Source organism: Syngnathus leptorhynchus, chromosome 6 (genome assembly GCF_054491065.1).
Source record: "Syngnathus leptorhynchus isolate UIUO chromosome 6, UIUO_Slep, whole genome shotgun sequence".
NCBI classification, from domain to species: Eukaryota; Metazoa; Chordata; class Actinopteri; order Syngnathiformes; family Syngnathidae; genus Syngnathus; species Syngnathus leptorhynchus.
Window position 1 is genome coordinate 17,328,330 of NC_141200.1, and position 72,089 is coordinate 17,400,418.

Below are 72,089 nucleotides of genomic sequence, written 5' to 3' on the forward strand. Positions count from 1 at the left end.
CGTGTAAAACATAAACCAAACGATGAAATTGGTTATTTCTTCATGTATAATGATCAACTCGATACTCCCTAGCCCCCAACAGCCTTTTTTTTCATAACACTTTAACCAGAGTGACGGGAGAGCGGCATTTCAGAAAACGTGCTTATCTCGGCGAGAAAAAGCGATTTCGGCAATAAAATTTAAAACGCGTGTAAAACATAAACCAAACGATGAAATTGGTTATTTCTTCATGTATAATGATCAACTCGATACTCCCTAGCCCCCAACAGCCTTTTTTTTCATAACACTTTAACCAGAGTGACGGGAGAGCGGCATTTCAGAAAACGTGCTTATCTCGGCGAGAAAAAGCGATTTCGGCAATAAAATTTAAAACGCGTGTAAAACATAAACCAAACGATGAAATTGGTTATTTCTTCATGTATAATGATCAACTCGATACTCCCTAGCCCCCAACAGCCTTTTTTTTCATAACACTTTAACCAGAGTGACGGGAGAGCGGCATTTCAGAAAACGTGCTTATCTCGGCGAGAAAAAGCGATTTCGGCAATAAAATTTAAAACGCGTGTAAAACATAAACCAAACGATGAAATTGGTTATTTCTTCATGTATAATGATCAACTCGATACTCCCTAGCCCCCAACAGCCTTTTTTTTCATAACACTTTAACCAGAGTGACGGGAGAGCGGCATTTCAGAAAACGTGCTTATCTCGGCGAGAAAAAGCGATTTCGGCAATAAAATTTAAAACGCGTGTAAAACATAAACCAAACGATGAAATTGGTTATTTCTTCATGTATAATGATCAACTCGATACTCCCTAGCCCCCAACAGCCTTTTGTTCATAACACTTTAACCAGAGTGACGGGAGAGCGGCATTTCAGAAAACGTGCTTATCTCGGCGAGAAAAAGCGATTTCGGCAATAAAATTTAAAACGCGTGTAAAACATAAACCAAACGATGAAATTGGTTATTTCTTCATGTATAATGATCAACTCGATACTCCCTAGCCCCCAACAGCCTTTTTTTTCATAACACTTTAACCAGAGTGACGGGAGAGCGGCATTTCAGAAAACGTGCTTATCTCGGCGAGAAAAAGCGATTTCGGCAATAAAATTTAAAACGCGTGTAAAACATAAACCAAACGATGAAATTGGTTATTTCTTCATGTATAATGATCAACTCGATACTCCCTAGCCCCCAACAGCCTTTTTTTCCATAACACTTTAACCAGAGTGACGGGAGAGCGACATTTCAGAAAACGTGCTTATCTCGGCGAGAAAAAGCGATTTCGGCAATAAAATTTAAAACGCGTGTAAAACATAAACCAAACGATGAAATTGGTTATTTCTTCATGTATAATGATCAACTCGATACTCCCTAGCCCCCAACAGCCTTTTTTTTCATAACACTTTAACCAGAGTGACGGGAGAGCGGCATTTCAGAAAACGTGCTTATCTCGGCGAGAAAAAGCGATTTCGGCAATAAAATTTAAAACGCGTGTAAAACATAAACCAAACGATGAAATTGGTTATTTCTTCATGTATAATGATCAACTCGATACTCCCTAGCCCCCAACAGCCTTTTTTTTCATAACACTTTAACCAGAGTGACGGGAGAGCGGCATTTCAGAAAACGTGCTTATCTCGGCGAGAAAAAGCGATTTCGGCAATAACATTTAAAACGCGTGTAAAACATAAACCAAACGATGAAATTGGTTATTTCTTCATGTATAATGATCAACTCGATACTCCCTAGCCCCCAACAGCCTTTTTTTTCATAACACTTTAACCAGAGTGACGGGAGAGCGGCATTTCAGAAAACGTGCTTATCTCGGCGAGAAAAAGCGATTTCGCGCAATAAAATTTAAAACGCGTGTAAAACATAAACCAAACGATGAAATTGGTTATTTCTTCATGTATAATGATCAACTCGATACTCCCTAGCCCCCAACAGCCTTTTTTTTCATAACACTTTAACCAGAGTGACGGGAGAGCGGCATTTCAGAAAACGTGCTTATCTCGGCGAGAAAAAGCGATTTCGGCAATAAAATTTAAAACGCGTGTAAAACATAAACCAAACGATGAAATTGGTTATTTCTTCATGTATAATGATCAACTCGATACTCCCTAGCCCCCAAAAGCCTTTTTTTTCATAACACTTTAACCAGAGTGACGGGAGAGCGGCATTTCAGAAAACGTGCTTATCTCGGCGAGAAAAAGCGATTTCGGCAATAAAATTTAAAACGCGTGTAAAACATAAACCAAACGATGAAATTGGTTATTTCTTCATGTATAATGATCAACTCGATACTCCCTAGCCCCCAACAGCCTTTTTTTTCATAACACTTTAACCAGAGTGACGGGAGAGCGGCATTTCAGAAAACGTGCTTATCTCGGCGAGAAAAAGCGATTTCGGCAATAAAATTTAAAACGCGTGTAAAACATAAACCAAACGATGAAATTGGTTATTTCTTCATGTATAATGATCAACTCGATACTCCCTAGCCCCCAACAGCCTTTTTTTCATAACACTTTAACCAGAGTGACGGGAGAGCGGCATTTCAGAAAACGTGCTTATCTCGGCGAGAAAAAGCGATTTCGGCAATAAAATTTAAAACGCGTGTAAAACATAAACCAAACGATGAAATTGGTTATTTCTTCATGTATAATGATCAACTCGATACTCCCTAGCCCCCAACAGCCTTTTTTTTCATAACACTTTAACCAGAGTGACGGGAGAGCGGCATTTCAGAAAACGTGCTTATCTCGGCGAGAAAAAGCGATTTCGGCAATAAAATTTAAAACGCGTGTAAAATATAAACCAAACGATGAAATTGGTTATTTCTTCATGTATAATGATCAACTCGATACTCCCTAGCCCCCAACAGCCTTTTTTTCCATAACACTTTAACCAGAGTGACGGGAGAGCGACATTTCAGAAAACGTGCTTATCTCGGCGAGAAAAAGCGATTTCGGCAATAAAATTTAAAACGCGTGTAAAACATAAACCAAACGATGAAATTGGTTATTTCTTCATGTATAATGATCAACTCGATACTCCCTAGCCCCCAACAGCCTTTTTTTTCATAACACTTTAACCAGAGTGACGGGAGAGCGGCATTTCAGAAAACGTGCTTATCTCGGCGAGAAAAAGCGATTTCGGCAATAAAATTTAAAACGCGTGTAAAACATAAACCAAACGATGAAATTGGTTATTTCTTCATGTATAATGATCAACTCGAGTCGAGCTCCAGGGAGAGAGGCTGATTTTTCGCTTTTTGAGGCCGACCGACGAACCGGCGCGGGGCGGACTCAAAAGCCCGCAGAGCCGTAGGCACTTAGAAAAGTTTCGCCTTTGGCTGTGAGCTCCAGGGGGAGAGGCTGGTTTTGCGTTATTTTAGGCCGGCTGGAGAACCGGCGCGGGTCGGACGCACAATCCCTGCAGAGCCGTGGGCACTTAGAAAATTTTTGCCAAGTTGGCTCTGAGCGCCTGGTACCTAATATGGAAGTATAGAGGCCGACTTTCGGGCAAGATCACGCCGCGTTAGGCTTCCAGGACCTCGGCTAAGCAATTTTACCGGGCCGCCCGGTTCTTTTTTTGAACCAGCCCGGTTCTTTTTACACTTCCAGCTGGAGCTCAGCAGCGGCTTTTTGCGCAAGATCACGCCGGGTTAGGCTTCCAGGACCTCGGCTAAGCAATTCTACCGGGCCGCCCGGTTCTTTTTTTGAACCAGCCCGGTTCTTTTTACACTTCCAGCTGGAGATCACGAGCGGCTTTTTGGACAAGATCACGCCGTGTTAGGCTTTCAGAGCCCCGGCTAAGCAATTTTACCGGCCCGCCCGGTTCTTTTTTTTAACCAGCCCGGTTCTTTTTACACTTCCAGCTGGAGCTCAGCAGCGGGTTTTTGGACAAGATCACGCCGTGTTAGGCTTCCAGAGCCCCGGCTAAGCAATTTTACAGGGTCGCCCGGTTCTTTTTTTTAACCAGCCCGGTTTTTTTTACACTTCCAGCTGGAGCTCAGCAGCAGCTTTTTGCATAGTATCACGCCGGGTTAGGCTTCCAGAGCCCCGGCTAAGCAATTTTACCGGGCCGCCCGGTTCTTTTTTTTAACCAGCCCGGTTCTTTTTACACTTCCAGCTGGAGCTCAGCAGCGGCTTTTTGGACAAGATCACGCCGTGTTAGGCTTCCAGAGCCCCGGCTAAGCAATTTTACCGGGTCGCCCGGTTCTTTTTTTTAACCAGCCCGGTTCTTTTTACACTTCCAGCTGGAGCTCAGCAGCGGCTTTTTGGACAAGATCACGCCGTGTTAGGCTTCCAGAGCCCCGGCTAAGCAATTTTACCGGGTCGCCCGGTTCTTTTTTTAACCAGCCCGGTTCTTTTTACACTTCCAGCTGGAGCTCAGCATCGTGTAAAACATAAACCAAACGATGAAATTGGTTATTTCTTCATGTATAATGATCAACTCGATACTCCCTAGCCCCCAACAGCCTTTTTTTTCATAACACTTTAACCAGAGTGACGGGAGAGCGGCATTTCAGAAAACGTGCTTATCTCGGCGAGAAAAAGCGATTTCGGCAATAAAATTTAAAACGCGTGTAAAACATAAACCAAACGATGAAATTGGTTATTTCTTCATGTATAATGATCAACTCGATACTCCCTAGCCCCCAACAGCCTTTTTTTTCATAACACTTTAACCAGAGTGACGGGAGAGCGGCATTTCAGAAAACGTGCTCATCTCGGCGAGAAAAAGCGATTTCGGCAATAAAATTTAAAACGCGTGTAAAACATAAACCAAACGATGAAATTGGTTATTTCTTCATGTATAATGATCAACTCGATACTCCCTAGCCCCCAACAGCCTTTTTTTTCATAACACTTTAACCAGAGTGACGGGAGAGCGGCATTTCAGAAAACGTGCTCATCTCGGCGAGAAAAAGCGATTTCGGCAATAAAATTTAAAACGCGTGTAAAACATAAACCAAACGATGAAATTGGTTATTTCTTCATGTATAATGATCAACTCGATACTCCCTAGCCCCCAACAGCCTTTTTTTTCATAACACTTTAACCAGAGTGACGGGAGAGCGGCATTTCAGAAAACGTGCTTATCTCGGCGAGAAAAAGCGATTTCGGCAATAAAATTTAAAACGCGTGTAAAACATAAACCAAACGATGAAATTGGTTATTTCTTCATGTATAATGATCAACTCGATACTCCCTAGCCCCCAACAGCCTTTTTTTTCATAACACTTTAACCAGAGTGACGGGAGAGCGGCATTTCAGAAAACGTGCTTATCTCGGCGAGAAAAAGCGATTTCGGCAATAAAATTTAAAACGCGTGTAAAACATAAACCAAACGATGAAATTGGTTATTTCTTCATGTATAATGATCAACCCGATACTCCCTAGCCCCCAACAGCCTTTTTTTTCATAACACTTTAACCAGAGTGACGGGAGAGCGGCATTTCAGAAAACGTGCTTATCTCGGCGAGAAAAAGCGATTTCGGCAATAAAATTTAAAACGCGTGTAAAACATAAACCAAACGATGAAATTGGTTATTTCTTCATGTATAATGATCAACTCGATACTCCCTAGCCCCCAACAGCCTTTTTTTTCATAACACTTTAACCAGAGTGACGGGAGAGCGGCATTTCAGAAAACGTGCTTATCTCGGCGAGAAAAAGCGATTTCGGCAATAAAATTTAAAACGCGTGTAAAACATAAACCAAACGATGAAATTGGTTATTTCTTCATGTATAATGATCAACTCGATACTCCCTAGCCCCCAACAGCCTTTTTTTTCATAACACTTTAACCAGAGTGACGGGAGAGCGGCATTTCAGAAAACGTGCTTATCTCGGCGAGAAAAAACGATTTCGGCAATAAAATTTAAAACGCGTGTAAAACATAAACCAAACGATGAAATTGGTTATTTCTTCATGTATAATGATCAACTCGATACTCCCTAGCCCCCAACAGCCTTTTTTTTCATAACACTTTAACCAGAGTGACGGGAGAGCGGCATTTCAGAAAACGTGCTTATCTCGGCGAGAAAAAGCGATTTCGGCAATAAAATTTAAAACGCGTGTAAAACATAAACCAAACGATGAAATTGGTTATTTCTTCATGTATAATGATCAACTCGATACTCCCTAGCCCCCAACAGCCTTTTTTTTCATAACACTTTAACCAGAGTGACGGGAGAGCGGCATTTCAGAAAACGTGCTTATCTCGGTGAGAAAAAGCGATTTCGGCAATAAAATTTAAAACGCGTGTAAAACATAAACCAAACGATGAAATTGGTTATTTCTTCATGTATAATGATCAACTCGATACTCCCTAGCCCCCAACAGCCTTTTTTTTCATAACACTTTAACCAGAGTGACGGGAGAGCGGCATTTCAGAAAACGTGCTTATCTCGGCGAGAAAAAGCGATTTCGGCCATAAAATTTAAAACGCGTGTAAAACATAAACCAAACGATGAAATTGGTTATTTCTTCATGTATAATGATCAACTCGATACTCCCTAGCCCCCAACAACCTTTTTTTTCATAACACTTTAACCAGAGTGACGGGACAGCGGCATTTCAGAAAACGTGCTTATCTCGGCGAGAAAAAGCGATTTCGGCAATAAAATTTAAAACGCGTGTAAAACATAAACCAAACGATGAAATTGGTTATTTCTTCATGTATAATGATCAACTCGATACTCCCTAGCCCCCAACAGCCTTTTTTTTCATAACACTTTAACCAGAGTGACGGGAGAGCGGCATTTCAGAAAACGTGCTTATCTCGGCGAGAAAAAGCGATTTCGGCAATAAAATTTAAAACGCATGTAAAACATAAACCAAACGATGAAATTGGTTATTTCTTCATGTATAATGATCAACTCGATACTCCCTAGCCCCCAACAGCCTTTTATTTCATAACACTTTAACCAGAGTGACGGGAGAGCGGCATTTCAGAAAACGTGCTTATCTCGGCGAGAAAAAGCGATTTCGGCAATAAAATTTAAAACGCGTGTAAAACATAAACCAAACGATGAAATTGGTTATTTCTTCATGTATAATGATCAACTCGATACTCCCTAGCCCCCAACAGCCTTTTTTTTCATAACACTTTAACCAGAGTGACGGGAGAGCGGCATTTCAGAAAACGTGCTTATCTCGGCGAGAAAAAGCGATTTCGGCAATAAAATTTAAAACGCGTGTAAAACATAAACCAAACGATGAAATTGGTTATTTCTTCATGTATAATCATAAACTCGATACTCCCTAGCCCCCAACAGCTTTTTTTTCATAACACTTTAACCAGGGTGACGGGAGAGCGGCATTTCAGAAAACGTGCTTATCTCGGCGAGAAAAAGCGATTTCGGCAATAAAATTTAAAACGCGTGTAAAACATAAACCAAACGATGAAATTGGTTATTTCTTCATGTATAATGATCAACTCGATACTCCCTAGCCCCCAACAGCCTTTTTTTTTCATAACACTTTAACCAGAGTGACGGGAGAGCGGCATTTCAGAAAACGTGCTTATCTCGGCGAGAAAAAGCGATTTCGGCAATAAAATTTAAAACGCGTGTAAAACATAAACCAAACGATGAAATTGGTTATTTCTTCATGTATAATGATCAACTCGATACTCCCTAGCCCCCAACAGCCTTTTTTTTCATAACACTTTAACCAGAGTGACGGGAGAGCGGCATTTCAGAAAACGTGCTTATCTCGGCGAGAAAAAGCGATTTCGGCAATAAAATTTAAAACGCGTGTAAAACATAAACCAAACGATGAAATTGGTTATTTCTTCATGTATAATGATCAACTCGATACTCCCTAGCCCCCAACAGCCTTTTTTTTCATAACACTTTAACCAGAGTGACGGGAGAGCGGCATTTCAGAAAACGTGCTCATCTCGGCGAGAAAAAGCGATTTCGGCAATAAAATTTAAAACGCGTGTAAAACATAAACCAAACGATGAAATTGGTTATTTCTTCATGTATAATGATCAACTCGATACTCCCTAGCCCCCAACAGCCTTTTTTTTCATAACACTTTAACCAGAGTGACGGGAGAGTGGCATTTCAGAAAACGTGCTCATCTCGGCGAGAAAAAGCGATTTCGGCAATAAAATTTAAAACGCGTGTAAAACATAAACCAAACGATGAAATTGGTTATTTCTTCATGTATAATGATCAACTCGATACTCCCTAGCCCCCAACAGCCTTTTTTTTCATAACACTTTAACCAGAGTGACGGGAGAGCGGCATTTCAGAAAACGTGCTTATCTCGGCGAGAAAAAGCGATTTCGGCAATAAAATTTAAAACGCGTGTAAAACATAAACCAAACGATGAAATTGGTTATTTCTTCATGTATAATGATCAACTCGATACTCCCTAGCCCCCAACAGCCTTTTTTTTCATAACACTTTAACCAGAGTGACGGGAGAGCGGCATTTCAGAAAACGTGCTTATCTCGGCGAGAAAAAGCGATTTCGGCAATAAAATTTAAAACGCGTGTAAAACATAAACCAAACGATGAAATTGGTTATTTCTTCATGTATAATGATCAACTCGATACTCCCTAGCCCCCAACAGCCTTTTTTTTCATAACACTTTAACCAGAGTGACGGGAGAGCGGCATTTCAGAAAACGTGCTTATCTCGGCGAGAAAAAGCGATTTCGGCAATAAAATTTAAAACGCGTGTAAAACATAAACCAAACGATGAAATTGGTTATTTCTTCATGTATAATGATCAACTCGATACTCCCTAGCCCCCAACAGCCTTTTTTTTCATAACACTTTAACCAGAGTGACGGGAGAGCGGCATTTCAGAAAACGTGCTTATCTCGGCGAGAAAAAGCGATTTCGGCAATAAAATTTAAAACGCGTGTAAAACATAAACCAAACGATGAAATTGGTTATTTCTTCATGTATAATGATCAACTCGATACTCCCTAGCCCCCAACAGCCTTTTTTTTCATAACACTTTAACCAGAGTGACGGGAGAGCGGCATTTCAGAAAACGTGCTTATCTCGGCGAGAAAAAGCGATTTCGGCAATAAAATTTAAAACGCGTGTAAAACATAAACCAAACGATGAAATTGGTTATTTCTTCATGTATAATGATCAACTCGATACTCCCTAGCCCCCAACAGCCTTTTTTTTCATAACACTTTAACCAGAGTGACGGGAGAGCGGCATTTCAGAAAACGTGCTTATCTCGGCGAGAAAAAGCGATTTCGGCAATAAAATTTAAAACGCGTGTAAAACATAAACCAAACGATGAAATTGGTTATTTCTTCATGTATAATGATCAACTCGATACTCCCTAGCCCCCAACAGCCTTTTTTTTCATAACACTTTAACCAGAGTGACGGGAGAGCGGCATTTCAGAAAACGTGCTTATCTCGGCGAGAAAAAGCGATTTCGGCAATAAAATTTAAAACGCGTGTAAAACATAAACCAAACGATGAAATTGGTTATTTCTTCATGTATAATGATCAACTCGATACTCCCTAGCCCCCAACAGCCTTTTTTTTCATAACACTTTAACCAGAGTGACGGGAGAGCGGCATTTCAGAAAACGTGCTTATCTCGGCGAGAAAAAGCGATTTCGGCAATAAAATTTAAAACGCGTGTAAAACATAAACCAAACGATGAAATTGGTTATTTCTTCATGTATAATGATCAACTCGATACTCCCTAGCCCCCAACAGCCTTTTTTTTCATAACACTTTAACCAGAGTGACGGGAGAGCGGCATTTCAGAAAACGTGCTTATCTCGGCGAGAAAAAGCGATTTCGGCAATAAAATTTAAAACGCGTGTAAAACATAAACCAAACGATGAAATTGGTTATTTCTTCATGTATAATGATCAACTCGATACTCCCTAGCCCCCAACAGCCTTTTTTTTCATAACACTTTAACCAGAGTGACGGGAGAGCGGCATTTCAGAAAACGTGCTTATCTCGGCGAGAAAAAGCGATTTCGGCAATAAAATTTAAAACGCGTGTAAAACATAAACCAAACGATGAAATTGGTTATTTCTTCATGTATAATGATCAACTCGATACTCCCTAGCCCCCAACAGCCTTTTTTTTCATAACACTTTAACCAGAGTGACGGGAGAGCGGCATTTCAGAAAACGTGCTTATCTCGGCGAGAAAAAGCGATTTCGGCAATAAAATTTAAAACGCGTGTAAAACATAAACCAAACGATGAAATTGGTTATTTCTTCATGTATAATGATCAACTCGATACTCCCTAGCCCCCAACAGCCTTTTTTTTCATAACACTTTAACCAGAGTGACGGGAGAGCGGCATTTCAGAAAACGTGCTTATCTCGGCGAGAAAAAGCGATTTCGGCAATAAAATTTAAAACGCGTGTAAAACATAAACCAAACGATGAAATTGGTTATTTCTTCATGTATAATGATCAACTCGATACTCCCTAGCCCCCAACAGCCTTTTTTTTCATAACACTTTAACCAGAGTGACGGGAGAGCGGCATTTCAGAAAACGTGCTTATCTCGGCGAGAAAAAGCGATTTCGGCAATAAAATTTAAAACGCGTGTAAAACATAAACCAAACGATGAAATTGGTTATTTCTTCATGTATAATGATCAACTCGATACTCCCTAGCCCCCAACAGCCTTTTTTTTCATAACACTTTAACCAGAGTGACGGGAGAGCGGCATTTCAGAAAACGTGCTTATCTCGGCGAGAAAAAGCGATTTCGGCAATAAAATTTAAAACGCGTGTAAAACATAAACCAAACGATGAAATTGGTTATTTCTTCATGTATAATGATCAACTCGATACTCCCTAGCCCCCAACAGCCTTTTTTTTCATAACACTTTAACCAGAGTGACGGGAGAGCGGCATTTCAGAAAACGTGCTTATCTCGGCGAGAAAAAGCGATTTCGGCAATAAAATTTAAAACGCGTGTAAAACATAAACCAAACGATGAAATTGGTTATTTCTTCATGTATAATGATCAACTCGATACTCCCTAGCCCCCAACAGCCTTTTTTTTCATAACACTTTAACCAGAGTGACGGGAGAGCGGCATTTCAGAAAACGTGCTTATCTCGGCGAGAAAAAGCGATTTCGGCAATAAAATTTAAAACGCGTGTAAAACATAAACCAAACGATGAAATTGGTTATTTCTTCATGTATAATGATCAACTCGATACTCCCTAGCCCCCAACAGCCTTTTTTTTCATAACACTTTAACCAGAGTGACGGGAGAGCGGCATTTCAGAAAACGTGCTTATCTCGGCGAGAAAAAGCGATTTCGGCAATAAAATTTAAAACGCGTGTAAAACATAAACCAAACGATGAAATTGGTTATTTCTTCATGTATAATGATCAACTCGATACTCCCTAGCCCCCAACAGCCTTTTTTTTCATAACACTTTAACCAGAGTGACGGGAGAGCGGCATTTCAGAAAACGTGCTTATCTCGGCGAGAAAAAGCGATTTCGGCAATAAAATTTAAAACGCGTGTAAAACATAAACCAAACGATGAAATTGGTTATTTCTTCATGTATAATGATCAACTCGATACTCCCTAGCCCCCAACAGCCTTTTTTTTCATAACACTTTAACCAGAGTGACGGGAGAGCGGCATTTCAGAAAACGTGCTTATCTCGGCGAGAAAAAGCGATTTCGGCAATAAAATTTAAAACGCGTGTAAAACATAAACCAAACGATGAAATTGGTTATTTCTTCATGTATAATGATCAACTCGATACTCCCTAGCCCCCAACAGCCTTTTTTTTCATAACACTTTAACCAGAGTGACGGGAGAGCGGCATTTCAGAAAACGTGCTTATCTCGGCGAGAAAAAGCGATTTCGGCAATAAAATTTAAAACGCGTGTAAAACATAAACCAAACGATGAAATTGGTTATTTCTTCATGTATAATGATCAACTCGATACTCCCTAGCCCCCAACAGCCTTTTTTTTCATAACACTTTAACCAGAGTGACGGGAGAGCGGCATTTCAGAAAACGTGCTTATCTCGGCGAGAAAAAGCGATTTCGGCAATAAAATTTAAAACGCGTGTAAAACATAAACCAAACGATGAAATTGGTTATTTCTTCATGTATAATGATCAACTCGATACTCCCTAGCCCCCAACAGCCTTTTTTTTCATAACACTTTAACCAGAGTGACGGGAGAGCGGCATTTCAGAAAACGTGCTTATCTCGGCGAGAAAAAGCGATTTCGGCAATAAAATTTAAAACGCGTGTAAAACATAAACCAAACGATGAAATTGGTTATTTCTTCATGTATAATGATCAACTCGATACTCCCTAGCCCCCAACAGCCTTTTTTTTCATAACACTTTAACCAGAGTGACGGGAGAGCGGCATTTCAGAAAACGTGCTTATCTCGGCGAGAAAAAGCGATTTCGGCAATAAAATTTAAAACGCGTGTAAAACATAAACCAAACGATGAAATTGGTTATTTCTTCATGTATAATGATCAACTCGATACTCCCTAGCCCCCAACAGCCTTTTTTTTCATAACACTTTAACCAGAGTGACGGGAGAGCGGCATTTCAGAAAACGTGCTTATCTCGGCGAGAAAAAGCGATTTCGGCAATAAAATTTAAAACGCGAGTAAAACATAAACCAAACGATGAAATTGGTTATTTCTTCATGTATAATGATCAACTCGATACTCCCTAGCCCCCAACAGCCTTTTTTTTCATAACACTTTAACCAGAGTGACGGGAGAGCGGCATTTCAGAAAACGTGCTTATCTCGGCGAGAAAAAGCGATTTCGGCAATAAAATTTAAAACGCGTGTAAAACATAAACCAAACGATGAAATTGGTTATTTCTTCATGTATAATGATCAACTCGATACTCCCTAGCCCCCAACAGCCTTTTTTTTCATAACACTTTAACCAGAGTGACGGGAGAGCGGCATTTCAGAAAACGTGCTTATCTCGGCGAGAAAAAGCGATTTCGGCAATAAAATTTAAAACGCGTGTAAAACATAAACCAAACGATGAAATTGGTTATTTCTTCATGTATAATGATCAACTCGATACTCCCTAGCCCCCAACAGCCTTTTTTTTCATAACACTTTAACCAGAGTGACGGGAGAGCGGCATTTCAGAAAACGTGCTTATCTCGGCGAGAAAAAGCGATTTCGGCAATAAAATTTAAAACGCGTGTAAAACATAAACCAAACGATGAAATTGGTTATTTCTTCATGTATAATGATCAACTCGATACTCCCTAGCCCCCAACAGCCTTTTTTTTCATAACACTTTAACCAGAGTGACGGGAGAGCGGCATTTCAGAAAACGTGCTTATCTCGGCGAGAAAAAGCGATTTCGGCAATAAAATTTAAAACGCGTGTAAAACATAAACCAAACGATGAAATTGGTTATTTCTTCATGTATAATGATCAACTCGATACTCCCTAGCCCCCAACAGCCTTTTTTTTCATAACACTTTAACCAGAGTGACGGGAGAGCGGCATTTCAGAAAACGTGCTTATCTCGGCGAGAAAAAGCGATTTCGGCAATAAAATTTAAAACGCGTGTAAAACATAAACCAAACGATGAAATTGGTTATTTCTTCATGTATAATGATCAACTCGATACTCCCTAGCCCCCAACAGCCTTTTTTTTCATAACACTTTAACCAGAGTGACGGGAGAGCGGCATTTCAGAAAACGTGCTTATCTCGGCGAGAAAAAGCGATTTCGGCAATAAAATTTAAAACGCGTGTAAAACATAAACCAAACGATGAAATTGGTTATTTCTTCATGTATAATGATCAACTCGATACTCCCTAGCCCCCAACAGCCTTTTTTTTCATAACACTTTAACCAGAGTGACGGGAGAGCGGCATTTCAGAAAACGTGCTTATCTCGGCGAGAAAAAGCGATTTCGGCAATAAAATTTAAAACGCGTGTAAAACATAAACCAAACGATGAAATTGGTTATTTCTTCATGTATAATGATCAACTCGATACTCCCTAGCCCCCAACAGCCTTTTTTTTCATAACACTTTAACCAGAGTGACGGGAGAGCGGCATTTCAGAAAACGTGCTTATCTCGGCGAGAAAAAGCGATTTCGGCAATAAAATTTAAAACGCGTGTAAAACATAAACCAAACGATGAAATTGGTTATTTCTTCATGTATAATGATCAACTCGATACTCCCTAGCCCCCAACAGCCTTTTTTTTCATAACACTTTAACCAGAGTGACGGGAGAGCGGCATTTCAGAAAACGTGCTTATCTCGGCGAGAAAAAGCGATTTCGGCAATAAAATTTAAAACGCGTGTAAAACATAAACCAAACGATGAAATTGGTTATTTCTTCATGTATAATGATCAACTCGATACTCCCTAGCCCCCAACAGCCTTTTTTTTCATAACACTTTAACCAGAGTGACGGGAGAGCGGCATTTCAGAAAACGTGCTTATCTCGGCGAGAAAAAGCGATTTCGGCAATAAAATTTAAAACGCGTGTAAAACATAAACCAAACGATGAAATTGGTTATTTCTTCATGTATAATGATCAACTCGATACTCCCTAGCCCCCAACAGCCTTTTTTTTCATAACACTTTAACCAGAGTGACGGGAGAGCGGCATTTCAGAAAACGTGCTTATCTCGGCGAGAAAAAGCGATTTCGGCAATAAAATTTAAAACGCGTGTAAAACATAAACCAAACGATGAAATTGGTTATTTCTTCATGTATAATGATCAACTCGATACTCCCTAGCCCCCAACAGCCTTTTTTTTCATAACACTTTAACCAGAGTGACGGGAGAGCGGCATTTCAGAAAACGTGCTTATCTCGGCGAGAAAAAGCGATTTCGGCAATAAAATTTAAAACGTTAGTTCTTCATGATAGATGATCAACTCGATACTCCCCTAGCCCCCAAAAGCCTTTTTTTTTTTTTCAATAAAACTCTTTAACCAAGAGTTGACGGGGAGGAAAGCGGCATTTCCAGAAAACGTTTGGGGCTTATCTTTCGGCGAGAAAAAAGCAGCTTTTTCGGCAATAAAATTTAAAACGCGTGTAAAAACATAAAAACCAAAACGATGGAAATTGGTTATTTCTTCATGTATAATGATCAACTCGATACTCCCTAGCCCCCAACAGCCTTTTTTTTCATAACACTTTAACCAGAGTGACGGGAGAGCGGCATTTCAGAAAACGTGCTTATCTCGGCGAGAAAAAGCGATTTCGGCAATAAAATTTAAAACGCGTGTAAAACATAAACCAAACGATGAAATTGGTTATTTCTTCATGTATAATGATCAACTCGATACTCCCTAGCCCCCAACAGCCTTTTTTTTCATAACACTTTAACCAGAGTGACGGGAGAGCGGCATTTCAGAAAACGTGCTTATCTCGGCGAGAAAAAGCGATTTCGGCAATAAAATTTAAAACGCGTGTAAAACATAAACCAAACGATGAAATTGGTTATTTCTTCATGTATAATGATCAACTCGATACTCCCTAGCCCCCAACAGCCTTTTTTTTCATAACACTTTAACCAGAGTGACGGGAGAGCGGCATTTCAGAAAACGTGCTTATCTCGGCGAGAAAAAGCAGATTTCGGCAATAAAATTTAAAACGCGTGTAAAACATAAACCAAACGATGAAATTGGTTATTTCTTCATGTATAATGATCAACTCGATACTCCCTAGCCCCCAACAGCCTTTTTTTTCATAACACTTTAACCAGAGTGACGGGAGAGCGGCATTTCAGAAAACGTGCTTATCTCGGCGAGAAAAAGCGATTTCGGCAATAAAATTTAAAACGCGTGTAAAACATAAACCAAACGATGAAATTGGTTATTTCTTCATGTATAATGATCAACTCGATACTCCCTAGCCCCCAACAGCCTTTTTTTTCATAACACTTTAACCAGAGTGACGGGAGAGCGGCATTTCAGAAAACGTGCTTATCTCGGCGAGAAAAAGCGATTTCGGCAATAAAATTTAAAACGCGTGTAAAACATAAACCAAACGATGAAATTGGTTATTTCTTCATGTATAATGATCAACTCGATACTCCCTAGCCCCCAACAGCCTTTTTTTTCATAACACTTTAACCAGAGTGACGGGAGAGCGGCATTTCAGAAAACGTGCTTATCTCGGCGAGAAAAAGCGATTTCGGCAATAAAATTTAAAACGCGTGTAAAACATAAACCAAACGATGAAATTGGTTATTTCTTCATGTATAATGATCAACTCGATACTCCCTAGCCCCCAACAGCCTTTTTTTTCATAACACTTTAACCAGAGTGACGGGAGAGCGGCATTTCAGAAAACGTGCTTATCTCGGCGAGAAAAAGCGATTTCGGCAATAAAATTTAAAACGCGTGTAAAACATAAACCAAACGATGAAATTGGTTATTTCTTCATGTATAATGATCAACTCGATACTCCCTAGCCCCCAACAGCCTTTTTTTTCATAACACTTTAACCAGAGTGACGGGAGAGCGGCATTTCAGAAAACGTGCTTATCTCGGCGAGAAAAAGCGATTTCGGCAATAAAATTTAAAACGCGTGTAAAACATAAACCAAACGATGAAATTGGTTATTTCTTCATGTATAATGATCAACTCGATACTCCCTAGCCCCCAACAGCCTTTTTTTTCATAACACTTTAACCAGAGTGACGGGAGAGCGGCATTTCAGAAAACGTGCTTATCTCGGCGAGAAAAAGCGATTTCGGCAATAAAATTTAAAACGCGTGTAAAACATAAACCAAACGATGAAATTGGTTATTTCTTCATGTATAATGATCAACTCGATACTCCCTAGCCCCCAACAGCCTTTTTTTTCATAACACTTTAACCAGAGTGACGGGAGAGCGGCATTTCAGAAAACGTGCTTATCTCGGCGAGAAAAAGCGATTTCGGCAATAAAATTTAAAACGCGTGTAAAACATAAACCAAACGATGAAATTGGTTATTTCTTCATGTATAATGATCAACTCGATACTCCCTAGCCCCCAACAGCCTTTTTTTTCATAACACTTTAACCAGAGTGACGGGAGAGCGGCATTTCAGAAAACGTGCTTATCTCGGCGAGAAAAAGCGATTTCGGCAATAAAATTTAAAACGCGTGTAAAACATAAACCAAACGATGAAATTGGTTATTTCTTCATGTATAATGATCAACTCGATACTCCCTAGCCCCCAACAGCCTTTTTTTTCATAACACTTTAACCAGAGTGACGGGAGAGCGGCATTTCAGAAAACGTGCTTATCTCGGCGAGAAAAAGCGATTTCGGCAATAAAATTTAAAACGCGTGTAAAACATAAACCAAACGATGAAATTGGTTATTTCTTCATGTATAATGATCAACTCGATACTCCCTAGCCCCCAACAGCCTTTTTTTTCATAACACTTTAACCAGAGTGACGGGAGAGCGGCATTTCAGAAAACGTGCTTATCTCGGCGAGAAAAAGCGATTTCGGCAATAAAATTTAAAACGCGTGTAAAACATAAACCAAACGATGAAATTGGTTATTTCTTCATGTATAATGATCAACTCGATACTCCCTAGCCCCCAACAGCCTTTTTTTTCATAACACTTTAACCAGAGTGACGGGAGAGCGGCATTTCAGAAAACGTGCTTATCTCGGCGAGAAAAAGCGATTTCGGCAATAAAATTTAAAACGCGTGTAAAACATAAACCAAACGATGAAATTGGTTATTTCTTCATGTATAATGATCAACTCGATACTCCCTAGCCCCCAACAGCCTTTTTTTTCATAACACTTTAACCAGAGTGACGGGAGAGCGGCATTTCAGAAAACGTGCTTATCTCGGCGAGAAAAAGCGATTTCGGCAATAAAATTTAAAACGCGTGTAAAACATAAACCAAACGATGAAATTGGTTATTTCTTCATGTATAATGATCAACTCGATACTCCCTAGCCCCCAACAGCCTTTTTTTTCATAACACTTTAACCAGAGTGACGGGAGAGCGGCATTTCAGAAAACGTGCTTATCTCGGCGAGAAAAAGCGATTTCGGCAATAAAATTTAAAACGCGTGTAAAACATAAACCAAACGATGAAATTGGTTATTTCTTCATGTATAATGATCAACTCGATACTCCCTAGCCCCCAACAGCCTTTTTTTTCATAACACTTTAACCAGAGTGACGGGAGAGCGGCATTTCAGAAAACGTGCTTATCTCGGCGAGAAAAAGCGATTTCGGCAATAAAATTTAAAACGCGTGTAAAACATAAACCAAACGATGAAATTGGTTATTTCTTCATGTATAATGATCAACTCGATACTCCCTAGCCCCCAACAGCCTTTTTTTTCATAACACTTTAACCAGAGTGACGGGAGAGCGGCATTTCAGAAAACGTGCTTATCTCGGCGAGAAAAAGCGATTTCGGCAATAAAATTTAAAACGCGTGTAAAACATAAACCAAACGATGAAATTGGTTATTTCTTCATGTATAATGATCAACTCGATACTCCCTAGCCCCCAACAGCCTTTTTTTTCATAACACTTTAACCAGAGTGACGGGAGAGCGGCATTTCAGAAAACGTGCTTATCTCGGCGAGAAAAAGCGATTTCGGCAATAAAATTTAAAACGCGTGTAAAACATAAACCAAACGATGAAATTGGTTATTTCTTCATGTATAATGATCAACTCGATACTCCCTAGCCCCCAACAGCCTTTTTTTTCATAACACTTTAACCAGAGTGACGGGAGAGCGGCATTTCAGAAAACGTGCTTATCTCGGCGAGAAAAAGCGATTTCGGCAATAAAATTTAAAACGCGTGTAAAACATAAACCAAACGATGAAATTGGTTATTTCTTCATGTATAATGATCAACTCGATACTCCCTAGCCCCCAACAGCCTTTTTTTTCATAACACTTTAACCAGAGTGACGGGAGAGCGGCATTTCAGAAAACGTGCTTATCTCGGCGAGAAAAAGCGATTTCGGCAATAAAATTTAAAACGCGTGTAAAACATAAACCAAACGATGAAATTGGTTATTTCTTCATGTATAATGATCAACTCGATACTCCCTAGCCCCCAACAGCCTTTTTTTTCATAACACTTTAACCAGAGTGACGGGAGAGCGGCATTTCAGAAAACGTGCTTATCTCGGCGAGAAAAAGCGATTTCGGCAATAAAATTTAAAACGCGTGTAAAACATAAACCAAACGATGAAATTGGTTATTTCTTCATGTATAATGATCAACTCGATACTCCCTAGCCCCCAACAGCCTTTTTTTTCATAACACTTTAACCAGAGTGACGGGAGAGCGGCATTTCAGAAAACGTGCTTATCTCGGCGAGAAAAAGCGATTTCGGCAATAAAATTTAAAACGCGTGTAAAACATAAACCAAACGATGAAATTGGTTATTTCTTCATGTATAATGATCAACTCGATACTCCCTAGCCCCCAACAGCCTTTTTTTTCATAACACTTTAACCAGAGTGACGGGAGAGCGGCATTTCAGAAAACGTGCTTATCTCGGCGAGAAAAAGCGATTTCGGCAATAAAATTTAAAACGCGTGTAAAACATAAACCAAACGATGAAATTGGTTATTTCTTCATGTATAATGATCAACTCGATACTCCCTAGCCCCCAACAGCCTTTTTTTTCATAACACTTTAACCAGAGTGACGGGAGAGCGGCATTTCAGAAAACGTGCTTATCTCGGCGAGAAAAAGCGATTTCGGCAATAAAATTTAAAACGCGTGTAAAACATAAACCAAACGATGAAATTGGTTATTTCTTCATGTATAATGATCAACTCGATACTCCCTAGCCCCCAACAGCCTTTTTTTTCATAACACTTTAACCAGAGTGACGGGAGAGCGGCATTTCAGAAAACGTGCTTATCTCGGCGAGAAAAAGCGATTTCGGCAATAAAATTTAAAACGCGTGTAAAACATAAACCAAACGATGAAATTGGTTATTTCTTCATGTATAATGATCAACTCGATACTCCCTAGCCCCCAACAGCCTTTTTTTTCATAACACTTTAACCAGAGTGACGGGAGAGCGGCATTTCAGAAAACGTGCTTATCTCGGCGAGAAAAAGCGATTTCGGCAATAAAATTTAAAACGCGTGTAAAACATAAACCAAACGATGAAATTGGTTATTTCTTCATGTATAATGATCAACTCGATACTCCCTAGCCCCCAACAGCCTTTTTTTTCATAACACTTTAACCAGAGTGACGGGAGAGCGGCATTTCAGAAAACGTGCTTATCTCGGCGAGAAAAAGCGATTTCGGCAATAAAATTTAAAACGCGTGTAAAACATAAACCAAACGATGAAATTGGTTATTTCTTCATGTATAATGATCAACTCGATACTCCCTAGCCCCCAACAGCCTTTTTTTTCATAACACTTTAACCAGAGTGACGGGAGAGCGGCATTTCAGAAAACGTGCTTATCTCGGCGAGAAAAAGCGATTTCGGCAATAAAATTTAAAACGCGTGTAAAACATAAACCAAACGATGAAATTGGTTATTTCTTCATGTATAATGATCAACTCGATACTCCCTAGCCCCCAACAGCCTTTTTTTTCATAACACTTTAACCAGAGTGACGGGAGAGCGGCATTTCAGAAAACGTGCTTATCTCGGCGAGAAAAAGCGATTTCGGCAATAAAATTTAAAACGCGTGTAAAACATAAACCAAACGATGAAATTGGTTATTTCTTCATGTATAATGATCAACTCGATACTCCCTAGCCCCCAACAGCCTTTTTTTTCATAACACTTTAACCAGAGTGACGGGAGAGCGGCATTTCAGAAAACGTGCTTATCTCGGCGAGAAAAAGCGATTTCGGCAATAAAATTTAAAACGCGTGTAAAACATAAACCAAACGATGAAATTGGTTATTTCTTCATGTATAATGATCAACTCGATACTCCCTAGCCCCCAACAGCCTTTTTTTTCATAACACTTTAACCAGAGTGACGGGAGAGCGGCATTTCAGAAAACGTGCTTATCTCGGCGAGAAAAAGCGATTTCGGCAATAAAATTTAAAACGCGTGTAAAACATAAACCAAACGATGAAATTGGTTATTTCTTCATGTATAATGATCAACTCGATACTCCCTAGCCCCCAACAGCCTTTTTTTTCATAACACTTTAACCAGAGTGACGGGAGAGCGGCATTTCAGAAAACGTGCTTATCTCGGCGAGAAAAAGCGATTTCGGCAATAAAATTTAAAACGCGTGTAAAACATAAACCAAACGATGAAATTGGTTATTTCTTCATGTATAATGATCAACTCGATACTCCCTAGCCCCCAACAGCCTTTTTTTTCATAACACTTTAACCAGAGTGACGGGAGAGCGGCATTTCAGAAAACGTGCTTATCTCGGCGAGAAAAAGCGATTTCGGCAATAAAATTTAAAACGCGTGTAAAACATAAACCAAACGATGAAATTGGTTATTTCTTCATGTATAATGATCAACTCGATACTCCCTAGCCCCCAACAGCCTTTTTTTTCATAACACTTTAACCAGAGTGACGGGAGAGCGGCATTTCAGAAAACGTGCTTATCTCGGCGAGAAAAAGCGATTTCGGCAATAAAATTTAAAACGCGTGTAAAACATAAACCAAACGATGAAATTGGTTATTTCTTCATGTATAATGATCAACTCGATACTCCCTAGCCCCCAACAGCCTTTTTTTTCATAACACTTTAACCAGAGTGACGGGAGAGCGGCATTTCAGAAAACGTGCTTATCTCGGCGAGAAAAAGCGATTTCGGCAATAAAATTTAAAACGCGTGTAAAACATAAACCAAACGATGAAATTGGTTATTTCTTCATGTATAATGATCAACTCGATACTCCCTAGCCCCCAACAGCCTTTTTTTTCATAACACTTTAACCAGAGTGACGGGAGAGCGGCATTTCAGAAAACGTGCTTATCTCGGCGAGAAAAAGCGATTTCGGCAATAAAATTTAAAACGCGTGTAAAACATAAACCAAACGATGAAATTGGTTATTTCTTCATGTATAATGATCAACTCGATACTCCCTAGCCCCCAACAGCCTTTTTTTTCATAACACTTTAACCAGAGTGACGGGAGAGCGGCATTTCAGAAAACGTGCTTATCTCGGCGAGAAAAAGCGATTTCGGCAATAAAATTTAAAACGCGTGTAAAACATAAACCAAACGATGAAATTGGTTATTTCTTCATGTATAATGATCAACTCGATACTCCCTAGCCCCCAACAGCCTTTTTTTTCATAACACTTTAACCAGAGTGACGGGAGAGCGGCATTTCAGAAAACGTGCTTATCTCGGCGAGAAAAAGCGATTTCGGCAATAAAATTTAAAACGCGTGTAAAACATAAACCAAACGATGAAATTGGTTATTTCTTCATGTATAATGATCAACTCGATACTCCCTAGCCCCCAACAGCCTTTTTTTTCATAACACTTTAACCAGAGTGACGGGAGAGCGGCATTTCAGAAAACGTGCTTATCTCGGCGAGAAAAAGCGATTTCGGCAATAAAATTTAAAACGCGTGTAAAACATAAACCAAACGATGAAATTGGTTATTTCTTCATGTATAATGATCAACTCGATACTCCCTAGCCCCCAACAGCCTTTTTTTTCATAACACTTTAACCAGAGTGACGGGAGAGCGGCATTTCAGAAAACGTGCTTATCTCGGCGAGAAAAAGCGATTTCGGCAATAAAATTTAAAACGCGTGTAAAACATAAACCAAACGATGAAATTGGTTATTTCTTCATGTATAATGATCAACTCGATACTCCCTAGCCCCCAACAGCCTTTTTTTTCATAACACTTTAACCAGAGTGACGGGAGAGCGGCATTTCAGAAAACGTGCTTATCTCGGCGAGAAAAAGCGATTTCGGCAATAAAATTTAAAACGCGTGTAAAACATAAACCAAACGATGAAATTGGTTATTTCTTCATGTATAATGATCAACTCGATACTCCCTAGCCCCCAACAGCCTTTTTTTTCATAACACTTTAACCAGAGTGACGGGAGAGCGGCATTTCAGAAAACGTGCTTATCTCGGCGAGAAAAAGCGATTTCGGCAATAAAATTTAAAACGCGTGTAAAACATAAACCAAACGATGAAATTGGTTATTTCTTCATGTATAATGATCAACTCGATACTCCCTAGCCCCCAACAGCCTTTTTTTTCATAACACTTTAACCAGAGTGACGGGAGAGCGGCATTTCAGAAAACGTGCTTATCTCGGCGAGAAAAAGCGATTTCGGCAATAAAATTTAAAACGCGTGTAAAACATAAACCAAACGATGAAATTGGTTATTTCTTCATGTATAATGATCAACTCGATACTCCCTAGCCCCCAACAGCCTTTTTTTTCATAACACTTTAACCAGAGTGACGGGAGAGCGGCATTTCAGAAAACGTGCTTATCTCGGCGAGAAAAAGCGATTTCGGCAATAAAATTTAAAACGCGTGTAAAACATAAACCAAACGATGAAATTGGTTATTTCTTCATGTATAATGATCAACTCGATACTCCCTAGCCCCCAACAGCCTTTTTTTTCATAACACTTTAACCAGAGTGACGGGAGAGCGGCATTTCAGAAAACGTGCTTATCTCGGCGAGAAAAAGCGATTTCGGCAATAAAATTTAAAACGCGTGTAAAACATAAACCAAACGATGAAATTGGTTATTTCTTCATGTATAATGATCAACTCGATACTCCCTAGCCCCCAACAGCCTTTTTTTTCATAACACTTTAACCAGAGTGACGGGAGAGCGGCATTTCAGAAAACGTGCTTATCTCGGCGAGAAAAAGCGATTTCGGCAATAAAATTTAAAACGCGTGTAAAACATAAACCAAACGATGAAATTGGTTATTTCTTCATGTATAATGATCAACTCGATACTCCCTAGCCCCCAACAGCCTTTTTTTTCATAACACTTTAACCAGAGTGACGGGAGAGCGGCATTTCAGAAAACGTGCTTATCTCGGCGAGAAAAAGCGATTTCGGCAATAAAATTTAAAACGCGTGTAAAACATAAACCAAACGATGAAATTGGTTATTTCTTCATGTATAATGATCAACTCGATACTCCCTAGCCCCCAACAGCCTTTTTTTTCATAACACTTTAACCAGAGTGACGGGAGAGCGGCATTTCAGAAAACGTGCTTATCTCGGCGAGAAAAAGCGATTTCGGCAATAAAATTTAAAACGCGTGTAAAACATAAACCAAACGATGAAATTGGTTATTTCTTCATGTATAATGATCAACTCGATACTCCCTAGCCCCCAACAGCCTTTTTTTTCATAACACTTTAACCAGAGTGACGGGAGAGCGGCATTTCAGAAAACGTGCTTATCTCGGCGAGAAAAAGCGATTTCGGCAATAAAATTTAAAACGCGTGTAAAACATAAACCAAACGATGAAATTGGTTATTTCTTCATGTATAATGATCAACTCGATACTCCCTAGCCCCCAACAGCCTTTTTTTTCATAACACTTTAACCAGAGTGACGGGAGAGCGGCATTTCAGAAAACGTGCTTATCTCGGCGAGAAAAAGCGATTTCGGCAATAAAATTTAAAACGCGTGTAAAACATAAACCAAACGATGAAATTGGTTATTTCTTCATGTATAATGATCAACTCGATACTCCCTAGCCCCCAACAGCCTTTTTTTTCATAACACTTTAACCAGAGTGACGGGAGAGCGGCATTTCAGAAAACGTGCTTATCTCGGCGAGAAAAAGCGATTTCGGCAATAAAATTTAAAACGCGTGTAAAACATAAACCAAACGATGAAATTGGTTATTTCTTCATGTATAATGATCAACTCGATACTCCCTAGCCCCCAACAGCCTTTTTTTTCATAACACTTTAACCAGAGTGACGGGAGAGCGGCATTTCAGAAAACGTGCTTATCTCGGCGAGAAAAAGCGATTTCGGCAATAAAATTTAAAACGCGTGTAAAACATAAACCAAACGATGAAATTGGTTATTTCTTCATGTATAATGATCAACTCGATACTCCCTAGCCCCCAACAGCCTTTTTTTTCATAACACTTTAACCAGAGTGACGGGAGAGCGGCATTTCAGAAAACGTGCTTATCTCGGCGAGAAAAAGCGATTTCGGCAATAAAATTTAAAACGCGTGTAAAACATAAACCAAACGATGAAATTGGTTATTTCTTCATGTATAATGATCAACTCGATACTCCCTAGCCCCCAACAGCCTTTTTTTTCATAACACTTTAACCAGAGTGACGGGAGAGCGGCATTTCAGAAAACGTGCTTATCTCGGCGAGAAAAAGCGATTTCGGCAATAAAATTTAAAACGCGTGTAAAACATAAACCAAACGATGAAATTGGTTATTTCTTCATGTATAATGATCAACTCGATACTCCCTAGCCCCCAACAGCCTTTTTTTTCATAACACTTTAACCAGAGTGACGGGAGAGCGGCATTTCAGAAAACGTGCTTATCTCGGCGAGAAAAAGCGATTTCGGCAATAAAATTTAAAACGCGTGTAAAACATAAACCAAACGATGAAATTGGTTATTTCTTCATGTATAATGATCAACTCGATACTCCCTAGCCCCCAACAGCCTTTTTTTTCATAACACTTTAACCAGAGTGACGGGAGAGCGGCATTTCAGAAAACGTGCTTATCTCGGCGAGAAAAAGCGATTTCGGCAATAAAATTTAAAACGCGTGTAAAACATAAACCAAACGATGAAATTGGTTATTTCTTCATGTATAATGATCAACTCGATACTCCCTAGCCCCCAACAGCCTTTTTTTTCATAACACTTTAACCAGAGTGACGGGAGAGCGGCATTTCAGAAAACGTGCTTATCTCGGCGAGAAAAAGCGATTTCGGCAATAAAATTTAAAACGCGTGTAAAACATAAACCAAACGATGAAATTGGTTATTTCTTCATGTATAATGATCAACTCGATACTCCCTAGCCCCCAACAGCCTTTTTTTTCATAACACTTTAACCAGAGTGACGGGAGAGCGGCATTTCAGAAAACGTGCTTATCTCGGCGAGAAAAAGCGATTTCGGCAATAAAATTTAAAACGCGTGTAAAACATAAACCAAACGATGAAATTGGTTATTTCTTCATGTATAATGATCAACTCGATACTCCCTAGCCCCCAACAGCCTTTTTTTTCATAACACTTTAACCAGAGTGACGGGAGAGCGGCATTTCAGAAAACGTGCTTATCTCGGCGAGAAAAAGCGATTTCGGCAATAAAATTTAAAACGCGTGTAAAACATAAACCAAACGATGAAATTGGTTATTTCTTCATGTATAATGATCAACTCGATACTCCCTAGCCCCCAACAGCCTTTTTTTTCATAACACTTTAACCAGAGTGACGGGAGAGCGGCATTTCAGAAAACGTGCTTATCTCGGCGAGAAAAAGCGATTTCGGCAATAAAATTTAAAACGCGTGTAAAACATAAACCAAACGATGAAATTGGTTATTTCTTCATGTATAATGATCAACTCGATACTCCCTAGCCCCCAACAGCCTTTTTTTTCATAACACTTTAACCAGAGTGACGGGAGAGCGGCATTTCAGAAAACGTGCTTATCTCGGCGAGAAAAAGCGATTTCGGCAATAAAATTTAAAACGCGTGTAAAACATAAACCAAACGATGAAATTGGTTATTTCTTCATGTATAATGATCAACTCGATACTCCCTAGCCCCCAACAGCCTTTTTTTTCATAACACTTTAACCAGAGTGACGGGAGAGCGGCATTTCAGAAAACGTGCTTATCTCGGCGAGAAAAAGCGATTTCGGCAATAAAATTTAAAACGCGTGTAAAACATAAACCAAACGATGAAATTGGTTATTTCTTCATGTATAATGATCAACTCGATACTCCCTAGCCCCCAACAGCCTTTTTTTTCATAACACTTTAACCAGAGTGACGGGAGAGCGGCATTTCAGAAAACGTGCTTATCTCGGCGAGAAAAAGCGATTTCGGCAATAAAATTTAAAACGCGTGTAAAACATAAACCAAACGATGAAATTGGTTATTTCTTCATGTATAATGATCAACTCGATACTCCCTAGCCCCCAACAGCCTTTTTTTTCATAACACTTTAACCAGAGTGACGGGAGAGCGGCATTTCAGAAAACGTGCTTATCTCGGCGAGAAAAAGCGATTTCGGCAATAAAATTTAAAACGCGTGTAAAACATAAACCAAACGATGAAATTGGTTATTTCTTCATGTATAATGATCAACTCGATACTCCCTAGCCCCCAACAGCCTTTTTTTTCATAACACTTTAACCAGAGTGACGGGAGAGCGGCATTTCAGAAAACGTGCTTATCTCGGCGAGAAAAAGCGATTTCGGCAATAAAATTTAAAACGCGTGTAAAACATAAACCAAACGATGAAATTGGTTATTTCTTCATGTATAATGATCAACTCGATACTCCCTAGCCCCCAACAGCCTTTTTTTTCATAACACTTTAACCAGAGTGACGGGAGAGCGGCATTTCAGAAAACGTGCTTATCTCGGCGAGAAAAAGCGATTTCGGCAATAAAATTTAAAACGCGTGTAAAACATAAACCAAACGATGAAATTGGTTATTTCTTCATGTATAATGATCAACTCGATACTCCCTAGCCCCCAACAGCCTTTTTTTTCATAACACTTTAACCAGAGTGACGGGAGAGCGGCATTTCAGAAAACGTGCTTATCTCGGCGAGAAAAAGCGATTTCGGCAATAAAATTTAAAACGCGTGTAAAACATAAACCAAACGATGAAATTGGTTATTTCTTCATGTATAATGATCAACTCGATACTCCCTAGCCCCCAACAGCCTTTTTTTTCATAACACTTTAACCAGAGTGACGGGAGAGCGGCATTTCAGAAAACGTGCTTATCTCGGCGAGAAAAAGCGATTTCGGCAATAAAATTTAAAACGCGTGTAAAACATAAACCAAACGATGAAATTGGTTATTTCTTCATGTATAATGATCAACTCGATACTCCCTAGCCCCCAACAGCCTTTTTTTTCATAACACTTTAACCAGAGTGACGGGAGAGCGGCATTTCAGAAAACGTGCTTATCTCGGCGAGAAAAAGCGATTTCGGCAATAAAATTTAAAACGCGTGTAAAACATAAACCAAACGATGAAATTGGTTATTTCTTCATGTATAATGATCAACTCGATACTCCCTAGCCCCCAACAGCCTTTTTTTTCATAACACTTTAACCAGAGTGACGGGAGAGCGGCATTTCAGAAAACGTGCTTATCTCGGCGAGAAAAAGCGATTTCGGCAATAAAATTTAAAACGCGTGTAAAACATAAACCAAACGATGAAATTGGTTATTTCTTCATGTATAATGATCAACTCGATACTCCCTAGCCCCCAACAGCCTTTTTTTTCATAACACTTTAACCAGAGTGACGGGAGAGCGGCATTTCAGAAAACGTGCTTATCTCGGCGAGAAAAAGCGATTTCGGCAATAAAATTTAAAACGCGTGTAAAACATAAACCAAACGATGAAATTGGTTATTTCTTCATGTATAATGATCAACTCGATACTCCCTAGCCCCCAACAGCCTTTTTTTTCATAACACTTTAACCAGAGTGACGGGAGAGCGGCATTTCAGAAAACGTGCTTATCTCGGCGAGAAAAAGCGATTTCGGCAATAAAATTTAAAACGCGTGTAAAACATAAACCAAACGATGAAATTGGTTATTTCTTCATGTATAATGATCAACTCGATACTCCCTAGCCCCCAACAGCCTTTTTTTTCATAACACTTTAACCAGAGTGACGGGAGAGCGGCATTTCAGAAAACGTGCTTATCTCGGCGAGAAAAAGCGATTTCGGCAATAAAATTTAAAACGCGTGTAAAACATAAACCAAACGATGAAATTGGTTATTTCTTCATGTATAATGATCAACTCGATACTCCCTAGCCCCCAACAGCCTTTTTTTTCATAACACTTTAACCAGAGTGACGGGAGAGCGGCATTTCAGAAAACGTGCTTATCTCGGCGAGAAAAAGCGATTTCGGCAATAAAATTTAAAACGCGTGTAAAACATAAACCAAACGATGAAATTGGTTATTTCTTCATGTATAATGATCAACTCGATACTCCCTAGCCCCCAACAGCCTTTTTTTTCATAACACTTTAACCAGAGTGACGGGAGAGCGGCATTTCAGAAAACGTGCTTATCTCGGCGAGAAAAAGCGATTTCGGCAATAAAATTTAAAACGCGTGTAAAACATAAACCAAACGATGAAATTGGTTATTTCTTCATGTATAATGATCAACTCGATACTCCCTAGCCCCCAACAGCCTTTTTTTTCATAACACTTTAACCAGAGTGACGGGAGAGCGGCATTTCAGAAAACGTGCTTATCTCGGCGAGAAAAAGCGATTTCGGCAATAAAATTTAAAACGCGTGTAAAACATAAACCAAACGATGAAATTGGTTATTTCTTCATGTATAATGATCAACTCGATACTCCCTAGCCCCCAACAGCCTTTTTTTTCATAACACTTTAACCAGAGTGACGGGAGAGCGGCATTTCAGAAAACGTGCTTATCTCGGCGAGAAAAAGCGATTTCGGCAATAAAATTTAAAACGCGTGTAAAACATAAACCAAACGATGAAATTGGTTATTTCTTCATGTATAATGATCAACTCGATACTCCCTAGCCCCCAACAGCCTTTTTTTTCATAACACTTTAACCAGAGTGACGGGAGAGCGGCATTTCAGAAAACGTGCTTATCTCGGCGAGAAAAAGCGATTTCGGCAATAAAATTTAAAACGCGTGTAAAACATAAACCAAACGATGAAATTGGTTATTTCTTCATGTATAATGATCAACTCGATACTCCCTAGCCCCCAACAGCCTTTTTTTTCATAACACTTTAACCAGAGTGACGGGAGAGCGGCATTTCAGAAAACGTGCTTATCTCGGCGAGAAAAAGCGATTTCGGCAATAAAATTTAAAACGCGTGTAAAACATAAACCAAACGATGAAATTGGTTATTTCTTCATGTATAATGATCAACTCGATACTCCCTAGCCCCCAACAGCCTTTTTTTTCATAACACTTTAACCAGAGTGACGGGAGAGCGGCATTTCAGAAAACGTGCTTATCTCGGCGAGAAAAAGCGATTTCGGCAATAAAATTTAAAACGCGTGTAAAACATAAACCAAACGATGAAATTGGTTATTTCTTCATGTATAATGATCAACTCGATACTCCCTAGCCCCCAACAGCCTTTTTTTTCATAACACTTTAACCAGAGTGACGGGAGAGCGGCATTTCAGAAAACGTGCTTATCTCGGCGAGAAAAAGCGATTTCGGCAATAAAATTTAAAACGCGTGTAAAACATAAACCAAACGATGAAATTGGTTATTTCTTCATGTATAATGATCAACTCGATACTCCCTAGCCCCCAACAGCCTTTTTTTTCATAACACTTTAACCAGAGTGACGGGAGAGCGGCATTTCAGAAAACGTGCTTATCTCGGCGAGAAAAAGCGATTTCGGCAATAAAATTTAAAACGCGTGTAAAACATAAACCAAACGATGAAATTGGTTATTTCTTCATGTATAATGATCAACTCGATACTCCCTAGCCCCCAACAGCCTTTTTTTTCATAACACTTTAACCAGAGTGACGGGAGAGCGGCATTTCAGAAAACGTGCTTATCTCGGCGAGAAAAAGCGATTTCGGCAATAAAATTTAAAACGCGTGTAAAACATAAACCAAACGATGAAATTGGTTATTTCTTCATGTATAATGATCAACTCGATACTCCCTAGCCCCCAACAGCCTTTTTTTTCATAACACTTTAACCAGAGTGACGGGAGAGCGGCATTTCAGAAAACGTGCTTATCTCGGCGAGAAAAAGCGATTTCGGCAATAAAATTTAAAACGCGTGTAAAACATAAACCAAACGATGAAATTGGTTATTTCTTCATGTATAATGATCAACTCGATACTCCCTAGCCCCCAACAGCCTTTTTTTTCATAACACTTTAACCAGAGTGACGGGAGAGCGGCATTTCAGAAAACGTGCTTATCTCGGCGAGAAAAAGCGATTTCGGCAATAAAATTTAAAACGCGTGTAAAACATAAACCAAACGATGAAATTGGTTATTTCTTCATGTATAATGATCAACTCGATACTCCCTAGCCCCCAACAGCCTTTTTTTTCATAACACTTTAACCAGAGTGACGGGAGAGCGGCATTTCAGAAAACGTGCTTATCTCGGCGAGAAAAAGCGATTTCGGCAATAAAATTTAAAACGCGTGTAAAACATAAACCAAACGATGAAATTGGTTATTTCTTCATGTATAATGATCAACTCGATACTCCCTAGCCCCCAACAGCCTTTTTTTTCATAACACTTTAACCAGAGTGACGGGAGAGCGGCATTTCAGAAAACGTGCTTATCTCGGCGAGAAAAAGCGATTTCGGCAATAAAATTTAAAACGCGTGTAAAACATAAACCAAACGATGAAATTGGTTATTTCTTCATGTATAATGATCAACTCGATACTCCCTAGCCCCCAACAGCCTTTTTTTTCATAACACTTTAACCAGAGTGACGGGAGAGCGGCATTTCAGAAAACGTGCTTATCTCGGCGAGAAAAAGCGATTTCGGCAATAAAATTTAAAACGCGTGTAAAACATAAACCAAACGATGAAATTGGTTATTTCTTCATGTATAATGATCAACTCGATACTCCCTAGCCCCCAACAGCCTTTTTTTTCATAACACTTTAACCAGAGTGACGGGAGAGCGGCATTTCAGAAAACGTGCTTATCTCGGCGAGAAAAAGCGATTTCGGCAATAAAATTTAAAACGCGTGTAAAACATAAACCAAACGATGAAATTGGTTATTTCTTCATGTATAATGATCAACTCGATACTCCCTAGCCCCCAACAGCCTTTTTTTTCATAACACTTTAACCAGAGTGACGGGAGAGCGGCATTTCAGAAAACGTGCTTATCTCGGCGAGAAAAAGCGATTTCGGCAATAAAATTTAAAACGCGTGTAAAACATAAACCAAACGATGAAATTGGTTATTTCTTCATGTATAATGATCAACTCGATACTCCCTAGCCCCCAACAGCCTTTTTTTTCATAACACTTTAACCAGAGTGACGGGAGAGCGGCATTTCAGAAAACGTGCTTATCTCGGCGAGAAAAAGCGATTTCGGCAATAAAATTTAAAACGCGTGTAAAACATAAACCAAACGATGAAATTGGTTATTTCTTCATGTATAATGATCAACTCGATACTCCCTAGCCCCCAACAGCCTTTTTTTTCATAACACTTTAACCAGAGTGACGGGAGAGCGGCATTTCAGAAAACGTGCTTATCTCGGCGAGAAAAAGCGATTTCGGCAATAAAATTTAAAACGCGTGTAAAACATAAACCAAACGATGAAATTGGTTATTTCTTCATGTATAATGATCAACTCGATACTCCCTAGCCCCCAACAGCCTTTTTTTTCATAACACTTTAACCAGAGTGACGGGAGAGCGGCATTTCAGAAAACGTGCTTATCTCGGCGAGAAAAAGCGATTTCGGCAATAAAATTTAAAACGCGTGTAAAACATAAACCAAACGATGAAATTGGTTATTTCTTCATGTATAATGATCAACTCGATACTCCCTAGCCCCCAACAGCCTTTTTTTTCATAACACTTTAACCAGAGTGACGGGAGAGCGGCATTTCAGAAAACGTGCTTATCTCGGCGAGAAAAAGCGATTTCGGCAATAAAATTTAAAACGCGTGTAAAACATAAACCAAACGATGAAATTGGTTATTTCTTCATGTATAATGATCAACTCGATACTCCCTAGCCCCCAACAGCCTTTTTTTTCATAACACTTTAACCAGAGTGACGGGAGAGCGGCATTTCAGAAAACGTGCTTATCTCGGCGAGAAAAAGCGATTTCGGCAATAAAATTTAAAACGCGTGTAAAACATAAACCAAACGATGAAATTGGTTATTTCTTCATGTATAATGATCAACTCGATACTCCCTAGCCCCCAACAGCCTTTTTTTTCATAACACTTTAACCAGAGTGACGGGAGAGCGGCATTTCAGAAAACGTGCTTATCTCGGCGAGAAAAAGCGATTTCGGCAATAAAATTTAAAACGCGTGTAAAACATAAACCAAACGATGAAATTGGTTATTTCTTCATGTATAATGATCAACTCGATACTCCCTAGCCCCCAACAGCCTTTTTTTTCATAACACTTTAACCAGAGTGACGGGAGAGCGGCATTTCAGAAAACGTGCTTATCTCGGCGAGAAAAAGCGATTTCGGCAATAAAATTTAAAACGCGTGTAAAACATAAACCAAACGATGAAATTGGTTATTTCTTCATGTATAATGATCAACTCGATACTCCCTAGCCCCCAACAGCCTTTTTTTTCATAACACTTTAACCAGAGTGACGGGAGAGCGGCATTTCAGAAAACGTGCTTATCTCGGCGAGAAAAAGCGATTTCGGCAATAAAATTTAAAACGCGTGTAAAACATAAACCAAACGATGAAATTGGTTATTTCTTCATGTATAATGATCAACTCGATACTCCCTAGCCCCCAACAGCCTTTTTTTTCATAACACTTTAACCAGAGTGACGGGAGAGCGGCATTTCAGAAAACGTGCTTATCTCGGCGAGAAAAAGCGATTTCGGCAATAAAATTTAAAACGCGTGTAAAACATAAACCAAACGATGAAATTGGTTATTTCTTCATGTATAATGATCAACTCGATACTCCCTAGCCCCCAACAGCCTTTTTTTTCATAACACTTTAACCAGAGTGACGGGAGAGCGGCATTTCAGAAAACGTGCTTATCTCGGCGAGAAAAAGCGATTTCGGCAATAAAATTTAAAACGCGTGTAAAACATAAACCAAACGATGAAATTGGTTATTTCTTCATGTATAATGATCAACTCGATACTCCCTAGCCCCCAACAGCCTTTTTTTTCATAACACTTTAACCAGAGTGACGGGAGAGCGGCATTTCAGAAAACGTGCTTATCTCGGCGAGAAAAAGCGATTTCGGCAATAAAATTTAAAACGCGTGTAAAACATAAACCAAACGATGAAATTGGTTATTTCTTCATGTATAATGATCAACTCGATACTCCCTAGCCCCCAACAGCCTTTTTTTTCATAACACTTTAACCAGAGTGACGGGAGAGCGGCATTTCAGAAAACGTGCTTATCTCGGCGAGAAAAAGCGATTTCGGCAATAAAATTTAAAACGCGTGTAAAACATAAACCAAACGATGAAATTGGTTATTTCTTCATGTATAATGATCAACTCGATACTCCCTAGCCCCCAACAGCCTTTTTTTTCATAACACTTTAACCAGAGTGACGGGAGAGCGGCATTTCAGAAAACGTGCTTATCTCGGCGAGAAAAAGCGATTTCGGCAATAAAATTTAAAACGCGTGTAAAACATAAACCAAACGATGAAATTGGTTATTTCTTCATGTATAATGATCAACTCGATACTCCCTAGCCCCCAACAGCCTTTTTTTTCATAACACTTTAACCAGAGTGACGGGAGAGCGGCATTTCAGAAAACGTGCTTATCTCGGCGAGAAAAAGCGATTTCGGCAATAAAATTTAAAACGCGTGTAAAACATAAACCAAACGATGAAATTGGTTATTTCTTCATGTATAATGATCAACTCGATACTCCCTAGCCCCCAACAGCCTTTTTTTTCATAACACTTTAACCAGAGTGACGGGAGAGCGGCATTTCAGAAAACGTGCTTATCTCGGCGAGAAAAAGCGATTTCGGCAATAAAATTTAAAACGCGTGTAAAACATAAACCAAACGATGAAATTGGTTATTTCTTCATGTATAATGATCAACTCGATACTCCCTAGCCCCCAACAGCCTTTTTTTTCATAACACTTTAACCAGAGTGACGGGAGAGCGGCATTTCAGAAAACGTGCTTATCTCGGCGAGAAAAAGCGATTTCGGCAATAAAATTTAAAACGCGTGTAAAACATAAACCAAACGATGAAATTGGTTATTTCTTCATGTATAATGATCAACTCGATACTCCCTAGCCCCCAACAGCCTTTTTTTTCATAACACTTTAACCAGAGTGACGGGAGAGCGGCATTTCAGAAAACGTGCTTATCTCGGCGAGAAAAAGCGATTTCGGCAATAAAATTTAAAACGCGTGTAAAACATAAACCAAACGATGAAATTGGTTATTTCTTCATGTATAATGATCAACTCGATACTCCCTAGCCCCCAACAGCCTTTTTTTTCATAACACTTTAACCAGAGTGACGGGAGAGCGGCATTTCAGAAAACGTGCTTATCTCGGCGAGAAAAAGCGATTTCGGCAATAAAATTTAAAACGCGTGTAAAACATAAACCAAACGATGAAATTGGTTATTTCTTCATGTATAATGATCAACTCGATACTCCCTAGCCCCCAACAGCCTTTTTTTTCATAACACTTTAACCAGAGTGACGGGAGAGCGGCATTTCAGAAAACGTGCTTATCTCGGCGAGAAAAAGCGATTTCGGCAATAAAATTTAAAACGCGTGTAAAACATAAACCAAACGATGAAATTGGTTATTTCTTCATGTATAATGATCAACTCGATACTCCCTAGCCCCCAACAGCCTTTTTTTTCATAACACTTTAACCAGAGTGACGGGAGAGCGGCATTTCAGAAAACGTGCTTATCTCGGCGAGAAAAAGCGATTTCGGCAATAAAATTTAAAACGCGTGTAAAACATAAACCAAACGATGAAATTGGTTATTTCTTCATGTATAATGATCAACTCGATACTCCCTAGCCCCCAACAGCCTTTTTTTTCATAACACTTTAACCAGAGTGACGGGAGAGCGGCATTTCAGAAAACGTGCTTATCTCGGCGAGAAAAAGCGATTTCGGCAATAAAATTTAAAACGCGTGTAAAACATAAACCAAACGATGAAATTGGTTATTTCTTCATGTATAATGATCAACTCGATACTCCCTAGCCCCCAACAGCCTTTTTTTTCATAACACTTTAACCAGAGTGACGGGAGAGCGGCATTTCAGAAAACGTGCTTATCTCGGCGAGAAAAAGCGATTTCGGCAATAAAATTTAAAACGCGTGTAAAACATAAACCAAACGATGAAATTGGTTGTTTCTTCATGTATAATGATCAACTCGATACTCCCTAGCCCCCAACAGCCTTTTTTTTCATAACACTTTAACCAGAGTGACGGGAGAGCGGCATTTCAGAAAACGTGCTTATCTCGGCGAGAAAAAGCGATTTCGGCAATAAAATTTAAAACGCGTGTAAAACATAAACCAAACGATGAAATTGGTTATTTCTTCATGTATAATGATCAACTCGATACTCCCTAGCCCCCAACAGCCTTTTTTTTCATAACACTTTAACCAGAGTGACGGGAGAGCGGCATTTCAGAAAACGTGCTTATCTCGGCGAGAAAAAGCGATTTCGGCAATAAAATTTAAAACGCGTGTAAAACATAAACCAAACGATGAAATTGGTTATTTCTTCATGTATAATGATCAACTCGATACTCCCTAGCCCCCAACAGCCTTTTTTTTCATAACACTTTAACCAGAGTGACGGGAGAGCGGCATTTCAGAAAACGTGCTTATCTCGGCGAGAAAAAGCGATTTCGGCAATAAAATTTAAAACGCGTGTAAAACATAAACCAAACGATGAAATTGGTTATTTCTTCATGTATAATGATCAACTCGATACTCCCTAGCCCCCAACAGCCTTTTTTTTCATAACACTTTAACCAGAGTGACGGGAGAGCGGCATTTCAGAAAACGTGCTTATCTCGGCGAGAAAAAGCGATTTCGGCAATAAAATTTAAAACGCGTGTAAAACATAAACCAAACGATGAAATTGGTTATTTCTTCATGTATAATGATCAACTCGATACTCCCTAGCCCCCAACAGCCTTTTTTTTCATAACACTTTAACCAGAGTGACGGGAGAGCGGCATTTCAGAAAACGTGCTTATCTCGGCGAGAAAAAGCGATTTCGGCAATAAAATTTAAAACGCGTGTAAAACATAAACCAAACGATGAAATTGGTTATTTCTTCATGTATAATGTTCAACTCGGATACTCCCTAGCCCCCAACAGCCTTTTTTTCATAACACTTTAACCAGAGTGACGGGAGAGCGGCATTTCAGAAAACGTGCTTATCTCGGCGAGAAAAAGCGATTTCGGCAATAAAATTTAAAACGCGTGTAAAACATAAACCAAACGATGAAATTGGTTATTTCTTCATGTATAATGATCAACTCGATACTCCCTAGCCCCCAACAGCCTTTTTTTTCATAACACTTTAACCAGAGTGACGGGAGAGCGGCATTTCAGAAAACGTGCTTATCTCGGCGAGAAAAAGCGATTTTGGCAATAAAATTTAAAACGCGTGTAAAACATAAACCAAACGATGAAATTGGTGTTTTCTTCATGTATAATGATCAACTCGATACTCCCTAGCCCCCAACAGCCTTTTTTTTCATAACACTTTAACCAGAGTGACGGGAGAGCGGCATTTCAGAAAACGTGCTTATCTCGGCGAGAAAAAGCGATTTCGGCAATAAAATTTAAAACGCGTGTAAAACATAAACCAAACGATGAAATTGGTTATTTCTTCATGTATAATGATCAACTCGATACTCCCTAGCCCCCAACAGCCTTTTTTTTCATAACACTTTAACCAGAGTGACGGGAGAGCGGCATTTCAGAAAACGTGCTTATCTCGGCGAGAAAAAGCGATTTCGGCAATAAAATTTAAAACGCGTGTAAAACATAAACCAAACGATGAAATTGGTTATTTCTTCATGTATAATGATCAACTCGATACTCCCTAGCCCCCAACAGCCTTTTTTTTCATAACACTTTAACCAGAGTGACGGGAGAGCGGCATTTCAGAAAACGTGCTTATCTCGGCGAGAAAAAGCGATTTCGGCAATAAAATTTAAAACGCGTGTAAAACATAAACCAAACGATGAAATTGGTTATTTCTTCATGTATAATGATCAACTCGATACTCCCTAGCCCCCAACAGCCTTTTTTTTCATAACACTTTAACCAGAGTGACGGGAGAGCGGCATTTCAGAAAACGTGCTTATCTCGGCGAGAAAAAGCGATTTCGGCAATAAAATTTAAAACGCGTGTAAAACATAAACCAAACGATGAAATTGGTTATTTCTTCATGTATAATGATCAACTCGATACTCCCTAGCCCCCAACAGCCTTTTTTTTCATAACACTTTAACCAGAGTGACGGGAGAGCGGCATTTCAGAAAACGTGCTTATCTCGGCGAGAAAAAGCGATTTCGGCAATAAAATTTAAAACGCGTGTAAAACATAAACCAAACGATGAAATTGGTTATTTCTTCATGTATAATGATCAACTCGATACTCCCTAGCCCCCAACAGCCTTTTTTTTTCATAACACTTTAACCAGAGTGACGGGAGAGCGGCATTTCAGAAAACGTGCTTATCTCGGCGAGAAAAAGCGATTTCGGCAATAAAATTTAAAACGCGTGTAAAACATAAACCAAACGATGAAATTGGTTATTTCTTCATGTATAATGATCAACTCGATACTCCCTAGCCCCCAACAGCCTTTTTTTTCATAACACTTTAACCAGAGTGACGGGAGACCGGCATTTCAGAAAACGTGCTTATCTCGGCGAGAAAAAGCCATTTCGGCAATAAAATTTAAAACGCGTGTAAAACATAAACCAAACGATGAAATTGGTTATTTCTTCATGTATAATGATCAACTCGATACTCCCTAGCCCCCAACAGCCTTTTTTTCATAACACTTTAACCAGAGTGACGGGAGAGCGGCATTTCAGAAAACGTGCTTATCTCGGCGAGAAAAAGCGATTTCGGCAATAAAATTTAAAACGCGTGTAAAACATAAACCAAACGATGAAATTGGTTATTTCTTCATGTATAATGATCAACTCGATACTCCCTAGCCCCCAACAGCCTTTTTTTTCATAACACTTTAACCAGAGTGACGGGAGAGCGGCATTTCAGAAAACGTGCTTATCTCGGCGAGAAAAAGCGATTTTGGCAATAAAATTTAAAACGCGTGTAAAACATAAACCAAACGATGAAATTGGTTATTTCTTCATGTATAATGATCAACTCGATACTCCCTAGCCCCCAACAGCCTTTTTTTTCATAACACTTTAACCAGAGTGACGGGAGAGCGGCATTTCAGAAAACGTGCTTATCTCGGCGAGAAAAAGCGATTTCGGCAATAAAATTTAAAACGCGTGTAAAACATAAACCAAACGATGAAATTGGTTATTTCTTCATGTATAATGATCAACTCGATACTCCCTAGCCCCCAACAGCCTTTTTTTTCATAACACTTTAACCAGAGTGACGGGAGAGCGGCATTTCAGAAAACGTGCTTATCTCGGCGAGAAAAAGCGATTTCGGCAATAAAATTTAAAACGCGTGTAAAACATAAACCAAACGATGAAATTGGTTATTTCTTCATGTATAATGATCAACTCGATACTCCCTAGCCCCCAACAGCCTTTTTTTTCATAACACTTTAACCAGAGTGACGGGAGAGCGGCATTTCAGAAAACGTGCTTATCTCGGCGAGAAAAAGCGATTTCGGCAATAAAATTTAAAACTCGTGTAAAACATAAACCAAACGATGAAATTGGTTATTTCTTCATGTATAATGATCAACTCGATACTCCCTAGCCCCCAACAGCCTTTTTTTTCATAACACTTTAACCAGAGTGACGGGAGAGCGGCATTTCAGAAAACGTGCTTATCTCGGCGAGAAAAAGCGATTTCGGCAATAAAATTTAAAACGCGTGTAAAACATAAACCAAACGATGAAATTGGTTATTTCTTCATGTATAATGATCAACTCGATACTCCCTAGCCCCCAACAGCCTTTTTTTTCATAACACTTTAACCAGAGTGACGGGAGAGCGGCATTTCAGAAAACGTGCTTATCTCGGCGAGAAAAAGCGATTTCGGCAATAAAATTTAAAACGCGTGTAAAACATAAACCAAACGATGAAATTGGTTATTTCTTCATGTATAATGATCAACTCGATACTCCCTAGCCCCCAACAGCCTTTTTTTTCATAACACTTTAACCAGAGTGACGGGAGAGCGGCATTTCAGAAAACGTGCTTATCTCGGCGAGAAAAAGCGATTTCGGCAATAAAATTTAAAACGCGTGTAAAACATAAACCAAACGATGAAATTGGGTATTTCTTCATGTATAATGATCAACTCGATACTCCCTAGCCCCCAACAGCCTTTTTTTTCATAACACTTTAACCAGAGTGACGGGAGAGCGGCATTTCAGAAAACGTGCTTATCTCGGCGAGAAAAAGCGATTTCGGCAATAAAATTTAAAACGCGTGTAAAACATAAACCAAACGATGAAATTGGTTATTTCTTCATGTATAATGATCAACTCGATACTCCCTAGCCCCCAACAGCCTTTTTTTTCATAACACTTTAACCAGAGTGACGGGAGAGCGGCATTTCAGAAAACGTGCTTATCTCGGCGAGAAAAAGCGATTTCGGCAATAAAATTTAAAACGCGTGTAAAACATAAACCAAACGATGAAATTGGTTATTTCTTCATGTATAATGATCAACTCGATACTCCCTAGCCCCCAACAGCCTTTTTTTTCATAACACTTTAACCAGAGTGACGGGAGAGCGGCATTTCAGAAAACGTGCTTATCTCGGCGAGAAAAAGCGATTTCGGCAATAAAATTTAAAACGCGTGTAAAACATAAACCAAACGATGAAATTGGTTATTTCTTCATGTATAATGATCAACTCGATACTCCCTAGCCCCCAACAGCCTTTTTTTTCATAACACTTTAACCAGAGTGACGGGAGAGCGGCATTTCAGAAAACGTGCTTATCTCGGCGAGAAAAAGCGATTTCGGCAATAAAATTTAAAACGCGTGTAAAACATAAACCAAACGATGAAATTGGTTATTTCTTCATGTATAATGATCAACTCGATACTCCCTAGCCCCCAACAGCCTTTTTTTTATAACACTTTAACCAGAGTGACGGGAGAGCGGCATTTCAGAAAACGTGCTTATCTCGGCGAGAAAAAGCGATTTCGGCAATAAAATTTAAAACGCGTGTAAAACATAAACCAAACGATGAAATTGGTTATTTCTTCATGTATAATGATCAACTCGATACTCCCTAGCCCCCAACAGCCTTTTTTTTCATAACACTTTAACCAGAGTGACGGGAGAGCGGCATTTCAGAAAACGTGCTTATCTCGGCGAGAAAAAGCGATTTCGGCAATAAAATTTAAAACGCGTGTAAAACATAAACCAAACGATGAAATTGGGTATTTCTTCATGTATAATGATCAACTCGATACTCCCTAGCCCCCAACAGCCTTTTTTTTCATAACACTTTAACCAGAGTGACGGGAGAGCGGCATTTCAGAAAACGTGCTTATCTCGGCGAGAAAAAGCGATTTCGGCAATAAAATTTAAAACGCGTGTAAAACATAAACCAAACGATGAAATTGGTTATTTCTTCATGTATAATGATCAACTCGATACTCCCTAGCCCCCAACAGCCTTTTTTTTCATAACACTTTAACCAGAGTGACGGGAGAGCGGCATTTCAGAAAACGTGCTTATCTCGGCGAGAAAAAGCGATTTCGGCAATAAAATTTAAAACGCGTGTAAAACATAAACCAAACGATGAAATTGGTTATTTCTTCATGTATAATGATCAACTCGATACTCCCTAGCCCCCAACAGCCTTTTTTTTCATAACACTTTAACCAGAGTGACGGGAGAGCGGCATTTCAGAAAACGTGCTTATCTCGGCGAGAAAAAGCGATTTCGGCAATAAAATTTAAAACGCGTGTAAAACATAAACCAAACGATGAAATTGGGTATTTCTTCATGTATAATGATCAACTCGATACTCCCTAGCCCCCAACAGCCTTTTTTTTCATAACACTTTAACCAGAGTGACGGGAGAGCGGCATTTCAGAAAACGTGCTTATCTCGGCGAGAAAAAGCGATTTCGGCAATAAAATTTAAAACGCGTGTAAAACATAAACCAAACGATGAAATTGGTTATTTCTTCATGTATAATGATCAACTCGATACTCCCTAGCCCCCAACAGCCTTTTTTTTCATAACACTTTAACCAGAGTGACGGGAGAGCGGCATTTCAGAAAACGTGCTTATCTCGGCGAGAAAAAGCGATTTCGGCAATAAAATTTAAAACGCGTGTAAAACATAAACCAAACGATGAAATTGGTTATTTCTTCATGTATAATGATCAACTCGATACTCCCTAGCCCCCAACAGCCTTTTTTTCATAACACTTTAACCAGAGTGACGGGAGAGCGGCATTTCAGAAAACGTGCTTATCTCGGCGAGAAAAAGCGATTTCGGCAATAAAATTTAAAACGCGTGTAAAACATAAACCAAACGATGAAATTGGTTATTTCTTCATGTATAATGATCAACTCGATACTCCCTAGCCCCCAACAGCCTTTTTTTTCATAACACTTTAACCAGAGTGACGGGAGAGCGGCATTTCAGAAAACGTGCTTATCTCGGCGAGAAAAAGCGATTTCGGCAATAAAATTTAAAACGCGTGTAAAACATAAACCAAACGATGAAATTGGTTATTTCTTCATGTATAATGATCAACTCGATACTCCCTAGCCCCCAACAGCCTTTTTTTTCATAACACTTTAACCAGAGTGACGGGAGAGCGGCATTTCAGAAAACGTGCTTATCTCGGCGAGAAAAAACGATTTCGGCAATAAAATTTAAAACGCGTGTAAAACATAAACCAAACGATGAAATTGGTTATTTCTTCATGTATAATGATCAACTCGATACTCCCTAGCCCCAACAGCCTTTTTTTTCATAACACTTTAACCAGAGTGACGGGAGAGCGGCATTTCATAAAACGTGCTTATCTCGGCGAGAAAAAGCGATTTCGGCAATAAAATTTAAAACGCGTGTAAAACATAAACCAAACAATGAAATTGGTTATTTCTTCATGTATAATGATCAACTCGATACTCCCTAGCCCCCAACAGCCTTTTTTTTCATAACACTTTAACCAGAGTGACGGGAGAGCGGCATTTCAGAAAACGTGCTTATCTCGGCGAGAAAAAGCGATTTCGGCAATAAAATTTAAAACGCGTGTAAAACATAAACCAAACGATGAAATCGGTTATTTCTTCATGTATAATGATCAACTCGATACTCCCTAGCCCCCAACAGCCTTTTTTTTCATAACACTTTAACCAGAGTGACGGGAGAGCGGCATTTCAGAAAACGTGCTTATCTCGGCGAGAAAAAGCGATTTCGGCAATAAAATTTAAAACGCGTGTAAAACATAAACCAAACGATGAAATTGGTTATTTCTTCATGTATAATGATCAACTCGATACTCCCTAGCCCCCAACAGCCTTTTTTTTCATAACACTTTAACCAGAGTGACGGGAGAGCGGCATTTCAGAAAACGTGCTTATCTCGGCGAGAAAAAGCGATTTCGGCAATAAAATTTAAAACGCGTGTAAAACATAAACCAAACGATGAAATTGGTTATTTCTTCATGTATAATGATCAACTCGATACTCCCTAGCCCCCAACAGCCTTTTTTTTCATAACACTTTAACCAGAGTGACGGGAGAGCGGCATTTCAGAAAACGTGCTTATCTCGGCGAGAAAAAGCGATTTCGGCAATAAAATTTAAAACGCGTGTAAAACATAAACCAAACGATGAAATTGGTTATTTCTTCATGTATAATGATCAACTCGATACTCCCTAGCCCCCAACAGCCTTTTTTTTATAACACTTTAACCAGAGTGACGGGAGAGCGGCATTTCAGAAAACGTGCTTATCTCGGCGAGAAAAAGCGATTTCGGCAATAAAATTTAAAACGCGTGTAAAACATAAACCAAACGATGAAATTGGTTATTTCTTCATGTATAATGATCAACTCGATACTCCCTAGCCCCCAACAGCCTTTTTTTTCATAACACTTTAACCAGAGTGACGGGAGAGCGGCATTTCAGAAAACGTGCTTATCTCGGCGAGAAAAAGCGATTTCGGCAATAAAATTTAAAACGCGTGTAAAACATAAACCAAACGATGAAATTGGGTATTTCTTCATGTATAATGATCAACTCGATACTCCCTAGCCCCCAACAGCCTTTTTTTTCATAACACTTTAACCAGAGTGACGGGAGAGCGGCATTTCAGAAAACGTGCTTATCTCGGCGAGAAAAAGCGATTTCGGCAATAAAATTTAAAACGCGTGTAAAACATAAACCAAACGATGAAATTGGTTATTTCTTCATGTATAATGATCAACTCGATACTCCCTAGCCCCCAACAGCCTTTTTTTTCATAACACTTTAACCAGAGTGACGGGAGAGCGGCATTTCAGAAAACGTGCTTATCTCGGCGAGAAAAAGCGATTTCGGCAATAAAATTTAAAACGCGTGTAAAACATAAACCAAACGATGAAATTGGTTATTTCTTCATGTATAATGATCAACTCGATACTCCCTAGCCCCCAACAGCCTTTTTTTTCATAACACTTTAACCAGAGTGACGGGAGAGCGGCATTTCAGAAAACGTGCTTATCTCGGCGAGAAAAAGCGATTTCGGCAATAAAATTTAAAACGCGTGTAAAACATAAACCAAACGATGAAATTGGGTATTTCTTCATGTATAATGATCAACTCGATACTCCCTAGCCCCCAACAGCCTTTTTTTTCATAACACTTTAACCAGAGTGACGGGAGAGCGGCATTTCAGAAAACGTGCTTATCTCGGCGAGAAAAAGCGATTTCGGCAATAAAATTTAAAACGCGTGTAAAACATAAACCAAACGATGAAATTGGTTATTTCTTCATGTATAATGATCAACTCGATACTCCCTAGCCCCCAACAGCCTTTTTTTTCATAACACTTTAACCAGAGTGACGGGAGAGCGGCATTTCAGAAAACGTGCTTATCTCGGCGAGAAAAAGCGATTTCGGCAATAAAATTTAAAACGCGTGTAAAACATAAACCAAACGATGAAATTGGTTATTTCTTCATGTATAATGATCAACTCGATACTCCCTAGCCCCCAACAGCCTTTTTTTCATAACACTTTAACCAGAGTGACGGGAGAGCGGCATTTCAGAAAACGTGCTTATCTCGGCGAGAAAAAGCGATTTCGGCAATAAAATTTAAAACGCGTGTAAAACATAAACCAAACGATGAAATTGGTTATTTCTTCATGTATAATGATCAACTCGATACTCCCTAGCCCCCAACAGCCTTTTTTTTCATAACACTTTAACCAGAGTGACGGGAGAGCGGCATTTCAGAAAACGTGCTTATCTCGGCGAGAAAAAGCGATTTCGGCAATAAAATTTAAAACGCGTGTAAAACATAAACCAAACGATGAAATTGGTTATTTCTTCATGTATAATGATCAACTCGATACTCCCTAGCCCCCAACAGCCTTTTTTTTCATAACACTTTAACCAGAGTGACGGGAGAGCGGCATTTCAGAAAACGTGCTTATCTCGGCGAGTAAAAGCGATTTCGGCAATAAAATTTAAAACGCGTGTAAAACATAAACCAAACGATGAAATTGGTTATTTCTTCATGTATAATGATCAACTCGATACTCCCTAGCCCCCAACAGCCTTTTTTTTTCATAACACTTTAACCAGAGTGACGGGAGAGCGGCATTTCAGAAAACGTGCTTATCTCGGCGAGAAAAAGCGATTTCGGCAATAAAATTTAAAACGCGTGTAAAACATAAACCAAACGATGAAATTGGTTATTTCTTCATGTATAATGATCAACTCGATACTCCCTAGCCCCCAACAGCCTTTTTTTTCATAACACTTTAACCAGAGTGACGGGAGACCGGCATTTCAGAAAACGTGCTTATCTCGGCGAGAAAAAGCCATTTCGGCAATAAAATTTAAAACGCGTGTAAAACATAAACCAAACGATGAAATTGGTTATTTCTTCATGTATAATGATCAACTCGATACTCCCTAGCCCCCAACAGCCTTTTTTTCATAACACTTTAACCAGAGTGACGGGAGAGCGGCATTTCAGAAAACGTGCTTATTGTCACGCCTCGTACCCAGCCGTTTCCTCCATGTTGTCTGTTGTCATGGTTTCGCCCGTGTGCTCGCCCCTCCCCTCCTGTGTGCCCCTGATTGCTTTGATTGTGCTCACCTGCCTCTTGTTACCATGTCATGTATATAAGTCCTGTCTGCCCCGCCATGCCCCGTCGGATCATTGTCTTTCTGTCTTTTTGGTCCCTGTCGTTTTCAAGTCTGTTTTCGGTTAGTCAGTCATGTTATCGTTTTGTCAAGTCATGTCAGTTTGCCGAGTCTGTTTTGAGTTCCTCCAATAAACCCTGGTCCAAGCTGCACTTGGTCGCCCTGCTCCATTCCTCAATCCTGACAGAATGATCCGACCATCACAGCGACCAGCGCTTGGACCTCACTCCACCATCGGCTCCTATCAGCGACACCCGACCCAGTTCCAGCGCCGCAAGACACACGGCCGCCCCCCCCCCGACACAGTTCCGACGGCGCAGATGCTACGGCCGCCACCAGTTCCGGCGGCGTGGATCCAGCGGCCGTCACCCAGTCGGCCTTCGGCGGCGTGTGGCGTGCGGCCACCACCTGAACCAGTTCCAACGGCGCGGATGCTGCGGCCGCCACCAGTTCCGGCGGCGCGGATCCAGCGGCCGTCACCCAGTCGGTTTTCATCGCCGCAAGACACACGGCCGCCCCCCGACACAGTTCCGACGGCGCAGATGCTACGGCCGCCACCAGTTCCGGCGGCGTGGATCCAGCGGCCGTCACCCAGTCGGCCTTCGGCGGCGTGTGGCGTGCGGCCACCACCTGAAACAGTTCCGACGGCGCGGATGCTGCGGCCGCCACCAGTTCCGGCGGCGCGGATCCAGCGGCCGTCACCCAGTCGGTATGGATTTCCAGAGTTGCCGCCGATTGGCGTACGGACTTCCCGAGTTGCCGCCGATTGCGGTCCATGTCCCCGAGTTTGCCGCCGATTGCGGTCCATGTCCCCGAGTTTGCCGCCGATTGCGGTCCATGTCCCCGAGTTTGCCGCCGATTGCGGTCCATGTCCCCGAGTTTGCCGCCGATTGCGGTCCATGTCCCCGAGTTTGCCGCCGATTGCGGTCCATGTCCCCGAGTTTGCCGCCGATTGCGGTCCATGTCCCCGAGTTTGCCGCCGATTGCGGTCCATGTCCCCGAGTTTGCCGCCGATTGCGGTCCATGTCCCAGAGTTTGCCGCCGATTGCGGTCCATGTCCCCGAGTTTGCCGCCGATTGCGGTCCATGTCCCCGAGTTTGCCGCTGATTGCGGTTCAGGTCGCCAGTGTGTGCCGCGATTGTGGCCCTGGCTCCCTGAACGCCGCCGGTCGCAGTTCATGTCCCCGAGTTTGCCGCTGATTGCGGTTCAGGTTCCCAGTGTGTGCCGCGAGTGTGGCCCTGGCTCCCTGAACGCCGCCGGTTGCAGTTCATGTCCCCGGGTAGCTGCCGATTGCGGTTCTGACTGGCCGCTGAGGCCAATTGGACTGGTGCGCTTCCCCCCCCGTTTGCTACGTGGGGGTTTCGGTTTTTTTTTTTTTTGGGACGTCGGGGGCCGTCCCCTTGGAGGGGGATACTGTCACGCCTCGTACCCAGCCGTTTCCTCCATGTTGTCTGTTGTCATGGTTTCGCCCGTGTGCTCGCCCCTCCCCTCCTGTGTGCCCCTGATTGCTTTGATTGTGCTCACCTGCCTCTTGTTACCATGTCATGTATATAAGTCCTGTCTGCCCCGCCATGCCCCGTCGGATCATTGTCTTTCTGTCTTTTTGGTCCCTGTCGTTTTCAAGTCTGTTTTCGGTTAGTCAGTCATGTTATCGTTTTGTCAAGTCATGTCAGTTTGCCGAGTCTGTTTTGAGTTCCTCCAATAAACCCTGGTCCAAGCTGCACTTGGTCGCCCTGCTCCATTCCTCAATCCTGACACTTATCTCGGCGAGAAAAAGCGATTTCGGCAATAAAATTTAAAACGCGTGTAAAACATAAACCAAACGATGAAATTGGTTATTTCTTCATGTATAATGATCAACTCGATACTCCCTAGCCCCCAACAGCCTTTTTTTTCATAACACTTTAACCAGAGTGACGGGAGAGCGGCATTTCAGAAAACGTGCTTATCTCGGCGAGAAAAAGCGATTTTGGCAATAAAATTTAAAACGCGTGTAAAACATAAACCAAACGATGAAATTGGTTATTTCTTCATGTATAATGATCAACTCGATACTCCCTAGCCCCCAACAGCCTTTTTTTTCATAACACTTTAACCAGAGTGACGGGAGAGCGGCATTTCAGAAAACGTGCTTATCTCGGCGAGAAAAAGCGATTTCGGCAATAAAATTTAAAACGCGTGTAAAACATAAACCAAACGATGAAATTGGTTATTTCTTCATGTATAATGATCAACTCGATACTCCCTAGCCCCCAACAGCCTTTTTTTTCATAACACTTTAACCAGAGTGACGGGAGAGCGGCATTTCAGAAAACGTGCTTATCTCGGCAAGAAAAAGCGATTTCGGCAATAAAATTTAAAACGCGTGTAAAACATAAACCAAACGATGAAATTGGTTATTTCTTCATGTATAATGATCAACTCGATACTCCCTAGCCCCCAACAGCCTTTTTTTTCATAACACTTTAACCAGAGTGACGGGAGAGCGGCATTTCAGAAAACGTGCTTATCTCGGCGAGAAAAAGCGATTTCGGCAATAAAATTTAAAACGCGTGTAAAACATAAACCAAACGATGAAATTGGTTATTTCTTCATGTATAATGATCAACTCGATACTCCCTAGCCCCCAACAGCCTTTTTTTTCATAACACTTTAACCAGAGTGACGGGAGAGCGGCATTTCAGAAAACGTGCTTATCTCGGCGAGAAAAAGCGATTTCGGCAATAAAATTTAAAACGCGTGTAAAACATAAACCAAACGATGAAATTGGTTATTTCTTCATGTATAATGATCAACTCGATACTCCCTAGCCCCCAACAGCCTTTTTTTTCATAACACTTTAACCAGAGTGACGGGAGAGCGGCATTTCAGAAAACGTGCTTATCTCGGCGAGAAAAAGCGATTTCGGCAATAAAATTTAAAACGCGTGTAAAACATAAACCAAACGATGAAATTGGTTATTACTTCATGTATAATGATCAACTCGATACTCCCTAGCCCCCAACAGCCTTTTTTTTCATAACACTTTAACCAGAGTGACGGGAGAGCGGCATTTCAGAAAACGTGCTTATCTCGGCGAGAAAAAGCGATTTCGGCAATAAAATTTAAAACGCGTGTAAAACATAAACCAAACGATGAAATTGGTTATTTCTTCATGTATAATGATCAACTCGATACTCCCTAGCCCCCAACAGCCTTTTTTTTCATAACACTTTAACCAGAGTGACGGGAGAGCGGCATTTCAGAAAACGTGCTTATCTCGGCGAGAAAAAGCGATTTCGGCAATAAAATTTAAAACGCGTGTAAAACATAAACCAAACGATGAAATTGCTTATTTCTTCATGGATAATGATCAACTCGATACTCCCTAGCCCCCAACAGCCTTTTTTTTCATAACACTTTAACCAGAGTGACGGGAGAGCGGCATTTCAGAAAACGTGCTTATCTCGGCGAGAAAAAGCGATTTTTGGCAATAAAATTTAAAACGCGTGTAAAACATAAACCAAACGATGAAATTGGTTATTTCTTCATGTATAATGATCAACTCGATACTCCCTAGCCCCCAACAGCCTTTTTTTTCATAACACTTTAACCAGAGTGACGGGAGAGCGGCATTTCAGAAAACGTGCTTATCTCGGCGAGAAAAAGCGATTTCGGCAATAAAATTTAAAACGCGTGTAAAACATAAACCAAACGATGAAATTGGTTATTTCTTCATGTATAATGATCAACTCGATACTCCCTAGCCCCCAACAGCCTTTTTTTTCATAACACTTTAACCAGAGTGACGGGAGAGCGGCATTTCAGAAAACGTGCTTATCTCGGCGAGAAAAAGCGATTTCGGCAATAAAATTTAAAACGCGGTGTAAAACATAAACCAAACGATGAAATTGGTTATTTCTTCATGTATAATGATCAACTCGATACTCCCTAGCCCCCAACAGCCTTTTTTTTTCATAACACTTTAACCAGAGTGACGGGAGAGCGGCATTTCAGAAAACGTGCTTATCTCGGCGAGAAAAAGCGATTTCGGCAATAAAATTTAAAACGCGTGTAAAACATAAACCAAACGATGAAATTGGTTATTTCTTCATGTATAATGATCAACTCGATACTCCCTAGCCCCCAACAGCCTTTTTTTTCATAACACTTTAACCAGAGTGACGGGAGAGCGGCATTTCAGAAAACGTGCTTATCTCGGCGAGAAAAAGCGATTTCGGCAATAAAATTTAAAACGCGTGTAAAACATAAACCAAACGATGAAATTGGTTATTTCTTCATGTATAATGATCAACTCGATACTCCCTAGCCCCCAACAGCCTCTTTTTTTCATAACACTTTAACCAGAGTGACGGGAGAGCGGCATTTCAGAAAACGTGCTTATCTCGGCGAGAAAAAGCCATTTCGGCAATAAAATTTAAAACGCGTGTAAAACATAAACCAAACGATGAAATTGGTTATTTCTTCATGTATAATGATCAACTCGATACCTCCCTAGCCCCCAACAGCCTTTTTTTTCATAACACTTTAACCAGAGTGACGGGAGAGCGGCATTTCAGAAAACGTGCTTATCTCGGCGAGAAAAAGCGATTTCGGCAATAAAATTTAAAACGCGTGTAAAACATAAACCAAACGATGAAATTGGTTATTTCTTCATGTATAATGATCAACTCGATACTCCCTAGCCCCCAACAGCCTTTTTTTTCATAACACTTTAACCAGAGTGACGGGAGAGCGGCATTTCAGAAAACGTGCTTATCTCGGCGAGAATATCTCGGCGAGAAAAAGCGATTTCGGCAATAAAATTTAAAACGCGTGTAAAACATAAACCAAACGATGAAATTGGTTATTTCTTCATGTATAATGATCAACTCGATACTCCCTAGCCCCCAACAGCCTTTTTTTTCATAACACTTTAACCAGAGTGACGGGAGAGCGGCATTTCAGAAAACGTGCTTATCTCGGCGAGAAAAAGCGATTTCGGCAATAAAATTTAAAACGCGTGTAAAACATAAACCAAACGATGAAATTGGTTATTTCTTCATGTATAATGATCAACTCGATACTCCCTAGCCCCCAACAGCCTTTTTTTTCATAACACTTTAACCAGAGTGACGGGAGAGCGGCATTTCAGAAAACGTGCTTATCTCGGCGAGAAAAAGCGATTTCGGCAATAAAATTTAAAACGCGTGTAAAACATAAACCAAACGATGAAATTGGTTATTTCTTCATGTATAATGATCAACTCGATACTCCCTAGCCCCCAACAGCCTTTTTTTTCATAACACTTTAACCAGAGTGACGGGAGAGCGGCATTTCAGAAAACGTGCTTATCTCGGCGAGAAAAAGCGATTTCGGCAATAAAATTTAAAACGCGTGTAAAACATAAACCAAACGATGAAATTGGTTATTTCTTCATGTATAATGATCAACTCGATACTCCCTAGCCCCCAACAGCCTTTTTTTTCATAACACTTTAACCAGAGTGACGGGAGAGCGGCATTTCAGAAAACGTGCTTATCTCGGCGAGAAAAAGCGATTTCGGCAATAAAATTTAAAACGCGTGTAAAACATAAACCAAACGATGAAATTGGTTATTTCTTCATGTATAATGATCAACTCGATACTCCCTAGCCCCCAACAGCCTTTTTTTTCATAACACTTTAACCAGAGTGACGGGAGAGCGGCATTTCAGAAAACGTGCTTATCTCGGCGAGAAAAAGCGATTTCGGCAATAAAATTTAAAACGCGTGTAAAACATAAACCAAACGATGAAATTGGTTATTTCTTCATGTATAATGATCAACTCGATACTCCCTAGCCCCCAACAGCCTTTTTTTTCATAACACTTTAACCAGAGTGACGGGAGAGCGGCATTTCAGAAAACGTGCTTATCTCGGCGAGAAAAAGCGATTTCGGCAATAAAATTTAAAACGCGTGTAAAACATAAACCAAACGATGAAATTGGTTATTTCTTCATGTATAATGATCAACTCGATACTCCCTAGCCCCCAACAGCCTTTTTTTTCATAACACTTTAACCAGAGTGACGGGAGAGCGGCATTTCAGAAAACGTGCTTATCTCGGCGAGAAAAAGCGATTTCGGCAATAAAATTTAAAACGCGTGTAAAACATAAACCAAACGATGAAATTGGTTATTTCTTCATGTATAATGATCAACTCGATACTCCCTAGCCCCCAACAGCCTTTTTTTTCATAACACTTTAACCAGAGTGACGGGAGAGCGGCATTTCAGAAAACGTGCTTATCTCGGCGAGAAAAAGCGATTTCGGCAATAAAATTTAAAACGCGTGTAAAACATAAACCAAACGATGAAATTGGTTATTTCTTCATGTATAATGATCAACTCGATACTCCCTAGCCCCCAACAGCCTTTTTTTTCATAACACTTTAACCAGAGTGACGGGAGAGCGGCATTTCAGAAAACGTGCTTATCTCGGCGAGAAAAAGCGATTTCGGCAATAAAATTTAAAACGCGTGTAAAACATAAACCAAACGATGAAATTGGTTATTTCTTCATGTATAATGATCAACTCGATACTCCCTAGCCCCCAACAGCCTTTTTTTTCATAACACTTTAACCAGAGTGACGGGAGAGCGGCATTTCAGAAAACGTGCTTATCTCGGCGAGAAAAAGCGATTTCGGCAATAAAATTTAAAACGCGTGTAAAACATAAACCAAACGATGAAATTGGTTATTTCTTCAGTGTATAATGATCAACTCGATACTCCCTAGCCCCCAACAGCCTTTTTTTTCATAACACTTTAACCAGAGTGACGGGAGAGCGGCATTTCAGAAAACGTGCTTATCTCGGCGAGAAAAAGCGATTTCGGCAATAAAATTTAAAACGCGTGTAAAACATAAACCAAACGATGAAATTGGTTATTTCTTCATGTATAATGATCAACTCGATACTCCCTAGCCCCCAACAGCCTTTTTTTTCATAACACTTTAACCAGAGTGACGGGAGAGCGGCATTTCAGAAAACGTGCTTATCTCGGCGAGAAAAAGCGATTTCGGCAATAAAATTTAAAACGCGTGTAAAACATAAACCAAACGATGAAATTGGTTATTTCTTCATGTATAATGATCAACTCGATACTCCCTAGCCCCCAACAGCCTTTTTTTTCATAACACTTTAACCAGAGTGACGGGAGAGCGGCATTTCAGAAAACGTGCTTATCTCGGCGAGAAAAAGCGATTTCGGCAATAAAATTTAAAACGCGTGTAAAACATAAACCAAACGATGAAATTGGTTATTTCTTCATGTATAATGATCAACTCGATACTCCCTAGCCCCCAACAGCCTTTTTTTTCATAACACTTTAACCAGAGTGACGGGAGAGCGGCATTTCAGAAAACGTGCTTATCTCGGCGAGAAAAAGCGATTTCGGCAATAAAATTTAAAACGCGTGTAAAACATAAACCAAACGATGAAATTGGTTATTTCTTCATGTATAATGATCAACTCGATACTCCCTAGCCCCCAACAGCCTTTTTTTTCATAACACTTTAACCAGAGTGACGGGAGAGCGGCATTTCAGAAAACGTGCTTATCTCGGCGAGAAAAAGCGATTTCGGCAATAAAATTTAAAACGCGTGTAAAACATAAACCAAACGATGAAATTGGTTATTTCTTCATGTATAATGATCAACTCGATACTCCCTAGCCCCCAACAGCCTTTTTTTTCATAACACTTTAACCAGAGTGACGGGAGAGCGGCATTTCAGAAAACGTGCTTATCTCGGCGAGAAAAAGCGATTTCGGCAATAAAATTTAAAACGCGTGTAAAACATAAACCAAACGATGAAATTGGTTATTTCTTCATGTATAATGATCAACTCGATACTCCCTAGCCCCCAACAGCCTTTTTTTTCATAACACTTTAACCAGAGTGACGGGAGAGCGGCATTTCAGAAAACGTGCTTATCTCGGCGAGAAAAAGCGATTTCGGCAATAAAATTTAAAACGCGTGTAAAACATAAACCAAACGATGAAATTGGTTATTTCTTCATGTATAATGATCAACTCGATACTCCCTAGCCCCCAACAGCCTTTTTTTTCATAACACTTTAACCAGAGTGACGGGAGAGCGGCATTTCAGAAAACGTGCTTATCTCGGCGAGAAAAAGCGATTTCGGCAATAAAATTTAAAACGCGTGTAAAACATAAACCAAACGATGAAATTGGTTATTTCTTCATGTATAATGATCAACTCGATACTCCCTAGCCCCCAACAGCCTTTTTTTTCATAACACTTTAACCAGAGTGACGGGAGAGCGGCATTTCAGAAAACGTGCTTATCTCGGCGAGAAAAAGCGATTTCGGCAATAAAATTTAAAACGCGTGTAAAACATAAACCAAACGATGAAATTGGTTATTTCTTCATGTATAATGATCAACTCGATACTCCCTAGCCCCCAACAGCCTTTTTTTTCATAACACTTTAACCAGAGTGACGGGAGAGCGGCATTTCAGAAAACGTGCTTATCTCGGCGAGAAAAAGCGATTTCGGCAATAAAATTTAAAACGCGTGTAAAACATAAACCAAACGATGAAATTGGTTATTTCTTCATGTATAATGATCAACTCGATACTCCCTAGCCCCCAACAGCCTTTTTTTTCATAACACTTTAACCAGAGTGACGGGAGAGCGGCATTTCAGAAAACGTGCTTATCTCGGCGAGAAAAAGCGATTTCGGCAATAAAATTTAAAACGCGTGTAAAACATAAACCAAACGATGAAATTGTGTTATTTCTTCATGTATAATGATCAACTCGATACTCCCTAGCCCCCAACAGCCTTTTTTTTCATAACACTTTAACCAGAGTGACGGGAGAGCGGCATTTCAGAAAACGTGCTTATCTCGGCGAGAAAAAGCGATTTCGGCAATAAAATTTAAAACGCGTGTAAAACATAAACCAAACGATGAAATTGGTTATTTCTTCATGTATAATGATCAACTCGATACTCCCTAGCCCCCAACAGCCTTTTTTTTCATAACACTTTAACCAGAGTGACGGGAGAGCGGCATTTCAGAAAACGTGCTTATCTCGGCGAGAAAAAGCGATTTCGGCAATAAAATTTAAAACGCGTGTAAAACATAAACCAAACGATGAAATTGGTTATTTCTTCATGTATAATGATCAACTCGATACTCCCTAGCCCCCAACAGCCTTTTTTTTCATAACACTTTAACCAGAGTGACGGGAGAGCGGCATTTCAGAAAACGTGCTTATCTCGGCGAGAAAAAGCGATTTCGGCAATAAAATTTAAAACGCGTGTAAAACATAAACCAAACGATGAAATTGGTTATTTCTTCATGTATAATGATCAACTCGATACTCCCTAGCCCCCAACAGCCTTTTTTTTCATAACACTTTAACCAGAGTGACGGGAGAGCGGCATTTCAGAAAACGTGCTTATCTCGGCGAGAAAAAGCGATTTCGGCAATAAAATTTAAAACGCGTGTAAAACATAAACCAAACGATGAAATTGGTTATTTCTTCATGTATAATGATCAACTCGATACTCCCTAGCCCCCAACAGCCTTTTTTTTCATAACACTTTAACCAGAGTGACGGGAGAGCGGCATTTCAGAAAACGTGCTTATCTCGGCGAGAAAAAGCGATTTCGGCAATAAAATTTAAAACGCGTGTAAAACATAAACCAAACGATGAAATTGGTTATTTCTTCATGTATAATGATCAACTCGATACTCCCTAGCCCCCAACAGCCTTTTTTTTCATAACACTTTAACCAGAGTGACGGGAGAGCGGCATTTCAGAAAACGTGCTTATCTCGGCGAGAAAAAGCGATTTCGGCAATAAAATTTAAAACGCGTGTAAAACATAAACCAAACGATGAAATTGGTTATTTCTTCATGTATAATGATCAACTCGATACTCCCTAGCCCCCAACAGCCTTTTTTTTCATAACACTTTAACCAGAGTGACGGGAGAGCGGCATTTCAGAAAACGTGCTTATCTCGGCGAGAAAAAGCGATTTCGGCAATAAAATTTAAAACGCGTGTAAAACATAAACCAAACGATGAAATTGGTTATTTCTTCATGTATAATGATCAACTCGATACTCCCTAGCCCCCAACAGCCTTTTTTTTCATAACACTTTAACCAGAGTGACGGGAGAGCGGCATTTCAGAAAACGTGCTTATCTCGGCGAGAAAAAGCGATTTCGGCAATAAAATTTAAAACGCGTGTAAAACATAAACCAAACGATGAAATTGGTTATTTCTTCATGTATAATGATCAACTCGATACTCCCTAGCCCCCAACAGCCTTTTTTTTCATAACACTTTAACCAGAGTGACGGGAGAGCGGCATTTCAGAAAACGTGCTTATCTCGGCGAGAAAAAGCGATTTCGGCAATAAAATTTAAAACGCGTGTAAAACATAAACCAAACGATGAAATTGGTTATTTCTTCATGTATAATGATCAACTCGATACTCCCTAGCCCCCAACAGCCTTTTTTTTCATAACACTTTAACCAGAGTGACGGGAGAGCGGCATTTCAGAAAACGTGCTTATCTCGGCGAGAAAAAGCGATTTCGGCAATAAAATTTAAAACGCGTGTAAAACATAAACCAAACGATGAAATTGGTTATTTCTTCATGTATAATGATCAACTCGATACTCCCTAGCCCCCAACAGCCTTTTTTTTCATAACACTTTAACCAGAGTGACGGGAGAGCGGCATTTCAGAAAACGTGCTTATCTCGGCGAGAAAAAGCGATTTCGGCAATAAAATTTAAAACGCGTGTAAAACATAAACCAAACGATGAAATTGGTTATTTCTTCATGTATAATGATCAACTCGATACTCCCTAGCCCCCAACAGCCTTTTTTTTCATAACACTTTAACCAGAGTGACGGGAGAGCGGCATTTCAGAAAACGTGCTTATCTCGGCGAGAAAAAGCGATTTCGGCAATAAAATTTAAAACGCGTGTAAAACATAAACCAAACGATGAAATTGGTTATTTCTTCATGTATAATGATCAACTCGATACTCCCTAGCCCCCAACAGCCTTTTTTTTCATAACACTTTAACCAGAGTGACGGGAGAGCGGCATTTCAGAAAACGTGCTTATCTCGGCGAGAAAAAGCGATTTCGGCAATAAAATTTAAAACGCGTGTAAAACATAAACCAAACGATGAAATTGGTTATTTCTTCATGTATAATGATCAACTCGATACTCCCTAGCCCCCAACAGCCTTTTTTTTCATAACACTTTAACCAGAGTGACGGGAGAGCGGCATTTCAGAAAACGTGCTTATCTCGGCGAGAAAAAGCGATTTCGGCAATAAAATTTAAAACGCGTGTAAAACATAAACCAAACGATGAAATTGGTTATTTCTTCATGTATAATGATCAACTCGATACTCCCTAGCCCCCAACAGCCTTTTTTTTCATAACACTTTAACCAGAGTGACGGGAGAGCGGCATTTCAGAAAACGTGCTTATCTCGGCGAGAAAAAGCGATTTCGGCAATAAAATTTAAAACGCGTGTAAAACATAAACCAAACGATGAAATTGGTTATTTCTTCATGTATAATGATCAACTCGATACTCCCTAGCCCCCAACAGCCTTTTTTTTCATAACACTTTAACCAGAGTGACGGGAGAGCGGCATTTCAGAAAACGTGCTTATCTCGGCGAGAAAAAGCGATTTCGGCAATAAAATTTAAAACGCGTGTAAAACATAAACCAAACGATGAAATTGGTTATTTCTTCATGTATAATGATCAACTCGATACTCCCTAGCCCCCAACAGCCTTTTTTTTCATAACACTTTAACCAGAGTGACGGGAGAGCGGCATTTCAGAAAACGTGCTTATCTCGGCGAGAAAAAGCGATTTCGGCAATAAAATTTAAAACGCGTGTAAAACATAAACCAAACGATGAAATTGGTTATTTCTTCATGTATAATGATCAACTCGATACTCCCTAGCCCCCAACAGCCTTTTTTTTCATAACACTTTAACCAGAGTGACGGGAGAGCGGCATTTCAGAAAACGTGCTTATCTCGGCGAGAAAAAGCGATTTCGGCAATAAAATTTAAAACGCGTGTAAAACATAAACCAAACGATGAAATTGGTTATTTCTTCATGTATAATGATCAACTCGATACTCCCTAGCCCCCAACAGCCTTTTTTTTCATAACACTTTAACCAGAGTGACGGGAGAGCGGCATTTCAGAAAACGTGCTTATCTCGGCGAGAAAAAGCGATTTCGGCAATAAAATTTAAAACGCGTATAAAACATAAACCAAACGATGAAATTGGTTTTTCTTCATGTATAATGATCAACTCGATACTCCCTAGCCCCCAACAGCCTTTTTTTTCATAACACTTTAACCAGAGTGACGGGAGAGCGGCATTTCAGAAAACGTGCTTATCTCGGCGAGAAAAAGCGATTTCGGCAATAAAATTTAAAACGCGTGTAAAACATAAACCAAACGATGAAATTGGTTTATTTCTTCATGTATAATGATCAACTCGATACTCCCTAGCCCCCAACAGCCTTTTTTTTCATAACACTTTAACCAGAGTGACGGGAGAGCGGCATTTCAGAAAACGTGCTTATCTCGGCGAGAAAAAGCGATTTCGGCAATAAAATTTAAAACGCGTGTAAAACATAAACCAAACGATGAAATTGGTTATTTCTTCATGTATAATGATCAACTCGATACTCCCTAGCCCCCAACAGCCTTTTTTTTCATAACACTTTAACCAGAGTGACGGGAGAGCGGCATTTCAGAAAACGTGCTTATCTCGGCGAGAAAAAGCGATTTCGGCAATAAAATTTAAAACGCGTGTAAAACATAAACCAAACGATGAAATTGGTTATTTCTTCATGTATAATGATCAACTCGATACTCCCTATCCCCCAACAGCCTTTTTTTTCATAACACTCTAACCAGAGTGACGGGAGAGCGGCATTTCAGAAAACGTGCTTATCTCGGCGAGAAAAAGCGATTTCGGCAATAAAATTTAAAACGCGTGTAAAACATAAACCAAACGATGAAATTGGTTATTTCTTCATGTATAATGATCAACTCGATACTCCCTAGCCCCAACAGCCTTTTTTTTCATAACACTTTAACCAGAGTGACGGGAGAGCGGCATTTCAGAAAACGTGCTTATCTCGGCGAGAAAAGCGATTTCGGCAATAAAATTTAAAACGCGTGTAAAACATAAACCAAACGATGAAATTGGTTATTTCTTCATGTATAATGATCAACTCGATACTCCCTAGCCCCCAACAGCCTTTCTTTTCATAACACTTTAACCAGAGTGACGGGAGAGCGGCATTTCAGAAAACGTGCTTATCTCGGCGAGAAAAAGCGATTTCGGCAATAAAATTTAAAACGCGTGTAAAACATAAACCAAACGATGAAATTGGTTATTTCTTCATGTATAATGATCAACTCGATACTCCCTAGCCCCCAACAGCCTTTTTTTTCATAACACTTTAACCAGAGTGACGGGAGAGCGGCATTTCAGAAAACGTGCTTATCTCGGCGAGAAAAAGCGATTTCGGCAATAAAATTTAAAACGCGTGTAAAACATAAACCAAACGATGAAATTGGTTATTTCTTCATGTATAATGATCAACTCGATACTCCCTAGCCCCCAACAGCCTTTTTTTTCATAACACTTTAACCAGAGTGACGGGAGAGCGGCATTTCAGAAAACGTGCTTATCTCGGCGAGAAAAAGCGATTTCGGCGATAAAATTTAAAACGCGTGTAAAACATAAACCAAACGATGAAATTGGTTATTTCTTCATGTATAATGATCAACTCGATACTCCCTAGCCCCCAACAGCCCTTTTTTTTCATAACACTTTAACCAGAGTGACGGGAGAGCGGCATTTCAGAAAACGTGCTTATCTCGGCGAGAAAAAGCGATTTCGGCAATAAAATTTAAAACGCGTGTAAAACATAAACCAAACGATGAAATTGGTTATTTCTTCATGTATAATGATCAACTCGATACTCCCTAGCCCCCAACAGCCTTTTTTTTCATAAGACTTTAACCGAGTGACGGGAGAGCGGCATTTCAGAAAACGTGCTTATCTCGGCGAGAAAAAGCGATTTCGGCAATAAAATTTAAAACGCGTGTAAAACATAAACCAAACGATGAAATTGGTTATTTCTTCATGTATAATGATCAACTCGATACTCCCTAGCCCCCAACAGCCTTTCTTTTTCATAACACTTTAACCAGAGTGACGGGAGAGCGGCATTTCAGAAAACGTGCTTATCTCGGCGAGAAAAGCGATTTCGGCAATAAAATTTAAAACGCGTGTAAAACATAAACCAAACGATGAAATTGGTTATTTCTTCATGTATAATGATCAACTCGATACTCCCTAGCCCCCAACAGCCTTTTTTTTCATAACACTTTAACCAGAGTGACGGGAGAGCGGCATTTCAGAAAACGTGTTTATCTCGGCGAGAAAAAGCGATTTCGGCAATAAAATTTAAAACGCGTGTAAAACATAAACCAAACGATGAAATTGGTTATTTCTTCATGTATAATGATCAACTCGATACTCCCTAGCCCCCAACAGCCTTTTTTTTCATAACACTTTAACCAGAGTGACGGGAGAGCGGCATTTCAGAAAACGTGCTTATCTCGGCGAGAAAAAGCGATTTCGGCGATAAAATTTAAAACGCGTGTAAAACATAAACCAAACGATGAAATTGGTTAATTCTTCATGTATAATGATCAACTCGATACTCCCTAGCCCCCAACAGCCTTTTTTTTCATAACACTTTAACCAGAGTGACGGGGAGAGCGGCATTTCAGAAAACGTGCTTATCTCGGCGAGAAAAAGCGATTTCGGCAATAAAATTTAAACGCGTGTAAAAACATAAACCAAACGATGAAATTGGTTATTTCTTCATGTATAATGATCAACTCGATACTCCCTAGCCCCCAACAGCCTTTTTTTTTCATAAGACTTTAACCGAGTGACGGGAGAGCGGCATTTCAGAAAACGTGCTTATCTCGGCGAGAAAAAGCGATTTCGGCAATAAAATTTAAAACGCGTGTAAAACATAAACCAAACGATGAAATTGGTTATTTCTTCATGTATAATGATCAACTCGATACTCCCTAGCCCCCAACAGCCTTTTTTTTCATAACACTTTAACCAGAGTGACGGGAGAGCGGCATTTCAGAAAACGTGCTTATCTCGGCGAGAAAAAGCGATTTCGGCAATAAAATTTAAAACGCGTGTAAAACACAAACCAAACGATGAAATTGGTTATTTCTTCATGTATAATGATCAACTCGATACTCCCTAGCCCCCAACAGCCTTTTTTTTCATAACACTTTAACCAGAGTGACGGGAGAGCGGCATTTCAGAAAACGTGCTTATCTCGGCGAGAAAAAGCGATTTCGGCAATAAAATTTAAAACGCGTGTAAAACATAAACCAAACGATGAAATTGGTTATTTCTTCATGTATAATGATCAACTCGATACTCCCTAGCCCCCAACAGCCTTTTTTTCATAACACTTTTAACCAGAGTGACGGGAGCGGCATTTCAGAAAACGTGCTTATCTCGGCGAGAAAAAGCGATTTCGGCAATAAAATTTAAAACGCGTGTAAAACATAAACCAAACGATGAAATTGGTTATTTCTTCATGTATAATGATCAACTCGATACTCCCTAGCCCCCAACAGCCTTTTTTTTCATAACACTTTAACCAGAGTGACGGGAGAGCGGCATTTCAGAAAACGTGCTTATCTCGGCGAGAAAAAGCGATTTCGGCAATAAAATTTAAAACGCGTGTAAAACATAAACCAAACGATGAAATTGGTTATTTCTTCATGTATAATGATCAACTCGATACTCCCTAGCCCCCAACAGCCTTTTTTTTTCATAACACTTTAACCAGAGTGACGGGAGAGCGGCATTTCAGAAAACGTGCTTATCTCGGCGAGAAAAAGCGATTTCGGCAATAAAATTTAAAACGCGTGTAAAACATAAACCAAACGATGAAATTGGTTATTTCTTCATGTATAATGATCAACTCGATACTCCCTAGCCCCCAACAGCCTTTTTTTCATAACACTTTAACCAGAGTGACGGGAGAGCGGCATTTCAGAAAACGTGCTTATCTCGGCGAGAAAAAGCGATTTCGGCAATAAAATTTAAAACGCGTGTAAAACATAAACCAAACGATGAAATTGGTTATTTCTTCATGTATAATGATCAACTCGATACTCCCTAGCCCCCAACAGCCTTTTTTTTCATAACACTTTAACCAGAGTGACGGGAGAGCGGCATTTCAGAAAACGTGCTTATCTCGGCGAGAAAAAGCGATTTCGGCAATAAAATTTAAAACGCGTGTAAAACATAAACCAAACGATGAAATTGGTTATTTCTTCATGTATAATGATCAACTCGATACTCCCTAGCCCCCAACAGCCTTTTTTTTCATAACACTTTAACCAGAGTGACGGGAGAGCGGCATTTCAGAAAACGTGCTTATCTCGGCGAGAAAAAGCGATTTCGGCAATAAAATTTAAAACGCGTGTAAAACATAAACCAAACGATGAAATTGGTTATTTCTTCATGTATAATGATCAACTCGATACTCCCTAGCCCCCAACAGCCTTTTTTTCATAACACTTTAACCAGAGTGACGGGAGAGCGGCATTTCAGAAAACGTGCTTATCTCGGCGAGAAAAAGCGATTTCGGCAATAAAATTTAAAACGCGTTTAAAACATAAACCAAACGATGAAATTGGTTATTTCTTCATGTATAATGATCAACTCGATACTCCCTAGCCCCCAACAGCCTTTTTTTTCATAACACTTTAACCAGAGTGACGGGAGAGCGGCATTTCAGAAAACGTGCTTATCTCGGCGAGAAAAAGCGATTTCGGCAATAAAATTTAAAACGCGTGTAAAACATAAACCAAACGATGAAATTGGTTATTTCTTCATGTATAATGATCAACTCGATACTCCCTAGCCCCCCAACAGCCTTTTTTTTCATAACACTTTAACCAGAGTGACGGGAGAGCGGCATTTCAGAAAACGTGCTTATCTCGGCGAGAAAAAGCGATTTCGGCAATAAAATTAAAACGCGTGTAAAACATAAACCAAAACGATGAAATTGGTTATTTCTTCATGTATAATGATCAACTCGATACTCCCTAGCCCCCAACAGCCTTTTTTTTCATACACTTTAACCAGAGTGACGGAGAGCGGCATTTCAGAAAACGTGCTTATCTCGGCGAGAAAAAGCGATTTCGGCAATAAAATTTAAAACGCGTGTAAAACATAAACCAAACGATGAAATTGGTTATTTCTTCATGTATAATGATCAACTCGATACTCCCTAGCCCCAACAGCCTTTTTTTTTCATAACACTTTAACCAGAGTGACGGGAGAGCGGCATTTCAGAAAACGTGCTTATCCTGGCGAGAAAAGCGATTTCGGCAATAAATTTAAAACGCGTGTAAAACATAAACCAAACGATGAAATTGGTTATTTTTCATGTATAATGATCAACTCGATACTCCCTAGCCCCCAACAGCCTTTTTTTTCATAACACTTTAACCAGAGTGACGGGAGAGCGGCATTTCAGAAAACGTGCTTATCTCGGCGAGAAAAAGCGATTTCGGCAATAAAATTTAAAACGCGTGTAAAACATAAACCAAACGATGAAATTGGTTATTTTTTCATGTATAATGATCAACTCGATACTCCCCAGCCCCCAACAGCCTTTTTTTTCATAACACTTTAACCAGAGTGACGGGAGAGCGGCATTTCAGAAAACGTGCTTATCTCGGCGAGAAAAAGCGATTTCGGCAATAAAATTTAAAACGCGTGTAAAACATAAACCAAACGATGAAATTGGTTATTTCTCATGTATAATGATCAACTCGATACTCCCTAGCCCCCAACAGCCTTTTTTTTATAACACTTTAACCAGAGTGACGGTGAGAGCGGCATTTCAGAAAACGTGCTTATCTCGGCGAGAAAAAGCGATTTCGGCAATAAAATTTAAAACGCGTGTAAAACATAAACCAAAACGATGAAATTGGTTATTTCTTCATGTATAATGATCAACTCGATACTCCCTAGCCCCCAACAGCCTTTTTTTTCATAACACTTTAACCAGAGTGACGGGAGAGCGGCATTTCAGAAAACGTGCTTATCTCGGCGAGAAAAGCGATTTCGGCAATAAAATTTAAAACGCGTGTAAAACATAAACCAAACGATGAAATTGGTTATTTCTTCATGTATAATGATCAACTCGATACTCCCTAGCCCCCAACAGCCTTTTTTTTCATAACACTTTAACCAGAGTGACGGGAGAGCGGCATTTCAGAAAACGTGCTTATCTCGGCGAGAAAAAGCGATTTCGGCAATAAAATTTAAAACGCGTGTAAAACATAAACCAAACGATGAAATTGGTTATTTCTTCATGTATAATGATCAACTCGATACTCCCTAGCCCCCAACAGCCTTTTTTTTCATAACACTTTAACCAGAGTGACGGGAGAGCGGCATTTCAGAAAACGTGCTTATCTCGGCGAGAAAAAGCGATTTCGGCAATAAAATTTAAAACGCGTGTAAAACATAAACCAAACGATGAAATTGGTTATTTCTTCATGTATAATGATCAACTCGATACTCCCTAGCCCCCAACAGCCTTTTTTTTCATAACACTTTAACCAGAGTGACGGGAGAGCGGCATTTCAGAAAACGTGCTTATCTCGGCGAGAAAAAGCGATTTCGGCAATAAAATTTAAAACGCGTGTAAAACATAAACCAAACGATGAAATTGGTTATTTCTTCATGTATAATGATCAACTCGATACTCCCTAGCCCCCAACAGCCTTTTTTTCATAACACTTTAACCAGAGTGACGGGAGAGCGGCATTTCAGAAAACGTGCTTATCTCGGCGAGAAAAAGCGATTTCGGCAATAAAATTTAAGACGCGTGTAACATAAACCAAACGATGAAATTGGTTATTTCTTCATGTATAATGATCAACTCGATACTCCCTAGCCCCCAACAGCCTTTTTTTTCATAACACTTTAACCAGAGTGACGGGAGAGCGGCATTTCAGAAAACGTGCTTATCTCGGCGAGAAAAAGCGATTTCGGCAATAAAATTTAAAACGCGTGTAAAACATAAACCAAACGATGAAATTGGTTATTTCTTCATGTATAATGATCAACTCGATACTCCCTAGCCCCCAACAGCCTTTTTTTTCATAACACTTTAACCAGAGTGACGGGAGAGCGGCATTTCAGAAAACGTGCTTATCTCGGCGAGAAAAAGCGATTTCGGCAATAAAATTTAAAACGCGTGTAAAACATAAACCAAACGATGAAATTGGTTATTTCTTCATGTATAATGATCAACTCGATACTCCCTAGCCCCCAACAGCCTTTTTTTTCATAACACTTTAACCAGAGTGACGGGAGAGCGGCATTTCAGAAAACGTGCTTATCTCGGCGAGAAAAAGCGATTTCGGCAATAAAATTTAAAACGCGTGTAAAACATAAACCAAACGATGAAATTGGTTATTTCTTCATGTATAATGATCAACTCGATACTCCCTAGCCCCCAACAGCCTTTTTTTTCATAACACTTTAACCAGAGTGACGGGAGAGCGGCATTTCAGAAAACGTGCTTATCTCGGCGAGAAAAAGCGATTTCGGCAATAAAATTTAAAACGCGTGTAAAACATAAACCAAACGATGAAATTGGTTATTTCTTCATGTATAATGATCAACTCGATACTCCCTAGCCCCCAACAGCCTTTTTTTTCATAACACTTTAACCAGAGTGACGGGAGAGCGGCATTTCAGAAAACGTGCTTATCTCGGCGAGAAAAAGCGATTTCGGCAATAAAATTTAAAACGCGTGTAAAACATAAACCAAACGATGAAATTGGTTATTTCTTCATGTATAATGATCAACTCGATACTCCCTAGCCCCCAACAGCCTTTTTTTTCATAACACTTTAACCAGAGTGACGGGAGAGCGGCATTTCAGAAAACGTGCTTATCTCGGCGAGAAAAAGCGATTTCGGCAATAAAATTTAAAACGCGTGTAAAACATAAACCAAACGATGAAATTGGTTATTTCTTCATGTATAATGATCAACTCGATACTCCCTAGCCCCCAACAGCCTTTTTTTTCATAACACTTTAACCAGAGTGACGGGAGAGCGGCATTTCAGAAAACGTGCTTATCTCGGCGAGAAAAAGCGATTTCGGCAATAAAATTTAAAACGCGTGTAAAACATAAACCAAACGATGAAATTGGTTATTTCTTCATGTATAATGATCAACTCGATACTCCCTAGCCCCCAACAGCCTTTTTTTTCATAACACTTTAACCAGAGTGACGGGAGAGCGGCATTTCAGAAAACGTGCTTATCTCGGCGAGAAAAAGCGATTTCGGCAATAAAATTTAAAACGCGTGTAAAACATAAACCAAACGATGAAATTGGTTATTTCTTCATGTATAATGATCAACTCGATACTCCCTAGCCCCCAACAGCCTTTTTTTTCATAACACTTTAACCAGAGTGACGGGAGAGCGGCATTTCAGAAAACGTGCTTATCTCGGCGAGAAAAAGCGATTTCGGCAATAAAATTTAAAACGCGTGTAAAACATAAACCAAACGATGAAATTGGTTATTTCTTCATGTATAATGATCAACTCGATACTCCCTAGCCCCCAACAGCCTTTTTTTTCATAACACTTTAACCAGAGTGACGGGAGAGCGGCATTTCAGAAAACGTGCTTATCTCGGCGAGAAAAAGCGATTTCGGCAATAAAATTTAAAACGCGTGTAAAACATAAACCAAACGATGAAATTGGTTATTTCTTCATGTATAATGATCAACTCGATACTCCCTAGCCCCCAACAGCCTTTTTTTTCATAACACTTTAACCAGAGTGACGGGAGAGCGGCATTTCAGAAAACGTGCTTATCTCGGCGAGAAAAAGCGATTTCGGCAATAAAATTTAAAACGCGTGTAAAACATAAACCAAACGATGAAATATGGTTATTTCTTCATGTATAATGATCAACTCGATACTCCCTAGCCCCCAACAGCCTTTTTTTTCATAACACTTTAACCAGAGTGACGGGAGAGCGGCATTTCAGAAAACGTGCTTATCTCGGCGAGAAAAAGCGATTTCGGCAATAAAATTTAAAACGCGTGTAAAACATAAACCAAACGATGAAATTGGTTATTTCTTCATGTATAATGATCAACTCGATACTCCCTAGCCCCCAACAGCCTTTTTTTTCATAACACTTTAACCAGAGTGACGGGAGAGCGGCATTTCAGAAAACGTGCTTATCTCGGCGAGAAAAAGCGATTTCGGCAATAAAATTTAAAACGCGTGTAAAACATAAACCAAACGATGAAATTGGTTATTTCTTCATGTATAATGATCAACTCGATACTCCCTAGCCCCCAACAGCCTTTTTTTTCATAACACTTTAACCAGAGTGACGGGAGAGCGGCATTTCAGAAAACGTGCTTATCTCGGCGAGAAAAAGCGATTTCGGCAATAAAATTTAAAACGCGTGTAAAACATAAACCAAACGATGAAATTGGTTATTTCTTCATGTATAATGATCAACTCGATACTCCCTAGACCCCAACAGCCTTTTTTTTCATAACACTTTAACCAGAGTGACGGGAGAGCGGCATTTCAGAAAACGTGCTTATCTCGGCGAGAAAAAGCGATTTCGGCAATAAAATTTAAAACGCGTGTAAAACATAAACCAAACGATGAAATTGGTTATTTCTTCATGTATAATGATCAACTCGATACTCCCTAGCCCCCAACAGCCTTTTTTTTCATAACACTTTAACCAGAGTGACGGGAGAGCGGCATTTCAGAAAACGTGCTTATCTCGGCGAGAAAAAGCGATTTCGGCAATAAAATTTAAAACGCGTGTAAAACATAAACCAAACGATGAAATTGGTTATTTCTTCATGTATAATGATCAACTCGATACTCCCTAGCCCCCAACAGCCTTTTTTTTCATAACACTTTAACCAGAGTGACGGGAGAGCGGCATTTCAGAAAACGTGCTTATCTCGGCGAGAAAAAGCGATTTCGGCAATAAAATTTAAAACGCGTGTAAAACATAAACCAAACGATGAAATTGGTTATTTCTTCATGTATAATGATCAACTCGATACTCCCTAGCCCCCAACAGCCTTTTTTTTCATAACACTTTAACCAGAGTGACGGGAGAGCGGCATTTCAGAAAACGTGCTTATCTCGGCGAGAAAAAGCGATTTCGGCAATAAAATTTAAAACGCGTGTAAAACATAAACCAAACGATGAAATTGGTTATTTCTTCATGTATAATGATCAACTCGATACTCCCTAGACCCCAACAGCCTTTTTTTTCATAACACTTTAACCAGAGTGACGGGAGAGCGGCATTTCAGAAAACGTGCTTATCTCGGCGAGAAAAAGCGATTTCGGCAATAAAATTTAAAACGCGTGTAAAACATAAACCAAACGATGAAATTGGTTATTTCTTCATGTATAATGATCAACTCGATACTCCCTAGCCCCCAACAGCCTTTTTTTTCATAACACTTTAACCAGAGTGACGGGAGAGCGGCATTTCAGAAAACGTGCTTATCTCGGCGAGAAAAAGCGATTTCGGCAATAAAATTTAAAACGCGTGTAAAACATAAACCAAACGATGAAATTGGTTATTTCTTCATGTATAATGATCAACTCGATACTCCCTAGCCCCCAACAGCCTTTTTTTTCATAACACTTTAACCAGAGTGACGGGAGAGCGGCATTTCAGAAAACGTGCTTATCTCGGCGAGAAAAAGCGATTTCGGCAATAAAATTTAAAACGCGTGTAAAACATAAACCAAACGATGAAATTGGTTATTTCTTCATGTATAATGATCAACTCGATACTCCCTAGCCCCCAACAGCCTTTTTTTTCATAACACTTTAACCAGAGTGACGGGAGAGCGGCATTTCAGAAAACGTGCTTATCTCGGCGAGAAAAAGCGATTTCGGCAATAAAATTTAAAACGCGTGTAAAACATAAACCAAACGATGAAATTGGTTATTTCTTCATGTATAATGATCAACTCGAGTCGAGCCCCAGATAGAGAGGCTGATTTTTCGCTTTTTGAGGCCGACCGACGAACCGGCGCGGGGCGGACTCAAAAGCCCGCAGAGCCGTAGGCACTTAGAAAAGTTTCGCCTTTGGCTGTGAGCTCCAGGGGGAGAGGCTGGTTTTGCGTTATTTTAGGCCGGCTGGAGAACCGGCGCGGGTCGGACGCACAATCCCCGCAGAGCCGTGGGCACTTAGAAAACTTTTGCCAAGTTGGCTCTGAGCGCCTGGTACCTAATATGGAAGTATAGAGGCCGACTTTCGGGCAAGATCACGCCGCGTTAGGCTTCCAGGACCCCGGCTAAGCAATTTTACCGGGCTGCCCGGTTCTTTTTTTGAACCAGCCCGGTTCTTTTTACACTTCCAGCTGGAGCTCAGCAGCGGCTTTTTGCGCAAGATCACGCCGGGTTAGGCTTCCAGGACCTCGGCTAAGAAATTCTACTGGGCCGCCCGGTTCTTTTTTTGAACCAGCCCGGTTCTTTTTACACTTCCAGCTGGAGCTCACGAGCGGCTTTTTGGACAAGATCACGCCGTGTTAGGCTTCCAGAGCCCCGGCTAAGCAATTTTACAGGGTCGCCCGGTTCTTTTTTTTAACCAGCCCGGTTTTTTTTACACTTCCAGCTGGAGCTCAGCAGCGGCTTTTTGCACAGTATCACGCCGGGTTAGGCTTCCAGAGCCCCGGCTAAGCAATTTTACCGGGCCGCCCGGTTCTTTTTTTTAACCAGCCCGGTTCTTTTTACACTTCCAGCTGGAGCTCAGCAGCGGCTTTTTGGACAAGATCACGCCGTGTTAGGCTTCCAGAGCCCCGGCTAAGCAATTTTACCGGGTCGCCCGGTTCTTTTTTTTAACCAGCCCGGTTCTTTTTACACTTCCAGCTGGAGCTCAGCAGCGGCTTTTTGGACAAGATCACGCCGTGTTAGGCTTCCAGAGCCCCGGCTAAGCAATTTTACCGGGTCGCCCGGTTCTTTTTTTAACCAGCCCGGTTCTTTTTACACTTCCAGCTGGAGCTCAGCATCGTGTAAAACATAAACCAAACGATGAAATTGGTTATTTCTTCATGTATAATGATCAACTCGATACTCCCTAGCCCCCAACAGCCTTTTTTTTCATAACACTTTAACCAGAGTGACGGGAGAGCGGCATTTCAGAAAACGTGCTTATCTCGGCGAGAAAAAGCGATTTCGGCAATAAAATTTAAAACGCGTGTAAAACATAAACCAAACGATGAAATTGCTTATTTCTTCATGTATAATGATCAACTCGATACTCCCTAGCCCCCAACAGCCTTTTTTTTCATAACACTTTAACCAGAGTGACGGGAGAGCGGCATTTCAGAAAACGTGCTTATCTCGGCGAGAAAAAGCGATTTCGGCAATAAAATTTAAAACGCGTGTAAAACATAAACCAAACGATGAAATTGCTTATTTCTTCATGTATAATGATCAACTCGATACTCCCTAGCCCCCAACAGCCTTTTTTTTCATAACACTTTAACCAGAGTGACGGGAGAGCGGCATTTCAGAAAACGTGCTTATCTCGGCGAGAAAAAGCGATTTCGGCAATAAAATTTAAAACGCGTGTAAAACATAAACCAAACGATGAAATTGCTTATTTCTTCATGTATAATGATCAACTCGATACTCCATAGCCCCCAACAGCCTTTTTTTTCATAACACTTTAACCAGAGTGACGGGAGAGCGGCATTTCAGAAAACGTGCTTATCTCGGCGAGAAAAAGCGATTTCGGCAATAAAATTTAAAACGCGTGTAAAACATAAACCAAACGATGAAATTGGTTATTTCTTCATGTATAATGATCAACTCGATACTCCCTAGCCCCCAACAGCCTTTTTTTTCATAACACTTTAACCAGAGTGACGGGAGAGCGGCATTTCAGAAAACGTGCTTATCTCGGCGAGAAAAAGCGATTTCGGCAATAAAATTTAAAACGCGTGTAAAACATAAACCAAACGATGAAATTGGTTATTTTTTCATGTATAATGATCAACTCGATACTCCCTATCCCCCAACAGCCTTTTTTTTCATAACACTTTAACCAGAGTGACGGGAGAGCGGCATTTCAGAAAACGTGCTTATCTCGGCGAGAAAAAGCGATTTCGGCAATAAAAATTAAAACGCGTGTAAAACATAAACCAAACGATGAAATTGGTTATTTCTTCATGTATAATGATCAACTCGATACTCCCTAGCCCCCAACAGCCTTTTTTTTCATAACACTTTAACCAGAGTGACGGGAGAGCGGCATTTCAGAAAACGTGCTTATCTCGGCGAGAAAAAGCGATTTCGGCAATAAAATTTAAAACGCGTGTAAAACATAAACCAAACGATGAAATTGGTTATTTCTTCATGTATAATGATCAACTCGATACTCCCTAGCCCCCAACAGCCTTTTTTTTCATAACACTTTAACCAGAGTGACGGGAGAGCGGCATTTCAGAAAACGTGCTTATCT